The sequence below is a fragment of the Rhinoderma darwinii genome, chromosome 7, assembly GCF_050947455.1.
Source record: "Rhinoderma darwinii isolate aRhiDar2 chromosome 7, aRhiDar2.hap1, whole genome shotgun sequence".
Taxonomy (NCBI): domain Eukaryota; kingdom Metazoa; phylum Chordata; class Amphibia; order Anura; family Rhinodermatidae; genus Rhinoderma; species Rhinoderma darwinii.
In genome coordinates, this window is record NC_134693.1 from 41,571,021 (window position 1) to 41,631,968 (window position 60,948).

Genomic DNA, 60,948 nt, shown 5'->3' on the forward strand with positions numbered 1-60,948 from the left:
ACTAATACATTGGGCTTTATTTTTCTATTTTTTATGGCTTTTATATATCAATATTTTTTAAGTGTTATCAGGGGAAAATGTAAAAAAACAATTAAGCAAAGAAGTTTAAATAAATATATTTTTATTTTAATAGTGCCACTAACATAAATTTTCAATTTGTTCCTCCCTTTCCCTTCTGGTCATATTTACATAGGGGATATATAGTGTGGGTCTTTGGGGGTAAGGCTGGGTTCACACGACCATGTTACGTCCGTAATGTACGGAACATATTTCGGCCGGAAGACCCGGACCGAACACACTGCAGGGGGCCGGGCTCCTAGCATCATAGTTATGTACGACGCTAGGAGTCCCTGCCTCACTGCAGGACAACTGTCCCGTACTGTAATCATGTTTTCAGTACGGGACAGTAGTTCCACGCAGAGGCAGGGACTCCTAGCATCGTACATAACTATGATGCTAGGAGCCCGGCCCCCTGCAGTGTGTTCGGTCCGGGTCTTCCGGCCGAAATACGTTCCGTACATTACGGACGTAACATGGTCGTGTGAACCCAGCCTAAGGCTACAGCTTTTGTTTGGGCTCGCGGTGGCATTCTTTTTTGTAGTTTTTCATTGATTTTTTATTTATTTTATAATTACACATTGTGCCCCCTATAAGGGTATAAGAGACCTTTGGTAGATATTTTGACATTACATTATGTTTTCTTTTATTGCTGATTTCCCCCTGTAACTTGGGCTGACATATTAGCCCCAGTTAGGCCTTGTTCCTACAGCGTGTTTTTGCACGCTGATTCTGACGCTCTTTCTGTGTTGGAATCACCATGGATTAGCCTCTTTATTGGCTCCCATTCCTTTAATGGGAATCAGCGCCAGTATCTCTCCCCTGGGCATCATGTAACAGATTTATAAATCTGGTGCGCACCCTGTTGATGAATCTGGCTTGTGATGCTGGCGGCAGATCCTGCTCCTGCTGGCAGTCTCCGCCCTCGGGTCTCGTACCTTCTCTGGCATGCCTGGTGCAGCCTCTCTCCCAGGCTGCTGGTGTCTGCTGTTTTCATCTGCTGGCGGCTGCAATAAAGGACCAGCACGTGCATAATTCAAAATTCTATTATACAATCCCTGGTGCCCCCAGGACTTTTTAAGGCACCTCCACTATCGACCTGGTGCCTGAGCAACATTGTAACAACATAGAGATGTATCCTGCAAAGGTTTCTGTGTGCATCTAATTCCAGTCCACTATTGCTATCTGTTGTCAAACTGTATCTAGTCCGCTGTTGCTGTTTATTGTAAGCCTGTATCCAGTTTTCCAATACCAGCCTGTATCCAGTCTGCTATTGCTGTCTGTTGTCAGCCTGTATCCAGTTATCCGCTGTCTGCCGGTGTCCAGCTACCTAGCATCAGCCAACGCCAGCTACCCGCTACCTGCCTGTGCCCAGCTATCCGCTTCCTGCCAGTATCCAATCATCCACTAGCCATCAGTGTCCAGCGATCCACTATCAGTTTCCCTCCAGCTGACTGCTGTCAGTCTGCCTCCTACTGTCGATGACAAGCCTGAAGCTTCCATCCATCAAGGTAACATATGCCAGGGCCTGTTCCTGGTCTGCTGGGCCAGCAGCTACTCCACCGGGGATACCTCAAGAGGTAGCAACCTGGTAGCCTCCCCGCAACGAATAGCAGATCCCTGTGTAGGGGTTTAAGTGTGAAGGCCGGGGAAGCTAAGATAACACCCTTAGAGGTGACCCCAAGCCAATCTGGTGGAGTAGCCCAGTGGGTCCACAACTGCTTTTCGTAACATGGCTTTTTCTAAAAATGCCAGGTCTGACATTTTCCAACACTTTTCTAAGTAAAAATATTTTTAATAAACAAGTTGCGCTCCACATGACTTTGAAGCCAAATTTACCCGACTCATATGGTGGAAAAAGTGGTACAGATGCTTCATAAATATAATGAATACCATATTTTTTAATGTATTTACATCAGAAAACTGGTACAAATATATTGTTAAATCTTTCCCATAAAGCTCTAAATCCTTTTAACAAAGAACATGATAAAACCGTCTGCCTGCAGCCACCACTAGGGGGAGCTCAGTGCTTATGAATTTTTACAGCTACTTTTGGAAAATGTAAAAATCTCTATGCACTGAGCTCCCTCCAGTGGTGGATGCAGAAAAATGCTTTGGCTCTATGTCGGTAGGCAGGAGAAGTTCAGAACCGGCCCCCTTCTCACTACGGGCCGCATAGCAGTGGCATGGTCTTACTCTATGGCTTTTATGCCACTGGTGTCCAAATAATACAGTCATACAGTGTACAAATGTATAGGTTTGGGATCAAGGTGGAAGCTTCGGGTGCTCAAGCCATTAGAATCAGTTGCACCCCCTTTAGTATGACAGGGAGCACGCCCTTTGTATATAATTTTGTTTCCTTAGCTGTCCAGATTTTCTGTACTTCGTCTTATGATTGACTTTTTATATGTGGAAGCTTTTAGTTATTTGTTATATTGCTATATATACTTATATGCTTTTGATGAACACATGGCAAAACTGTGAGGCATAAAATGTCTTTCCTGCAAAGCTTTTTGTATCTGAGCTGCTGTATTGAGGCCCATTGTGTTCAAATTGAATTTACGTTATTAAAACCCCTGTATTATCTCATCTGAATTACACATAATAGTATAAGGTGTTCCGTAATATTCTTCTTATAACTACATGTTATTCCTTTGCAGGAAGGAAACGTCTTTCAGGTGAGGGAACAATTTAGAACAGGGTATAATTTATATATAATTTATACTACAGTTACCATGATTCAACACGTTAACTGTTACAACCATCCTATTTATCACAGAATGAAAGGTTGTCCCAGCTTCTTTTCACAATAAGTGAAATAATCTTACTAAAGAATGACTCCACCATGTGGGGATTATCTAGCAGGCCTTCCAATGCATTCCGTGCTGGCCATATTTCCAGAAGAACGTGTAATACTGGTGACACGTTACACACTTCTAAGGGCATGGCCAGACGTGGCGTGCTTCTGCCGCCACTGTCCGCATCAATGCCGCATATAATCTGCGTTGCAGATTCTGTTGCGGCTCTGCCTAAAATGGGCAGGAAATTTATGCGGATTAGCCGTTGTGTATGGGAGCACGGACCGTAAAAAGCAAAAGATAGGACATGTCCTATCTTTTGCAGAGGCTTTCTGCGGACCGGACACGTTCCCGCAAATATACGGGAAGGTGTCCATGGTCACTAGAAGTGAATGGGTCCGTAATTGCGGACCTTAATTACGGTCCACAATTACGGATGATTTTTACTGTCATGTGCATGGGGCCTAAGGCCTCATGCCCACGGCCGTGCCCATAATCACGGTCTGCGATTATGGGCACGGCTGGCTACTGGCAGCCGCGGACAGCCATCCGCATTTTTTGCCCGTGCTCCCATACAAAGTATGGCAGCACGGATTGTAAAAAGCAAAAGATAGGACGTATCCTACAGTATCTGTTGCGGAGGCTTTCTATGGCCTGGATACCTTCCCGCAAATATATGGGAAGGTGTCCGTGTTCAATAGAAGTGAATGGGTCCGTAATTGCGGACCGTAATTACAGACGATTTTTACGGTCGTGTGCATGGGGCCTTACATTGTAAAAATATATGTATAATTTAAAGGGATTTTCCCACGAGGGACATTTATGACATATTCACGGGATATGTCATAAATGTCAGATAGATGCGGCTCCCACCACTGGGACCCGCACCTATCTCCAGAACGGGGCCCCCTAAAACCTGTTCAGCCACTCTGTGTTGTGGCTGAATGAGGTGAATTCCGACCAAGAAAAAGGTTATATGGTCGCAAGTTACGTAAACAGCATAGCTCAGCGAGCTACGCTGTTTATGCAACTCGCGACCATATAACCAGGAAGTGACCGGGAGTCAGCGAGATCAAAGCTAGAACGGGGTTTAAAGGGCCCCGTTCTAGGGATAGGTGCGGGTCCCAGAGGTGGGACCTGCATCTATCTGACATTTATGACATATCCTGTGGATATGTCATAAATGTATTTCATGGGAAAACCCCTTTAAGCACGCATTTCAGAAGATGGCTGTACTTTAAACAAGGGCATGTACCCAATTTTATTGGTTTACTTAGTTGAAAACGGACTGGAAATACCTTCACTCCTCAGGGTTCTCCTGCTGTTAAATTCTGCTGGACAGTGGAAGTAGCAGACAGCACAGCCCGCTGCCAACCCTACTCCACCAACCATTGCTGGTGGCCAAAAAGTTTACTCTTTAGGAGAATATTGTTGGTGCAGATGTACTTTACAACAGCGGCCCCAATCTTTTTAGAACCAAAGACCGGTTTCATGCAAGACAATTCTTCCACAGAGGGGTGGATGGTGGGGCGGGGGGGGGGGTGATAAACGTGCATTACAAAACACCCTGCAGACTGCAATTAAATGGAAATGAAATAAAAACGTTCTCAGGGTCAGTTCACACGTTGCGTAAATACTGTGGATTTTTCGCAATGGGATTCGTTGCGGAAAATCCACAACATAATACAGTAGCAGAGTGGATGAGACAGAACAAAATTCATCCACACGCTGCGTAAATAGTGAGTGGAAAAAACACTCAGAAATTGACATGCAGCGCAGAGTTTTATTCCACAACATGTCAATTGTATTTGCGTAAACACTGCTTATTTGTCGCGGGTTTTCCCCATTGAATTAAAATAACAGTTTTTGCTTATATTGCGGCGGAATTGCAGCGATTCTGCTGCAAAAAACGCAATTAAAAAAATAATAAAATTTATACTTACCTAGAAGATTGTTTTTCTTCCTCCAGACCGGCCTCCTGAATTACGTCAGAGGGCCGGCCTCCTGGGATGACGTTGCATCCCATGTGACCACTGCTACAGCCAATCACAGGCTGTAGCAGCGGTCACATGGGATGAAACGCCATCCCAGGAGGCCGACCTGGATGACGTCAGAGGGCCGGTCTCCTGGGATGACGTTGCATCCCATGTGACCACTGCTGCAGCCAATCACAGGCTGCAGCGGCCTCCTGGGATGAAACGGCCCGATATTGGTCCGTGGCCCGGTGATTGGGGATCACTGCTTTAGAAGATATAGACACCCAAATATATTATTATTGTTACAGAATATTTCAGCGACTGCACTAGAAGTAATGGCATTTTATTTTTGTCCCCAATCACCAGACATTTGGAGAGATTTTTAGACACATAACAACAGTTGTATAACCCATTTCCACCAACCATATTACTATACATCTATTATCTTTTTGGAAATGGAACCATGTATCTTATTGGTTGCCATGGACATCTTCATTTTACCTTTGCACCAGTATTCATAAACCTCCCTAATCTTAATAGTCAGTTCACACAGAATTTTTTGGCTCTGATTTGGATGCAAGAAACCGCGTCAAAATCAGCGCCAAAAAAGGCCCAACTCACACACCATTGATTTCAATGGGAGGCAGAGGCATTTATTTCCCTGGGCGGCTTTTAGTCTCTTTCTTTGAGTGGTTTCCGCTTCTGACCTCCCATTGAAATCAATGGGAGGCAAAAAAAAAGCCTGCGGCACTCGTTTTAAACGTTTTTGCGATGTTTTTGGCTAAGGTTTTTGATGTAGATTCAACAGCCCTTGTCAGGAGGATGTGTCCCTACACAGTGTGATACTGTCAGTGATGGCTGGAGACTGTCAGTATGTAGGGACACAGCCCTTTGACAAGGGGAATCGTAACAACCATATGTTAATGCTTTCACAAAAAGGTAGTGTTAACAATAGTTACGGCATGGCAGTGGAGAAGGGGGGCCCATGTTTAGGTAACAGCCCAGGGCCTATGGTCCACTTAATCCGCCACTGGTTATAGGCAGGAGAAACTGCTGCCTTATACGCTTTTACCCTGCAGCGATGCAACATAAAAGCGTGTTTATTCTAATTAATGAGCCATTCACTTAATTGGACGCGTCAGAGCATGAAATGTTATTACCAGCGGGTGTCTATTCTGGCAAATGGAGGTAGAGGTGCCAATTAGTAGATCTCATTCTACTGCCTCAAAATGTCCTAATAGGGTATCTTACAAAGGGTTGTCTGGAACCCAAAAACTCATGTGAAGGCTTTTATTTACTGATACAGAGGAATGTGGGTGACATTGTCGTGGAAATGGCTCAAAATATATTAGACTGAAATTTATACGAGTCCAAACAGACTCTCAGGCCAGGCCCCATTATTCAGTATCCTAATTAGGATATTTCACCGATATATATCGAGAGAGGAGAAGAAAACACACAGACGCTGCTGGTATGCTCAAAATACTCCTCTGAAGGTTTATTTCCAAACTCAAACTATAATAATATCATTCAGAAGGGGTGTAGGCTTGAGGTTAACCAATCAGAGACAATGTGACAATATTTGTTAATCAGTAAAAAGCACACAATAAGATACATCCCAGATACATCATTATAATTCTTCGCACATTAGGCTTGCAGGTGGCCTTATCTCTCTTGGGCAGAATGTTCCCGTGGAGATGGGGGAGACCTTCCCACACGCATATTTCGGCCCTCCCTTCTCACTCCCTGTTCCTTCTCTGCAAACTTCGTATGGGAGCCAAGGTCAAAGATAAAACATACGAAATCAACATTACTTGTATTAAAGGAACAGTGACTTTCCTATTCACTACAAAAGAACCAAGATGGGAACTCCAGACAAGATGGCTGCTGTATGAAACTAAATCATTGAAACATTATTATAATCACTTTCACATAATACATATCTTAGTAATTCGGCATCCTGCTTGATAATTCACAATGTAATTTTATAGAGAATATAAGCAAATAAACCATCCTTCACAACATAAACATATGTAAAGGGGTATATACACTACCGTTCAAAAGTTTGGGGTCACCCAGACAATTTTGTGTTTTCCATGAAAACTCACACTTATATTTATCAAATGAGTTGCAAAATGACTAGAAAATATAGTCAAGACATTGACAAGGTTAGAAATAATGATTTTTATTTGAAATAATAATTTTCTCCTTCAAACTTTGCTTTCGTCAAAGAATGCTCCATTTGCAGCAATTACAGCATTGCAGACCTTTGGCATTCTAGCTGTTAATTTGCTGAGGTAATCGGGAGAAATTTCACCCCATGCTTCCATAAGCCCCTCTTACAAGTTGGATTGGCTTGATGGGCACTTCTTGCTTACCATACGGTCAAGCTGCTCCCACAACAGCTCTATGGGGTTGAGATCTGGTGACTGCGCTGGCCACTCCATTACAGATAGAATACCAGCTGCCTGCTTCTTCCCTAAATAGTTCTTGCATAATTTAAGAGGTGTGCTTTGGGTCATTGTCCTGTTGTAGGATGAAATTGGCTCCAATCAAGCGCTGTCCACAGGGTATGGCATGGCGTTGCAAAATGGAGTGATAGCCTTCCTTATTCAAAATCCCTTTTACCTTGTACAAATCTCCCACTTTACCAGCACCAAAGCAACCCCAGACCATCACATTACCTCCACCATGCTTGACAGATGGCGTCAGACACTCTTCCAGCATCTTTTCAGCTGTTCTGCGTCTCACAAATGTTCTTCTGTGTGATCCAAACACCTCAAACTTCGATTCGTCTGTCCATAACACTTTTTTCCAATCTTCCTCTGTCCAATGTCTGTGTGCTTTTGCCCATATTAATCTTTTCCTTTTATTAGCCTGTCTCAGATATGGCTTTTTCTTTGCCACTCTGCCCTGAAGGCCAGCATCCCGGAGTCGCCTCTTCACTGTAGACGTTGACACTGGCGTTTTGCGGGTACTATTTAATGAAGCTGCCAGTTGAGGACCTGTGAGGCGTCTATTTCTCAAACTAGAGACTCTAATGTACTTGTCTTGTTGCTCAGTTGTGCAGCGGGGTCTCCCACTTCTCTTTCTACTCTGGTTAAAGCCTGTGTGTGCTGTCCTCTGAAGGGAGTAGTACACACCGTTGTAGGAAATCTTCAGTTTCTTGGCAATTTCTCGCATGGAATAGCCTTCATTTCTAAGAACAAGAACAGACTGTCGAGTTTCACATGAAAGCTCTCTTTTTCTAGCCATTTTGAGAGTTTAATCGAACCCACAAATGTAATGCTCCAGATTTTCAACTAGCTCAAAGGAAGGTCAGTTTTATAGCTCCTCTAAACAGCAAAACTGTTTACAGCGGTGCTAACATAATTGCACAAGGGTTTTCAAGTGTTTTCTAATCATCCATTAGCCTTCTAACACAGTTAACAAACACAATGTACCATTAGAACACTGGAGTGATGGTTGCTGGAAATGGGCCTCTATACACCTATGTAGATATTGCATTAAAAACCAGACGTTTGCAGCTAGAATAGTCATTTAGCACATTAACAATGTATAGAGTGTATTTCTGATTAATTTAATGTAATCCTCATTGAAAAATACTGTGCTTTTCTTTCAAAAATAAGGAAATTTCTAAGTGACCCTAAACTTTTGAACGGTAGTATATATATATATATATATATATATATATATATATATTGTATACATCCACCATTACATTAAAACTTGCATTGAGAGCAATTTATTACAATGGCTTCTCTTATGCAGCAGTGTACTATACACTGATCAGCCATAAGATTAAAACCACTGACAGGTAAAGTGGATAACATGAATTATCTCATTACAATGGGACCCGTAGGGGTGGGATATATTAGTTAGCAAGTAAACAGTCTGTTCTTGAAGTTGATGTGTTGGAAGCAGGAAAAATGGCCAAGCGTAAGGATATAAGCAACTTTGACAAGGGCCAAATTGTGATGCCAAAATGGCAGGTCTTGCGGGGTGTTCCTGGTATGTAGTGGTTAACACCAACCAATGGTCCAAGGAAAGACAACTGGTTAACCAGCGACAGGAGCATGGGCACCCAAGGCTCATTGATGCATGTGGGCAGTAAAGACTAGCCCGTCTGGTCTGATCCCACAGGAGAGCTACTGTAGCACAAATTGCTGAAAAAGTTAATGCTGACTATGAAAGAAAGATGTCAGAACACGCAGTGCATTCACTGTTGTGTAGCCAAATATTAAATTTGAACGATAAACCTGGTTTTACACACATTTCATGCTCATGTGTCCAAGCACTAAAATATTGAAGATTAAGTCCATGTGGTCTATAGACTGTGCACTGCCAACAATAATTCTAATCCTCATGAGCAGGACAATAATCTGAAATGCATAACCAGTATTGTGCCATGAGCCACGACAACAAAAACATTAAAATTTTCACTACAATGCCTTGTTCATCAGCTGCCAGGGTGTCTCTCAAGATTACACCTGATTGGTGATGTCTCTGTGATTTGATGGTATCAGGATTCAAACCCAGAGACTCCTGTGTCCCAGGCAGCAGCTCTTTCTGTTGAGCCATTTGAAAGGCTGGTCAGCTTTGCTGCCGAATCTGTTGTCTAGTTTGTCTTGATTCTTGCCTCTTGATATTTCCTGCCTTGATTGACTAATTAGTCTCACCCTTTTGGCCTCCTATTTATGTCTGGACCTGGCACTTTCTCCTTGACAGACATTTGAGCTTCCTGTCTGTAGTCTAGTTCTTTGCCACCTCTCAACAAACTGTTATTGCTCATTTGTGTACCGAACTTTGATTGTTTCCTAACAAGCCCCTGCATCACGCTACAACCTGTTGCCACTTATCTGTGTACAGAACTTGGATTGTTTCCTCACCACGTCTTTGCATCACACTACTACCTGTTGCCACTTATCTGTGTACAGAACTCGGATTGTTTCCTCACCATGTCTCTGCATCACACTACCTGTTGCCACTTATCTGTGTACCGTACCTGGGCTGTTACTTCACTACTCTTGCTATTAGCACCCCCCTGCATTATCGTTTCAGCCACTGGACTCCGAGTCTGCTAAAGACCTTCACAAATAGTCTCAGAGAAAGGGTGATAGTTTGATGGAAGCCCTTTAAATCACTAGCACTGCATTATTTTTATTTAAAGCATACCTCCAGTGAAATGCACCTCAGTGTGTAACTTCATGTATTTCATCTAGTATTAAAAAATGTTTAATTCACTTGCATGCTGCACACTGCCTTCATTTCAATATGGGACAGGAGACTTGGATAAATACATCCATTTTCTTCCTCCCTGGAGAGAGAAAGCTAAAATGACTTGAATATCTTAACTATAAAGGGAATTAAAGGCTGCCTGCCTGCTTGTCTATTGGGGGAGCATACTGGGTAATCAAGTCCTGTGAATACAGTTACTCAGGCAGTCTCTTTCTCTCTGAAATGTGAATGGGAGGGGAGGATGTGTAATGTGAGCTAGCAGGCTCAAACAGTGACCGTGACCGGACTGCAGCTCCACTGCATCTGTAACATGGTAGACAATGATAACAATTTCCTATTAGTGAGAGAAAAACAGAAGTTGGATCCAGCGCTGGGTATAAAAAGGAAACTTTTTCCAAGTTTTATTGAAAGTTGTATAAGTAGAAAACAGCATGATTTTGGCATGATTTCCTGATCACCCCTTGTACGGAGGAAAATACCCTGCTGTTTTCTACTTTTACAACTTTCAATAAAACTTGGAAAAAGTTTCCTATTTATACCCAGCGCTGGATCCAACTTCTGTTTTTCTCTCTCCATTTATACCGTGTGCCGACACGAGGATCCGAGCACTGCAAACAGCACAGGTCTGTACCAAGGTGAGCTGGAGGATTCCTCCTATTTTTTCTTCATTTTCCTAGTAGTGAATTAGTACGGAAAGGTCTCATACACAATTGGCTGATAATTGAAGGGAAATGCTTCAGAGAGGTACTGCACATGAGGATCTAAGAGCACTGTGAAGTTTCCCATTTTTAATGGAGGTATACTTAAAGGAGTATTCACAACTAAGACATTTATGGCATATCCTGTGGATATACAAAAAATATCTAAGTTGGGAATACCCCTTTAAAGTGCATTTGATGATTAGCAAGTGAATAACAATCTTACACATTTTTAGAATAACTTTCAAATAAAGATTTATTTTATATTTTGTATGTATGGATACACCACAGTTACCTTGTAACATGTATAATACTCAAATATGCTGTATGTTACAGGCACAGATGGTTAGACGTTGTATTATAAATCAAGAAAATGTTACAAACTTAAAACTGCTTCAATGTACAGTTCTGCTTCAATTATGGTATGTACTATAATAGTTATCCTTACAGTGAAGTATTGAAGATGGTCATATTGCACATAGATAACAAAAACCAAACAGCATATTTCTTGAAAAACTTGTTCATACATAGCTAGCCATAATTAATACTGATTGAGGAAACCATCATATTTCCTTCAAGTTGTCCTTTGTTCTTATATTATACAATATGTATTACATAAAAATAACTGGAAAATGAACATTGTTACCAGCAATAAAAAAAAGTTATTGGTGTACAAACTTGAATTTTTTTTGTTTTCCCCTTTAAATCATCACCTTTTCTATACATTTTTTATTGTTTGTAGGACATTGCATAGCATACTCTGGGAAGTCATTTTTGGAAATCAAGTTAGTAATTAAATATCTAATTGAAATTAATTCCGCTCATAATAACTGCTCCAAATTACAATTTCAATTTAATAAATGATATGTCGTGGAATAGGCAAAAAAAAAATATTATTGTACTTTTATCTAAGCCCTTTATCTGCTATACTGTAAAAAGACAGCAGTGTAAAAAACACTCCGGGAAAACCTGATACATTGTGTTATGCCTAGTGCAGGGTTTTAGGGGGGTGTTGTGTAATGCACGGACCTCATGCCCATTACTAGGCGTGTAGAGGATGGCAGTAATGAAACTTAAAATATCACGATTTAATACAATACATTCAAGACCAATTTAATATAGCAGCATCGGAATGGCACATGGTTGACCAGACGTGGCCTTTAGTTAGTTGTAAAACACGTTAAAAGAGAAATTGCAGCTACCAATAATCTAAGGGTATGTGCACACGACAACGCCAAATACGTCTGAAATTACGGAGCTGTTTTCAGGAGAAAACAGCTCCAGAATTCCAGATGTTTTTACAAGTGCACGCGTTTTTCGCGGCGTCTTTTACGGACGTAGTTGGAGCTGTTCTTCATTGGAGTCAATGAAAAACGGCTCCAATTACGTCGCAAGAAGTGTCCTGCACTTCTTTTGACGAGCCGTAATTTGACAGCGACGCATAAAATCACAGCTCGTCTGCACAGAACATCGTAAGACCCATTGCAAGCAATAGGCAGATGTTTGCCGACGTATTGGAGCCGTGTTTTCAGGCGTAATTCGAGGCGTAAAACGCCTCCATTACGTCTGAAAAGAGGTCGTGTGCACATGCCCTAAGGCTGGGTTCACACGACCTATTTTCAGGCGTAATGGAGGCGTTTTACGCCTCGAATTACGCCTGAAAACACGGCTCAAATACGTCGGCAAACATCTGCCCATTCATTTCAATGGGTTTGCCGATGTACTGTGCCAACGACCTGTAATTGTACACGTCACTGTCAAAAGACGGCGCGTAAAATAACATCCTTGTCAAAGAAGTGCAGGACACTTCTTGGGACGTAATTGGAGCCGTTTTTCATTGACTTCAATGAAGAACAGCTCCAAATTACGTCCGTAATGGACGCCTCCTGAAAACAGCTCCGTAATTTCAGACGTAATTGTCGTTATCGTGTGCACCTACCCTTAGAGATCTTGGAGAGAAGACACAGATTCTGCATAGTAAAAATAATAAGAATCAGCGTCACCAGTTCTATCATGGTATGACAGCTTTTTACATTAAGTCTATGTAAGAAAAAAGTGCTAGAATCCTAGAAATTGGAAATAATAAAGCGGCTAAAAGATGGCGAAAGATCCGCATATGTTAAGTCTCTTCTTATGAAGAGTTTTTGTTAATTCAAAATATTTATAAACTGAATTGATGAAACTTTTCCTAGTGCATCCCCCTCAAAGAGATTAGCAAAGAGGCTTCGGTTTAAAAAAAAACTATCTTCACAAGGCTATTTCATGAACAATATACAGAGATGAAAGGGCTTGTCCAACATTCAGAGATGTCCCCTAAGTGCCCTAAACCTGTAAATAATTGTAAACCTTGAAATATATTTAATGTTAAAATTCTCCTTAGGCCCCGCATCTTTGCTTGCCTACAGTCCATGTTGGGGCCGACTCACATCACCACTGCGGCCAGTGATTGGCTGCATCAGTCACATGTCAAGACGACACATTAATGCTGATGCCGGGAAAAACAAAGACCAGCAGGGGACCAGGGAAGTGAAGGTGCTGGAGTAACAGAAGATAGGTAAGGTGAGTATTACTCCTTTTTTTAAAATTTAAACCATTGTCAGCTGTTTGTCAAAAATGTCATGGGGTTGGAAAACCCCTTTAGGCCACATGCACATGATGCGTATTATGTGCAGATTTGCTGTGCAGATTTACCTGCAGCAAATCTGCAGCATAATACAGTACCAGAAGAGTAGATGAGATTTCAAGTATTCTGATCTACAAATTGTAGAATTTTCCACGCCTAAATGGACCTGCGGTGCGTATTTTAAAACCTGCAGCATGTCAATTTATCGTGCGTTTCCGTCTCAGAAATGTATTTGACAAGTTTATTTTTAAAAAAACGCACCAAAATGTGCAAGATAGAAACTGCACCTATTTTCAAATCAAAATGTAAAAACAGCACCTAAAAATGCATTAAAAAACACTATATGGCAGGGTTCCGACTGGTCGGATACACAGCGTAAAAACTGAGCAGCGTATCCGACCTGGAACCTGCAACACCTTCCGTCCGAATGGAATTTCCACTGCGAAATGCAGCGTTGGGTTAAAAACAAAACTACGATACTTACTTACCCCCTCCCTATTCTCTGCGCGTAGCCCAGCCTCCCAAAATGATGTTGCAGGCCGTGTGACGCTGCAGCCTGTGATTGGCTGCAGCGGTCACATGGGAAGAAACGTCATCCCAGGAGGAAGGACTGCGGGAAGGAGAGCGTTCGGGGTAATTATGATTTATTTATTTTTTCCTGAGTTGCGATTTTAACAATGTGGTGCGTTTTTTTGGACAGAATGTGCTGCGGTTTCCAGGTCGGATACGCTGCACACTTTTTACGCAGCATATCTGACCCGTGGGTACCCAGCCTAAAGTGTGAATTTCTCCTGCGGAATTACCTGCGGTTTTGATGAAGATTTTCTGCATCAAATTATGCAACGTGTGCATGTAGCTTTAATGTACTGATTCTCCAGGAGGTGAAACAGCTGAATTCACTGCAAATCTTTAACCTGGCCAACCAATCCTACGATTTACACAGGAGGTCCCCAATCTTCCCTAGCTTGTGAGACACTTTTAGCTATGACAGGTGGTACTAAGCTAAAAGGTATATTGAAAGGCGAAAAAATAACTGAATGCATGACCAAGTGATTTGGCTCTTACACTGGTGTTAAAGGGGTTTTCCATCAGGGACATATCCACAGGATATGTCATAAATGTCAGATAGATGCAGGTCCCACCTTTGGGACCCGCACCTATCTCTAGAATGGGGCCCACTAAACCCCGTTCTAACTTTTTGCGCCCACGCTGCCTCTCGGCCACTTCCTGATTACATGGTCGGGAGTTACGGAAACAGTTTCCATAACTCCCATAGTAGTGAATGGCAGCTACGGAAGCAGCGTATCATGTGAGCTACGCTGTTTCTGTAACTATCATTCAGTTCTATGGGGCTTACGGAAACAGCGTAGCTCAGCGAGCTACGTTGTTTTCTCATTCATGGTCGGAAATCAGCTGGAACACAAAGAGGTAGAACTGGGTTTAGGGGCCCCGTTCTAGAGATAAGTGCGGATCCCAGGGGTAGGACCCGCATCTATCTGACATTTATGACTGTGGATATGTCATAAATGTCCCTCGTGGGAAAACCCCTTTAGCTGCCAGTGATATGGTTTTAAACCTATTACCGACATTCAGTAATGCTATGACATCCCTGGTACTATTAGTGCACAATAGTATCTGGAGCTGCAAACAGCTGAAGAGCCACATGGAAATAGCCTGATGTGGCCACTTTTTGGGGAACACTGATCTATACTTTTGACCAAGTGAGTTCCACACTGGCTAGGGCTTATTATAACTCAGCACTGTCCAATAGATGCTCTTATATTTTATTTGTTTCACACTGTGAATTTCATTAGATAATGTATATATATATATATATATCTCAATAGTTGCATTAAAAGATAATGGATTTAGCTAAATTGGCTTATAGGACATGTTGGCCCTCCCGATCTTTTCTCGCTGCCGCAGAAGCGAGAAATAAATGGAAGGGTGCATATGCCGCTGCTTGTTATGTTGACAAAATGACAAATAGTTCTACATGTGCCCTTCCATTCATTTCCCGATAGCTTATTTTGCAACAGTGAGACCGTTCCGGGAGATCTCTTACTGCAACTATTGATACATGAATTATCTGATGAAATAATCAGTGTGAAACAAATAACATATAAGAGTATTTATTCCAGAGCACCTCTACTTATTACCCATAGTGCAACCCATTTCTACGTTTTATAAAAAGCAGTACTGGGGAAATAGATGAGGGCGTTACGTCCATTTTACCAACAGTCGTTGAGCTCATGCTTATCCACTAATAATTTATCACTGGGGGAAATATAAAGGTTATAACATCTGCGACAGTCCAATTTATAGTGAGTCTGCAGAAATTAAAGGCAACTTATCCATGTTCAAAATATTTTTATAGTGCATGGAATTCTAGAATTAAAAAAAAGTCAAAAACACATTTTTTTCCCATATGCGATACAATAAGGCACAAACTAACATTCATGAAACACTTTTTAGATAGTCATTTAAGTTGTTCATACAAAACATTTAACCTTAATAAACTAAGTAATGGTAGCTTGGTCCCTGTAACAAAAAACCCCACAAGTAATTGTAACATGACTTTTTAACAAAATATAAATGTTTCTCAGATCTACAGACAGTACCTGAGCATTTGAAAACCCAAATGAAAGTCTACAAAGGTCCCACAAAAAGGTATATTGCCCTGCAATAAATTGTTTTAATGCCATATTGTTTAAGGTTAAAAAATAGCCACCAACAACATGTACATTGAATTAATGCCCAGTATAAGTGGGCCATGATAAGAAAAAACAAAAACTTGGTCCAGTAATAGAGAACAATTCCCTCTGCCTTGACAACAGTACTGTTTTTGGATTTCCCTTCCAGTCCCGTAGCAGATCCTGACATCAGACTGCTTTGTACTATTCAGATTTCATTTGTTCTCTAATATCAGATGGAAGTGTCTCAAATAAAGTGTCTTCTACAACAAGTCCAATTTTCTTCAAGGCCCTGCAATCTCCAAGTTCTGGTGGCAACGTTTCAAAATGATTACCCTTAATATCCAGGTAAGAAAGGAAAACTAAGTTCCCAATTTTTGGTGAAAGATTGCTCAAGTTATTCCTTCCAATTTTTAAGGTCTTCAATTTCTTGCAGAAATAAAGTTCATCTGGAACACTTTCCACTTTGTTGCAAGAAATTGAAAAATATTGTATACTTTGCAGAACTCCAATCTCAGGAGGAATGAATCTAATATCATTATAAGATAAATCTAAGTATCGAAGTTTGTGGCATAAGAACAGGTGAGAGGGAAGCACTTCTATCTTGTTGTGACTGAAATATAGTCGTTCCAAACTTGTAAGTTTTTTTATGTGTTCTGGAATATAGGTAATACTGTTGTACCATAACTTTAAGATCGTAAGTTTACGCAAATGTTGGAAACTAAGTGTTTCTTCAATAGATTTAAGATTATTTTCTTTCAGATCCAGTTCTTGAAGACATGAAAGACTGAAAATCGCATGAGGTATGCGCTCTAAGTCACAGTGTATAAGCTCCAACTCTGTCAAGTTGACCATTTTCTTTAGATTGTTTAACATTACCAGCTTGGATCCATCATTATGGATACATAATTTCTGAAGATGACCAGAAACATCAACTGCTCCTTGAGGGATTTTCGATAAATTACTCTTGATAAATAGTATCTTTAGACTCTTCAGCTCCCGGAAAGATTCAAGATTTATATTTTTGGAAATATCATGACTCAAAGAGCCAATCAAGTACAGTTCCTCAAGGTTTCTCAAACTGTACATCCATGGTGGAAGCTCTCGAACGTCATCGAACTTAACTCTCAATATCTTTAGATTCTCTTTTAAAAAAGCCAGAGCTGCTGTATGAATTTTTACAGTGCACTGATACAAGGACAATTCTTGAAGGTTATCAAGCTGAGCAATTGTTGCCGGTATCATAACATTGTTGATGATTTCCAGCTTTAAAGACTGCAGCTCGGTTATCTCAAAGACAGTATCGGGAAGACCAGAGAGCATAAATAATTGTATCTCCAGGCGGTTGTAAGCATTTGTTTGTAACCGTTGCCTCAGCTTATCAGCTGTCCATTCATTATTTAAGTTTAATTGTTTCAGCTTATTTTCACTTACTTCGGACAGAAATACTGCAAATCTTTTTGAATACAGTGGGTCATATTGATCTATCATGTGAAACATGAAGGCAAAGTCATTTTTCACATCAGGGATATCATCAATGCCAGTTTCTTGACGAACATATTCAAAAGAATATTCCTTTAAGGACCGGTAGAACAACCAGTAGAGAGTATAAAGGCACGTAAGTCCATAGACTCCAACAAAACACAAGTAACAAAAGGACAATTTAGAAAACAAGTGCGCTATTGTATGATTACAGGAAAAGTTTTTATATCCCGTCATATCTTGTATGTCAACATTACAGTCCACAGTAAACTGTACTTTGGAGACAAGTGCACTATTGTAGCAGATAATAATGAGGAATTTAAGAACTTTCAGTATTGTTTGGCGTACATACATGGCGTGAAGAAGATCTCCTTCTTCAACATGGAGCCGAAATTTTTTTACTTTCTCAAACAATGCTTTAGCTTGTTCTCCTTCTTTTTTATCCAGGGCTCCTGCTGTGGTTTTATCAACCACAAACTTCTCAGGTATGGATTTTAGTGACTGAGTCTTAACAAGAGGACTCTCCACAACAGAAGGGGGGGCAATGATTTTGTTAAAAGCATTTTTTCGGTTGTCCTTCTCCTCTGGTTCCTCACCAGATACTTCAGACAAGGCTCTGGTTGTCCAGGGTGACTCAAAACACTTCCCCAGTATAGAAATAAAATGCTCAATTTTTGAACTTGATCCAGGAAATTTAAACCAAAAGTTGCTACACACCATAAAAATTAAAGTGTGGATGAGAACCAGGTAAGGGAAGTACTTTGCATACCAATGAAGGGCACGCTCATAACACATCTGATTAATGAAGCTGTATTGTTGGAGATCCAAATCTGTCTTTAATCCCCTCATTTCCACGGTCCCAGAAGGAACGGTCGGCTTGGGAGCCGCAAGAGGCATATTAGTAACTACGGCACTAGAGGCATTGTAGATGGAAGAATTTTGAGTTGGATATATTCTCTTTGGCAGACAGATAATCTTGTCTTGCATTACCTGAGTAAAAAGAACAAGAAAAAGCTGTAATTATTTCCAACGTAAATATAGAAAAAATGGGAAGTTGACGGGCCGCATTGCTTTCAAATTTGATACAATACAAAATTATTGTTAATCAATTAGTTATTTGAACTACTATAACACTATATTACTATAATAACAATACCACATTACTATAATAATACCGCTAGGTTTAAAATTTGAGATATTTCTCCACATGCTTATTTCAACAATCCAGTTTACCAGTTTAAGTGTCGCTAAACGCAGTACGGCGGCTCAGTTAGCAGCGTTTGGCAGACACACATGCCAAGATTGGGCAGCCCCTTTATAGATAGTGCAACAGTGCCCTCTGTAGATAATGCAACACACCCCTAGATAATGCCACAGTGCCCTCTGTAGATAATGCAACAAACCCCTAGATAATGCCACAGTGTCCTCTGTACATACTGCCACAGTGCCCTCTGTAGATGCTGCCACAGTGACCTCTGTAGATGCTGCCAGTGTCCTCTGTAGATGCTGCCACAGTTCCCTCTGTAGATGGTGCCACAGTGCCCTCTGAAGATGCTGCCACAGTGCCCTCTGTAGATGCTGCCACAGTGCCCTCTGCAGGTGCTGCCACAGTGCCCTCTGCAGGTGCTGCCACAGTGCCCTCTGCAGATAATGCCACACACACCCCAAGTACATCGCTCCATTGGGGCTCCCTCTAGGAGTGGAATCCCCAGCCAGAGCATTGCCGACGCTTTGGCTGGGGATTCCTCTACTGTTGGAGCCCCTGACGTCACTGTCCATACGCAGTGTTGTCAGGGGATCCTCCTGGACCGGAATGTGATATCAGGGGCAACCCCAGAGCCGGAGTCCCGGAGCAGAGTACTAGTATAGGCTCTGCGCCGGAACACTGGGGAATCCATTAACATCAGTGTCCATATATGGACAGTGATTTCAGGGGCTTGCCCAGAGCTGGAGTCCCAGAGCATAGCCGCTTCTAGAACTCTGCCTGGGATTCCAGCTCTGCTCCTGACATCACTGTCCATATATGGACAGAGATGTCAGGGGCAACCCCAGAGCTAGAGTCCCGGGCAGAGCGCTAGTAGGCTCTTCCTGGGACTCCAGCTGTGCTCCTGACATCACAGGGACTCCTGCTCTGGGGAAGTTCCTGACATCATTGTCGATATATGGACAGCGATGTCAGAGGCTTCCCCAGAGTCCCAGAGTAGAGCCTATACTAGCGCTCTGCCCGGGTCTCCGCTCTGGGGACGACCCTGACACACTGTCCATATATGGACAGTGATGTCAGGGAATTCCACAGAGTCCCGGAGCAGAGCCTATACTAGCGCTCTGAACGGAGCTCCGGCTCTGGGGAAGCCCCAGACATCGTGTGTCCAAACATGGACACCGATGTCACAGAATTCCAGAGTCCCGGAGCAGAGCCGATACTAGCGCTCTGCCCGGGACTCCGCTCTGGGGAAGACCCTGACACACTGTCGATATATGGACAGCGATGTCAGGGAATTCCACAGAGTCCCGGAGCAGAGCCTATACTAGCGCTCTGCACGGGGCTCTGGGGAAGGCCCAGACATCGTGTGTCCAAACATGGACACCGATGTGAGGGAATTGCACAGAGTCCCGCAGCAGAGCCGATACTAGCGCTCTGCCCTGGACTCCGCTCTGGGGAAGACCCTCACACACTGTCCATATATGGACAGCGATGTCAGGGAAATCCAGAGTCTCGGAGCAGAGCCTATACTAGCGGCTGTGTCCCGCGGGCCGCAGCTGACAGCCCCAGGGGCCGCATGCGGCCCGCGGGCTGCATGCTTGAGACCCCTGCCCTATATGCATGGGGGACCCAACCTTCAGACTTCATAGCAGCTGACATAGCTACTAGAGCTGTAATTCATGATCATCCAGACTTAAAGGGAGTCTGTCACCAGAAATGTACCTATTAAACTAGCAACAGCGTAATATAGTGTAGGCTCAGCTGAATCTAACATTTTTTTAATTTTTTTAGCTTAGTGCCTCCGTTGCAGAGAAAATCACTTTATTCAATATATGTAAATTAGCTTTTTAGAGCAACGGGGAGGCACTGTTGGTCCAAAACGCTCTGGCTTCTATCCCCAGTCCGTCCCTTCCTCCCATCTTTCTCTGATTGACACGGTTCACCAGTCTAATTGGCTGTACTGCGCATGTGCCGATTACATCAAACTACACCCTCTTCTGCTCTGTGATGCCAAGGTCCGTCTCTTCCGGGTGTAGTCTGATGTAATTAGTTTTATTAGTCCCCCTAGAGTATTTTTAACCAGCGATCGTCAGATCGTAAAATACATCGAAATACAAATGTGTTGTAGAATATTGTCATTTTTACCGACTCCTGTTAAATAGGCAGGGCTTAACAGGAGAAGAAAGAAGGAAGACCAGAGGGCCAACATTAAGCCCTTGGGCTGCCATGATGACCATCGGCAAATCGTTATCACGTTGCAGAGGGGTGTGATGGACTGTCAAAGGAGGCCACCCCCTCTTTCTAGCTGGTTAAATCACGCGGTCACTATTAACCGCGGCATCTAATTATTTAAAGCGCCAGGATCAGAGAACTTTAATGTTACTCGCCGTTAGTGCAGGATGTCAGCTGTCATACAGTGCTAACACCATGGTCCGGGAGCCTGGACCGCAGAAAGAACGGGCATGCCTTATTACGGCCAGGCTCATTGAAAATAATGGCCACGGCCATGTGCATGGCCCGCAATTTGCGGGCGGCTCGCGGCTGACAGTCCGCTGCCGGATTTCCTGAAAATCACGGCCGTGCAAAATCTGCTCCAGGCGTCAGTGGTTTGAGAAAAACGTGTCAAAACACGCGTCGAGGCGTTTTTTTTCCGTCTCCCACTGATTGAAATGGGCTTTTGGAGGCGGAAACCGGCTCAAGATAGGTCATGTCGCTTCTTTTTACCGTGAGACGGTTTTTCCACTCGCGGTAAAAAAACGCCTCCGCCTCCCATTGAAATCAATGGGAGGCATTTTCGGACAGTTTTTGACGAGTTTTGCGGAGCGGTTTCCGTGCAAAAAAACTCGTCAAAATACTCTGTGTGAACAGGGCCTTAGGCTACGCAAATTTCTGGATCTAAATAGGTTACAGATATCATCCTTTTTCTTACAAAGCATAGAGGAAATGCCTTGTAATACAATCATAATTTAGATTGTCTGTTCTGGTACAAACAAAATTAACATAAACTCAACAAACCAGGTAAACATTTTCCAATGTTGTTTCTAAGGCAACAAGGAAAGGCCTTAAGAAACAAATAAACGAATTACAATTTCAGATGAGAAGCCACAATGGAATTTCCTTAAATTATCCACTGGCTGAAGTACATTTTAATGGAGCAATAATTCAATTCAGATGGAAACTAATGTTTAATTAACCAGTTATCAGATGTTTTCAGTTTTTATGGATATTTATGTTTTTTATGGATATACAAATATATAGCGGGGAAAGGTTTTTGTTCTGAAGTCATCGATCAATGACAACACCCTCATAAGTAAACCAGAAAAGCAACAGTAAGGGTACAGTTGCAATAAAAAGTAAGTGACCCCTTTGGAATTACCTGGATTTCTGTATTGATTACTAATAAAATGTGTTCTGATTGTTATCAAAGTCACAATTATAGAAAAAAACCAATCTAAGTAAACTAATAACACACAGAGAGTTGGACTGTTCATGTCTTTCATTGGGCACATTGAGTAAACATCCACACTGACGGGAGAAGTAAAGGCCCTATTACACTGGCCGATAATCGGTACATCGTTGATCGGTGCTCATTTGCTCCTGTCACACAGAGCTATGGATGGGGAAGAGCGGTCGTTACACCGATCGCTCGTCCCCATACATTATTATCATGTTGGTGTCACGTAAGGTTCGTGGACCCACAGGGCCGTACCGCCTTGGCGGTATGGCAGCTGGCCAACAGGGTACAGGTCAGAGTCTATAGTTCATATAGGATACCTGTGGCAGCTCGGACAGTAGCAAGGCAGGCTTGGCTGGGCTGGGACTAGGCAGCAGGTAGACGTCAGGCGTGGATTAGCAGGACAGGCGTGGTATAAAGCACAGCACCGCAACAGCTCAACACGGCACTAGATCAGAATACAGGTTACAGGATACAGGAACAGGGAACACTGGGAGCAGGAAACACTAGGGGACCATTTGCAAGCCAAACTTAGGATACGACAACAACGCTCAGGTGTGGGCGGAAGGGGCTGAGACCTTCTTATAGCCCAGGGTGCTCTGGGAGCTATCAGCTAAATCTCCCACATGCGTGCGCTCTTGCTTCTTGAGTCTGGACTGAGCTCGCGTGCGCACCCTGGTGGTCACTGTGGAACAGGACGGCCGTATGCGCAGACATCTCTGGAGTGAAGGGCGTCGACTGGATGGAAGGCGTTTGTGGTCAGTGACCACGGATTTTACAGTTGGCAGCGCATCTCCCTGTTTACACAGGGAGATGTGCCGCCGACAACATTTTACTTTTTTAAAACTATACGATCAGCAGATGAACAAGCGTTTGCTCGTTCATCTGCTGATCGCTGCCCTGTTTACACAGGGCAATTATCGGCAACGAGTGTTCTATGAACACTCGTCTCCCCAATAATCGCCCAGTGTAAAACCCACTTAAGTGAACTTCTGTGTTATAGACTTCTTAAAGAGCTAATTAGAAAAAGTTGCTTCAATTAAGGAGATGAGATTTGAAGTGTGGGTTTCACAGGTGCTTTGCGTCCCTTAAACAAAGGCACAGAAAGCCTGGCTACTGACAAATCTGTTCTAAAAATAATTTGGTAAGTGTGAACCATGCCTCGAGGCAAACAACTTTTAGAAAACCTCAAAAGACGTGTTATCGAGATGCATGAAGCTGGGAAAGGCTACAAAAGCATCGCTAAAGTCCTGGGTGTACATCAGTCTATGGTTAGACAAATTGTCTACAAATGCAGAAAATTCAGGACTTTTGCTACTCTCCCTAGGAGTGGGCATCCTGTTAAGATTACTTCTATAGCACAACGGGGAAATCCTAAAAAGGTGAGAAAGAACCCAAGGGTTACAGCAGAAGAGCTAGTGAAGACTCTATAAATGGCAAAAACCTCTGTTCATGTGTCCACTATTAGAAAAAAAACATTGAACAAATATGGTGTTCATGGAAGAACACCAAAAAGGAAGCCGCTACAGTCAAAAATAAATTGCGGCCTGTCTCAACACCAGTTGTATGTTCCACAATGCTGCGAAAATGTTCTATGGACAGAGGAGACAAAAAAATTTACTTTTTAGCACAAATGTACAAAGCTGTGTTTAGAGGAAAAATAACAAATAAAACCAACAGGAAAACTTATCAAAACTGTGAAGCATAGGGGAGGAAGCATCAGTTGCTTTGCTCCCTCAGGGCCTGGATGCCTTGAAATCATTGAGGGAACAATTAATCCAGAGGTGTATCAAAACCGTTTATTGGAGACTGTAAGGGCAGCAGTCCAGGACCTCAAGCTGAATAGTTGGGTGATGCAGCAAGACAATGACTCAAAGCACCCAAGTAAATCAACTAAAGAATGGTTGAAAAAGAAGATTTGTTTTTTGGAATAGCCAAGTCAGAGTCCCGGCCTTAACCCTATCGAGATGCTGTGTGACCTGAAGAGGACTGTGCACGCAAGACATCCCAGAAATATTGGTGACCCGAAACACATTTGCAACGAGCAATGGTCCATAATTCCTCCTCAACGTTGTGCAAATCTTATTGTTTTGCAGGCGGAAAAATCTGTCTCAAAATTCCTGCCATTGAGCGCCACGGGCAAAAAAAACACTGTGAAAACAGTTTTCTCTGCATCCCGTTGATGTCAATGGGAGGTCAGAGACGGAAACGCCTGAAGAAAGGGCATGACGCTTCTTTTTAGTTTTCGGACGTTTTTTGGCGCGGTTTTTGATACAAAACAGCGTCAAAACACTCTCCCCAAAACAGTACCACTCTCTGTGTTATTAGTTTAGTTAGATTGTATTTGTCTATAATTGTGACTTAGACATCAATCAGAATACATTGTATCAGTAATCAATGCAGGTAATTCTTGCAACTGTTCACAGTAAGGGTTTATTCACAGGTGGCAGATCTGTTGCAAAAATCCATGCACATAGTGTAGAACCAACCCCATTCAGGAGTATGGAATACATTTTTCAGTCACAGAAGGATGTCTATTCTTCTTTCTCACCCAAAAATGGGAATGGATCCCGGAAAAATAAACTTAGAAACAAAATGTTTTCCTCTGCTGGGATCCATTCTCATGTTTTGCTTTCTAAACCTCCAATGTAAATGCTTATCTGTAAAAAAGTCAGACATAATCATTAATTTACGTGAAGTATCTTATAACTAGGGGAGTACGAGAAGAAAATTTATCCATATGAAAAGAGCGCTGTATTGCCTAGAGACGAGGTCCCAACCTTCTGTAGAATAAGACAGATGGTTTTACGCTACATTAAATATTAAAAGTGCAAAAGTCTATTAAAGGGAAGGTGTCACGAAAAATTTATTTTTATATATGTTATTGCTTTTAGTATGTCATTAAAATCAATTTTATTTATTTGTGTTGTACTTTTTTCTTTCTTTTACTTCTCTATGGGGGCTGCCATTTTTTTTTTACATCTCTGTATTTGTCTATTAACAACACATACAGAGATGGAATACGGCACATACATCCCCATAGAGAATGCGAACGGGAGCCGTTCCATTCACTATAGCGTACGCCGTCTGTGTGGGAACGGCGCATGCGCCGCTCCCACACAGACCAAAAGGAAGGTCTTCGGCAGAGCGACATCCGGCGCCATTTTCATGTGGACCGGAAGCCGCAGCCGGACAGTAAGACGACTACTTCCTGTCGCGTCTTCCGGCCATATGTTCAGACGCAAGGACTAGGAGCGGAGGCAGCAGCGGCGGCGACAGCGGCGGCAGGAGCAGGTAAGTTATGTTTGTGCATGTGGTGTGTGTGTATGTTCGTGTTATACGGTCTGATTACCACTGTATCTAATCCTCCTACACTGTGCATTCACTCAAAAAATAGCGTCACACAGTGTAGGAGGTTTGAACATTCAACCCCCTCCTTTCTCCTGGCACTAGCCAGGATAAAGGAGGGGGGATTGTTTGAGGACACTACAGCGAGTGTGTCTTCTCCAATTTTGCAGCATAAAGCAATGAGGTTGCTTTACCACATGCCAATGCTGCAATTTTGGGAATTGCTCCATCTAGTGACCAGCACATGGAAATGTTATAAATTAGAATCTAATTTATAATATTTCCTGACTTGTGAAAAAATTAAAAAAATTAAAACAATGTGTAATCATTTATATACTAACTGTTTAACTAAAAAAATATATATATTTTTCTAGCGACACATTCCCTTTAAGCATATGACCAAGTGACATGTTTCTTACCAGTGTTAATTGATAGTGATATGTTCTTGGCCGTGGTACCAGGTTCTAGTATTGCTATGACATCCTCGGTACCAATAGTGAATTAGACCTAATTCACATAGAGTTGGAGGCTTCATAAGGTGCCTCTGTCTCACATCTGGATGAAAATACTGTGCATGCTGCGCTATAGTTTCTGGTAAAACCAGGGACACCCTAACGGAAACCCGACTGAATCCATTAAAGTCAATGGGTTCCGTCGGGCGCCGATGATGTTCGCCGTGCAACGGAACCGGCGCTTCTGGTATTTTTGTTGTTCTGCTCCTCAGACGGAGCTATAACTGCAGAATCCAAGTGACTGGTTGGGAACACTGGCCTAGAAGAAGTACTATTCATCTGCATTCCTAGGTTCATATCGAGCATAACAACGCACCCCTTTTATAACAATTAAATAATTAGGAGTTTTCGAAATATTACATTAAATCTCCACCCACTGCTTTTTGTACTTAACCACTTAATGCTGCCGCTAATTCTGACCTTCGGAGCTGCACCATATTTCTTATCTTCACCCCTCATCATTCCATCCTCATAACTTTTCCAGTTTAGTTATCTGTATGATTACATCCCTTCTAGATACAAGTTTATATTTATAGTTCTAGGAATGTTGTAAATCGTGAAATAAAGGACATTGTATTTATAATTTTTTATATTAATAGCTGGAAACCATGAACAGTTTCTTAAGGCTCTGATCACACTGCCGTTGTGAGCCTCCGTAGAGGGTTCTGTCACTTTTGACCGCAAGAATAGTACAGTATGCAGAGCTAGACTTCCCATCGAAGCAACGGCAACCTTGACAGAACCCCTATGGACCCATTATAAGTTTTGACAATTGCCGCTCGTATCTGTCATTCAACGGATCCGGCACAGCGTTATAGATTTTGTTACAAATGGAATCTATGACGCTGTTGTGAATATAGCCTAAGGGATAGCATATTCCTTAGTTTTCGTTTTCTGGTCCCATGTCACATCACCATCTGCTGTCATGGAAAAGCAGAACAGATATTGTAGTGACAGATACAGTATGAGAGAGCACTAATTTAAAGAGCTTACGGTCTAAAGGTATTGGGGAGACAGACAGTAGGTGGGATGAGAGAATACAACCTATAAACGCTGCCTACAACATGTGCGGAGACATAACAATCAGATTAATAAAGTGATTACCTGCAATGTACAGCCAAATACTCCAATCATAAGCATGGCCACAGACAGATAATCCGTAAACACATCCCACCATGGTTTGAGGACTCGGAATGCTGGCTGCTGCTCCGAGAACTGGCGGAATTCAGTAACTGGAATCATTGTCCTGTAAAACACAAAAAATATTGTGATGTATCAACTGTCATGTCAAGGGCAGACAAGACGAAGAGGTTCACGCAATTCTCCATTTAGCGCAAAGACATCATGTAATCTATTATTGATGATGCAGTATATTCATCGTTGATGGATTGTTTACCTGTGACTAATCTTCATGAACTGCAACCTCTATCACGCCTGTACATGTGTTCTTTCATAATACTGTAAAACATAACAGAACCTCTTTGCCCAACTAATTCATTTTCACAGTAATACCCAAAAATATTCACCCCCTTCCAGATGTCCACTTTTATTGGATATTTATAAGAAATTACCGGCCTCTAAGCTAATTCTAATAGCAAAATGCAAGTCCTGCTCGTAGGTGAAGATATCACGATACACAGTAAGATAGAATATTACTGTCTGTCGTGACATATTCATCTCCAAGCAGGACTTGCATTGCGCTATTATCACGAGTTTTTATGCCATGTCACCATCTATCATATTACATATCTAACTTATTGCATGCCTGTTACTTATCTACTATTTATCATGTTTAGATAATGACATATATTAGAACTATTTTATGTGTATATGACTTTAGTTTTATGCGATTAAACATTTGAAATTATACATTTTATCCAGATCTACTATAATTTTATAATTTTGGTCACTTGGGTGGTGATATATCCTGTTTCACATAATCTATTCATTTGGGAATTATATACATATATATATTTACATAAATCTATCTCTCTATCTATATATATATATATATATATATATATATATAATCATAGAAACAAATAATTTACATGTTGAGTTAAAAACAGTAAAAACCAAATAAAATAAAACATAAGTTTTTACCTTATTTGTAACATAATGTCTAAAACAAAAAAGGAAGCAGTAATGAAACTTTGATAAAAAGGATGTTCATTCAATACTACTTTGTACTTTCTGTTTCTAAGGAGACATTCTTCAGCCCAGCTAATCTCATATCTTTTGGAATTTCCTTTGATATTGTCGTTCTTATTGAAAGTTTGTGGAGATTACTGTACTATTAGACCTCATACAGACCCTACTGTATTTCCGTATGCCTTTAAATGGCAACTAAACTTTCAAAAAACTTCTGACATGTTATAGTGACATAGTGATCGGTGGGCTCAATAGAAAGTCTATTTGCCCATACACAACTGCTCAGCTTTCCGAGAAAAGCAGCTCACCTGAGCGCTTCTGCTGCTTCGTTTTAGCGATCGGTGTGGGTCTCAGTGCTCAGACCCCCACCGATCAAAACTTCTGACATGTCACAATGACCTGTGAATGAAAATGGGCTAAATCCTTTTTTTTTAGTTTTTTTAGATTACAGTACATGAGCTAATGTGTGCTTGTTCCTTTTTTCTTAGGTTTGCACCAATTGAAACTGGGGACACAAGCCATTGTCAGCCATTTTGAAATCTATGAAGCTTTGTTTTCTGGTCGCCCGGTCACTCATCTGCTTTCTCCTCCCACTTCCCCCTCCATATTTAATTTCATGTATGTTATTCATAGTCATGCCACTGTATAAATAATATAGAAGGTATGGCAACACAGATGTACTCTGGGAGCTAGCAATGTAAATCCTACTTTTTTGGTTTCCCTTTACTACAATGTATGGCATAAAATGACAGAAAACAGCTGTAGTAACATAGCAAAAATAAAAAATAAAAGGTTTTTTTTATACAAAATATTAGGCCTCGCGTATCATATCAAATGGCCCAGTTTCACATAGCACCCAATCAGACTTCAGCTTTCATTTTCTAAACGACACTGAACAATGTGGACTCTGATTGGTTGCTATGGGCAACAAGGACAATTTTTTTCTGAGACAGTTCTAATACTTTAGAACCCCAGTGTTTTTAATGCGACCCCTGAATTATATCTCTGCAAGGAACATGCAACAAGCAACAATATTGTATAAATACGTAGTAATAGAACTACCATCCTGGCGGGTCATACCCCAACTTTCAGAGATAAAAGCTCAGTCTAAAGATGAAGACGTCAAAATATTACATCCCTATATCCTCACATTACAGATTTTAGTTCTCAGAAAAGGTAACGGCTGTTTTCCAGTTGTGGTAAGGAACAAAAGCCAGACACGTAAAACTAGATTCCTATCAAAGTGAAACCTGACAAGTTTAGACTGAGTTCACATCTGCGTTATGAATTATGTTTTCCTTTTCCGATATAAAAACAAAAAAAGCAACAAAAAAAACTAGATTTAAGCTGTGACGGATTTGTTACACGACAGATACTATCAGCACCCGACGGATCCGCTGACTGAATGTGAACAGAGCCTTATTATTATACATCTTATTCCAGTGATTACCAAGGTCCTTTATTCTTATCTATAAAAATATAACGATTTATGAATTATATCAGCTGTCTTTTATTTTTGTTTCTACTAAAAAAAATGTGGTTTCTATTTTTGAGGGACACATAGGCATTTCAGTCTTCCTTTCCTTTCCCCTGGCCCATGCTGGCACCCTCCACCACCCATATCCCTGTTGAAATTATTTGTTTTGATACATAAGATTTGGCGCAACAATTTTGTTTTTCTTTTTGATACACATTAAGTGGTGCCAGATGATCTCTATTTCATATCTCGTACTGACTTCACCACCTGTTAATATTGCAGAATGTCAATGCCTCTTTACCTGCAGTGCCACGTGATTTGCCATAAGAGTATTTTAAAATTCTTTTTTGCCCTTAAATCTCCATAATTTTTCTTTTCTGTATATCTGTTTCATTGGCTTTTTATTTCTCAATAACGCTTAGAATAAGTAAAAAAAAAATAAACATTTGGAGCTGATATGAATTCATTTTGTGGGTCTTTTTTTAGGGAAAAATGGTTAGAAACCGGAAAAAAAATACAGGTTTTCCAAATTTTTCATGCTATGTTTTAGAGTAATTCGTTCAATAAATTATATTTACCTCCCAAATAAATAATCGAATTCTACTGCACATAGCATTGTCAAATGTGTACATTGTGTAACGTATGACAGCGATATAGCGCAGAGAACAAAGACCCTATGTTAGCTTTAAATGTATCTCCCTCCCCTAGCTTTAGACACAGCATCTGAAGGTGAGGGCTAATCATGCAAGTACAAGAATTTTTTTATTAATGGCGAAAAAAGTAGATGGGGCTGTAGTAGAACAGACTAAAGTTGGTGTGCAGGGGGTATTTGTTTTATGTTTGGCGTAACGTACATTCTGCCTGACAGAAACGTACTAATGCCTCAGCACCTGACGCCCATGTAAAAGGCGTTCATGTCACACAGAATGTCTCAAATTTGTGCGTGTGGGTTTGGGGAGGTAGGCACTTTTTTGGGGGGGGGGGGGGGGGGGGAAGAAGGCTTTTTTTTCCTTCTGATTTTATTTAATTTGATATTTTATTGTATTTATGTATTAACCCTTTCGCCATAGAGGTTTTTGGACATTTTGCATCTCTGGTGGCCAGGACAAATTTCACACTTTTGACATGTACAAATAAAACCTAAATTACAAAATAAAGATTCATGATAAATCCCTATACCTATATAGTTGCTGAAAGTAAACACACCTGGCACATTGTCAAATGGCCACTCAGCACTGGCACCATCATGCAATTTTGTGTCATACATGACTTATGCTTATGTCTGCATGCACATATCTTAATAAAATCACCAGTATGGAAGAGAACAAAAATCTGTAAATGTAAGAAAAAAAAAAAAAGGAACCTATAAAACACAGGAATTACACATCTTAAAAAAAAAGTGCCCCGCAAACCCTATATAGTTCCTGAAATCAGACAATTTGACAATTGCCGCTGTCTTGACGTGCTGTTGGCAGCCATATCCACTTTCACATAATTTTGTGACAAACATGATAAAAAAAAAAATCATTATAACATACATTTGTGCCTAAAGCTCACATACAAGTAGAGATTTGCACACAAAAAACAAGTAAAAATAATACAAGCAAAAAGAACAGGATCTGGAACCAGCGCTTTGTAATAAAGAAGAAGTCTTCCAATTTTTTCATTCCTATAAAAAGTTCCAACTGCAAATGCAGATGGTTGCCAAACAGTAAGCCCACGCGTTTCAGACGTATTCCACAGGCCATGAGTAAGGACGTGGAATACGTCTGAAACACATAGGCTAACTGTTTTTCAACCATCCGGATTTGCAGTTGGAACCTTTTAAAGGAATGAAATAAAGCTTCTATTACAACACGTTCCGCCACGAGTATCCGTGCGCATCCAATATTGATTCAACTAGATCGGTGAGCTGGAGGATTTCTCCTCCCCCATTTTCCATACCTCTTTGTAAAAATAATACACTAAGGTTTGCAAAATTCATATAAACCACATGCATATACATCAACAAGAGCTTGTGCTCTCAAAACCGCTGAAAGTACTTGGCCATCATCCACAAATGTGTAAAATATATACTGCGCACGGCAAACAGCTACTATGCTATCGAAATCGACATTGAAAGAGCACAGCATGTGCATATACAATTTATATACCTTCATGCAACTTTGCATCAAACATTGATTTTAAACAAAAACTGCATGAAAATATGACTTTGTGACTAAACTATGTACCCAAGCAGACCCCTTTACGCAAAAATATGCACTCTGCAAAGAACTGTAAGATGTGAGGAGTTGTTTCATACTCCAGGCTGGGCTATTCTTGCCATCATAAATATTGGTATGGTCAATGCCCCGCAATGGAGGCACTAAACGCAACTGTGAACGGACCTTTATAACCGAACATCATCCTCCCACATTGTTACAGAGAAAGAGCTCTGCAGTTATTAGGATTAGGATGTTCTGGATGAGTAGTCACCGTGGCCTTGGAGTAATTTTGGCATGTTGAGAACAGAAAATCCCTTTCATTTCAATGTAACAAAAACGATGTACATAAGAAGATAGATATATAGTATTGATACATATGCTTTTAACGAGGTCTGTCTTCATTGTTTGCCAGTACTCAGGACAATCACATTGCTCTTAATGAGGGTAGTGCTCATAGAGGTGTCGGAAGTACGGTATATATAATGAAAAATTCCAAAAACATTTCCGTTACAGAATTATTGTTTTCGATTCGATAATGCCGGCTTGTGAATGAATACAGAGTAAATGACAGATGACAAGTCTAATCACATATTGGGCTCCAGAAGGTCCGACTCACAAATGAGGTCTGATGAGGCATAGAAAAGGATGCTATGGAAAAAGACATTTCCTGCTATTTAGATCTTCCACATAACAATAAAGCTGCATAAATATGCTTTATATTTCACTTCCTATTGTACTGGGCAGCTAGAAGCACTTATAGCTGCTGATGGATATTGCAGACCACTTGCTTGAACCAGGAGATGGTGTTATATTTTCTTGTATTTTACTTGAATAATCGAATCATTTTGTATCCAAAACCAGATTTCAACTCTAATTTACCCATGTAAATTTTGAATCCACAAAATGAATAAAGTCTAAATATTGTATACTATATAAATATAGTATATTGTGCAGTTTATGGTGCAGTGTCTCACGTTTTGGAAAAAGACTTCCAATATCAATATTCCTCAATGTCTAGCAATTACAGATTTTTTTTCCCTGTTACAATACAGAAGAAATAAAATTTCTCACCGTTGCCCTTCCCCGCTGTCTGCAGGACACAACCGCTGTAAGAGAAGCTCCCGCTCTGGCGAACTTGCTGCATCCATGCAGAACACGGACTGCCATTTATTTGAATAGCCCTCATGTCAGGTTCCATGACACAGTTAAGGCCCCATGCACACGACTGTAAAAAAAAAACGCAATACGGTCCACAATTACGGACCCGTCCGGTTCTATTGGCCGTGAACATCTTTCCGTAGCGCTACAGAGAGGTGTCCGTGCCGTAGAACCGTGCCGGGAAATATGGAGCATGTGCTACTTTTCGGATTTGTATACTTTGTATGGGAGCACGGTACGGGAGCAGGTGTTAGTGGCCGGCCGTACCCACGGGTCAGGATTACGGGCACGCCGTGTGATTGAGGCCTAAAAAGGGGTTGTCTTCGCCATTGGCCCCATACCAAACCCAATAGTCATAACACACTTGGTTTGGGTAAATAAATTGCAGTTGAGGAGAACTTATAACTTGCATTTGTTTTTCTGTGGGCCCTGCACCTAAATGTTGTAACTGACTAAGGAAATGTAGGCCCTTGGCACTGCCCTAAAGTTTGAATGGTCAAGCTGCCCCTGACCTGTATTTTCTATTCTGAGTTCCAGCTCCATTTATTCAGGGAGCCAGAAGAAGTGCCTATATTCTTATCATATTGCTGTCTATTGTTATATTAACAGAATTATTTTCAATTGTAAAGGGGGAGATCCCAATATTCGTTGGTATATGTATAAGGGTATGTTCACACGATAGCAGGCATTTACGTGTGAAAAGACAGACTGTTTTCAAGAGAAAACAGCTGCCTCGTTTCACACGTAAATGCTCCTCCTCGTATTATGCGAGGCGTCTCTGACGCTCGTAAATCTTGAGCTGCTCTTCATTGAGTTCAATGAAGAACGGCTCAAATTACGTTGCAAAGAAGTGTCCTGCATATAATGTATATAAGTTTCCTGCACTTCTTTGCCGAGGCAGTCAATTTACGCGTCGTCGTTTGACAGCTGTCAAACGACGACGCGTAAATGACAGGTCGTCTGCACAGTACGTCGGCAAACCCATTCAAATGAATGGGCAGATGTTTGCCGACGTATTGGAGCCCTATTTTCAGGTGTAAATCGAGGCATAATACGCCTCGTTTACGCCTGAAAGTAGGTCGTGTGAACCCAGCCTTAAGGAACTGCTAAAAGTGTAAAAATGTCTCAGAGAACTGGAATGTCAGGGGAAAATGTTGAGTATTGAGTTTATTGACATTATACAATACCAGTAACTAAGAACCAGTAAGTGATCTCTCCCATGGTATATATAAAACTGCAGTCTGTACACTTGCCTTCACATTTAATCATAGGCCTCCAGATATGTATCATAAAACAAGTTGCTAGGTGGTGCAACTGAATTAGACAGCTGGTTCTTATTAGCATAATTTATATTAGACCGTTCACCCCAAATGTAGCAGGGTAATGAGGCAAAACCTTCATTTTCTGAATATATATATAGAGACGTGCACCCGGGTGAGCAGAGAGATCAGACAAAATGATGTGAACTATGAGCCAGTATTGCCACTATAGGTGCCAATTTGTATCTTTTTAGATGGCCGGCAACCACAGAAATCACCAACCGTTCACAGAGATCAGATCAAGACTAAAGCTTTCTTTTATATTTCTCCTTTTAGGATCTACTCCAGGTCAAAACTGATTTAGACACAACTTGATGTTAGTAAACAAGCACAAAAATTCTGTAATACAACTTCAGATGGCATCCGAAAGTGGTAGCGCTGTTGTTACTGTGTACTAGTCAATGCCGTTGTGGGGCAGTAGCCATAAAAGGTTGTAGCTGACTACCCAATGAATAATAACATTCTGGATTTCTTCTATAGGGTAAAGAAGAGTCGTGTGAAATTCACTTAAAGGCAAAAGCTTAAAGGGATCCTGTCATCACCATCTTACCTTATAAAACGTCCTGACCCTGTAGTGGCCGCAGCTGTCCATAGTTGATTGATGTGTTCTTCTCTCCTCACGTCCTCCTCTTGCCCGAAATATTATCATTTAAAGTTTTACCGCCGTTTATGGTAATTAAATTTAGCTTAGTGACGCACGATCTTAACTCCGCCCACGTACGCCGCCCGTACAACACTAAATGCCGAAATCGCATTTCAGATCTCGCTCATGCGTGCCTCACCACCCTTCCCTGCTTCATTCATCCTGAAATTTTTAACTGCGCATGCGCCGCGCGTGTACACACCCCCTTTCGTCGTCGTATGTTATACAGCATAACTGTCAATTGTCAATGAGCAAGCGCGGGATTTCATGTGCAGTGCAGTGAGGAGCTGTCAATCAAAAACAAGGAGGCGGAGCCAGCTCTGAAGCGCCGGAGGAATGAAAACCTGACTCTTTTCAAGTGAAGATTTGACTCTTTTGTGCTCATTTGCATACGGCGCGGGACCACTGAAAACCGGAATACTGAAGGTACAGAGCCGACTTTTAACATATTTATAGGTTAGCTAACAATGATTTTTCACCCATTTTCACAAGGTATTGCTGGCTTGATACCGAAAATGCTGGTGACAGGTTCCCTTTAAAGGGATTGTCTCCAGATTTTGCATGGGGAAGCTTTTTTTGGTCAGACAATAACCCTGCAGTGCCCGCTGCTGAGAAAATGCACTATTACATGGTGACCATTCAGATAAATGGCTGTCAGTAATACATGAATGGCTCCAGTCCGGCAAAACGGGAGCTGCTCTGTAATAGCGGCTCTCCATTCTGGCTCAGAGGGGGGTCCCGAGTGATCCATATGCCCTATTACCAGACAACCCCTATATTATGTGATGAACAAGGCATGTATTTTCATGCTGACACTAAAGCTGGCCATAGGCTTAAAGATGCCGCCACTATACGACAAACATTTTAAGGCAGAAGACTCGTCAGAAAGGGGACATACATGAAAAGATACTTTCCACAATTTCAACAATGTTTCCTATGGAAAATCAATCCAGGAATATAAGCATACTTTTCTCAGGCAGTCTAAATCCTCATTCAGATTGCCAAAATGCGGCCACATTTTAGCCTTCATATTACGCCTGCAATCCTGGACAATCTGCGGGGATAATGATCCAAACTACAGCATCAGAGGGATCTGTATAGCGGATGTCTGAATAATTCAGGAAAATACTGTAACATATCAATCTCCTTTATGCGTATCCTGATAACTGAACATGCAATCCATACGAAGGACTAATGTAATCATAATTCAGTTATCATATAGAAGCAGAACTTTGCTACAGTGATATACGAGACCATCACATATTATTAACGCTTTACATGACCAGATATGGATGTGTTCTGTAATCACATGACGCACTAGTTCTGTATACTGTGCACTTAAAAAGGGGACGTTTTTATCTACCTCGAGGACCTGTCAGGATACAAAGCTGAACGCTGATTGTTTCATATGGGAAACCTTTTTGATACATGATGCACAATGTTTGTTAGGCAAAACCCAGAAAGTTAGAACAGCCCCATCCTTTTGTCACTTTCCATTGGTGTAATATAGGCACTACAGCAAATATAATGTAAGATATCAACATCTTTTCTTCCCAAAAATGGGGAAAATGAGATGTAATAGCCCGCAAGCAGGACCTGAAAATAAACCGAGCTGCTTACTTATCGAGTAAATAATCTTTCTCCAGTGCATAAACATTTATATTACTCTATAAAAACTACGGGAAGCCAGTACAGACGGCAGGACAAGTGACTCAGACAGATTTCCTGCAATGCCCCTTTGTCCGGTCCACCGCCCCTACTCCTGTATCCAGGGCTTGGGGACAATATTTGAAATAAACTATATAAGAATGAAATCTACAGCTTTAATCAAAAGCATCATTTAGACTCTTGGCTATACATGAATGGAGATATACAAGTAAAATAAAACTGATATATGCGCTATATACTCCTATTATAGGAATACCATAATACAGCAGGAAAGATGAGGGAGTCAGACTCCTGACGCTACCCTGCCGCTAGCCAGCAGTCAAGTCACAGGCTGTTTTATGACAGCCTGTGACTGATGCTACATATGCAGAATATCAGATGATGTAAATAGTCTGTATTCTGCTGAGGGATCGGCTATCCTGATCTATTGAATGGCTTCTGCTCTTAAAAAAAACATTATTGATTATGGTATACTAGGAATTTAGTGGTTGTCCAGACACATGCTATAAAATAACAAAGGAGGGAATGCTCACCTTACCAATCCCGTCGCTCCCGTGCCGACACTTACTGGATCCTCTGCCAGTCTCTGTTCTTCCTTCTCCAGCGATGATGTGTCGACACGACATGTGATCGCTGGAACCAATCACTGGCTGTAGCGGTGATGGGTCAACACCATTGAGATCACCGCTGACTAAGCCTCTGTGAAATGCGCGTTGGGGTGCTGTATAGTGTGATGCAGGATTACGTTATAGCGGGTGGTGGGTAATCTCTATCTAGTTTGAGGTTTTGATATTAGAATTATGTAGTACCAAATAATTTAGTTGCAGAAATAATCTTTTGTTAGTGGCATGATATGTATTCTTGTTTATTGATTTCCACGACAGTTTTCATTGGAGCAGATTCACTAAGGCCCTGTTCACACAGAGTTTTTTGCAGGCAGAAAAAAAAATCTGCATTAGAATTCAATTGAAGCTAATGCAGGGACCGCGGTCAAAAAACGAAGCGAGAAAAAAAGTTCAGAAATGGTTTTTTTTTCTGTCTCCCATTGATTTCAAGGGAGATCAGAGGTGGAAGTCAAAAGCCGCCCAGGAAAAAAAAACGCCTCTGCCTCGCATTGAAATCAATGGGGGGCAATTTCGGACATTTTTTAGAACCGATTCCGACGCGGTTTCCACGTCAAAATCAGCGCCAAAAAAACTCTGTGTGAACTGACCTTAATGCTGCCTAAGTTCTAGAGAGTGTAAACTAAGACCAGGCAGTCAGAATATGCTGTAGGAAACCATTTGGCGTATCTAGCTAGACATGTTAGACACTTTTCATAATGGACAACATTGTGTGAGATACATGATGGGGTTAATTACTATTAATGTGAGTCACACGGAGGTTCAAAATTCATATCACCAGGTGCCCCAGATTAATAAGTGACCCCATAATTTCCCTCATATAATGGCAACATTGGGGTTAACCCCTTAGGCCTTATTCACACAAACGTGTTCGTTTTGCGTGCGCAAAAAATGCCGCGTTTTGCGCGTGCAAAAGCTCAGTGTGGCATCTGTGTATGGTGCGTGGCTGCATGATTTTCGCGCAGCCGGCATCATTTTGACACTCTGTTTTTATGTTTACAAACATAAAAGCAGGAGGTGCTTTTCTGTTTTCATTCACGAATCACGCACGACACCCAGAAGTGCTTCCGTGTGCCGAGCGCACCCATTGACTTCACGAGCAAGTATAGGACATGTCGTGAGTTTTACGCAGCGCACATATGCTGCGTGAAAATCACGACCTGTCAGAACGGCCCCATTGACTTACATAAGTCTGTGCGACGCGTAGCACGGACGTAATACACGTTTGTGTGAATAAGGCCTTAGGGACACGGACAACTTTGGCCCTGAGGACAGAACAATTATTTTATTTTTTCCTCTTTGCTCCTCTTTGATCCTGGCTCTCATAACTTTTAAAACATTTTTGCAAGACAAATTGTTCTTTATGAAGGTGCCATTTTTTGGTACATTTACATTCTCGTTTAATTTATATAAATAAATTTTTTGTCAAAAATGAAGAAAAAAAACAGTTTTTCATTTATTTATTTTTTATACAGCATACACCGATCATCATAAATGACGCTATAAAATTGTTGTGCAGATTATTCCGGTATCAACAATACCAAATATGTGTTTATTATTTTATGTATTGGGACTGATATTTTAATACTGTTTATTTATTGTAAAAAATGTGCTTTGTGCGTTTTTTTACGGATTTATTTTATTTAACATAATTATGTTACATTTTTTATTAATGTACTGGCATATATCTATATTCCAGTACATTAGCCTGTGTACTAATAGTACACAGGCAGTTGTTAGGACATACCTAAGTATGCCCTAACAACAGGAAATATGGTCAGAAAGCCCCGGGGTCCTTCAATGGACCCTGGGCTGTCTGTACATATAAGGTATGTCCCTCGATTGCTGCACAGGGATTCCCTGCGACAGGATTAAATGGGGGTGCCCCACTTTTTATTTTCCCTTTGAATGCCGTGGTCAGCTTTGATCACGGCAGTCAAGGGGATAACTTTGGAAATCAGAGGTTTCTCTTATCTGCGCCGCTAGAACGGGGCTGCGGGTGTGTATTACAGGAAATGTCCCGTGTAGCAACACACTTGACGTGCCCGCGCAATCAGAATGATGTGCTGCGGTCGATGCCGCGCTAATGAGCGGTAGTCACTGAAGACAGAGAACATGGGGGCGCTGTGCAATGTGCTTGCCACGTTCTCTGTCTTCAGGGCCGCTGCCGCTGTACATTAGTGCGGCGCTGACCACATCACATCACATCACGCTAGTCACTAAATTCATGTATTACAATACTAAGCTCTGCGGTCGCACAACTTAGTATTGAAATACATGAATCCACTGTATTGAAGCGTTTGGGGGTGCATAGCACCGAAGTAGTATCGATATTTCGATGCATCGTGCAAACCCTAACTTTCCGTTGTGGGTTTCTAATATTTATTTTGGTCCTTTGATTTAGGTCACGTAGCCTGAATTCCTTTATAGGTTTCTAACTCTTAAAAAGGATGTGTGTACTTTGCATCTTAGTCATGCGGGACTCCACTCCCTCGACCCCTCTTCTTCAGACACTACAGGAGTGAACATATGGCTGTAAGTTCAGAGTCAGACTGTTCACAGGGTTTGTGTGCAGCCTGTAACCATGAAGATACATAAGCGTGCGTAAGAGCTGTATACACAAAATCGTACGATTTATTTAAAACTATTTGCAAAGTTGCTTATAAATAAAATGGTTTCAAAAGTGCACATATCCGTTCATCTGAAATCCTTCAGGACAGAGGGTTCAGTGAAATTTTCAAGTAGGCCAGTAAAGTATGATTCTGTAAACCTGAAGTAAACAGACATCTGTAATCTTTTTCATTAGAATAAAACGACTCATTTAGATGGTCCAGATTTTCGTTTACCAGGTAAACATGACTTTCCAGCCTGCACACTGGTTGAATTCTTCTGCACAGGATGCTAGAACTTTTCCTGCGAGTGTGAATAGGGGCTTTCTTCTACCGCCAATATTACTTAGACTTATTCTGAGCCACTTTCATGCTGTGAAGAATACGTTTAAATCCGCACATAAAGTTCTTGTTTACTAAAATGATAAGGTACAAGATCTATTTTTGGGCAGCCGCAGACATAACGTCAGGTTTCTCCTAGTGAAGTTTCTAGACTGCGGGATTAAAAATATAGTCACAGAGATCCTCACACGAGTCACATAACATCCGATGTATCACCAGATCCAAAGGTTTGATCAGCTGGAATCAAGGGGGTTATTGTTTCTTAAAAATGGAAAACGATCCGAAGTCCATATTCCCAGACTTCTTGATGGGACTTTGTGGCTTTTAGAAGACATGCTTAGGGGTCAGGTGCACGAGTGCAGTTTGGATGCATATTTTTTTTTCTGGCATAAATACATTGAAAAATATAGCGGTTGAGCTGAACTCCATATTTCTGATGCTCTTGTTCCACTTTTTCTGACGCATACGAATATGTCGGAATAGGTCGGTTCAGTCACGTCGGTCACACATTTCTGAACATTTTCTGACCCTTTTCTACCAGGACCAACCTGGTCTTGATTTTAGCCTACGCCAGATTCACCAACTGGGAATTTGCTATGTCAATGGATGTAGGGCACACTGAACGGGGGACAGTCCTCGCCGTGTGCCAGTTTTAGTAAATCACCCACCAGTGTCTTTTGCTACAGACATTGCAAAGCAATATATTTTTTGTGGAAAAAAAAAATGCAGCAGCCAGATGCCCAATTTACTTGCATTGTACAGTCCACAACTATTGTGTCACTGTGAACGCACCCTGACTACAGACATGATGTCATGTACTTCATACTTGTTACAATGGAGCTGGATGAGAGGCATTACTGAGGCAAACCTGAGACTAGACTGACTTAACAGAGGAGAAGAATCTATAATCCACACGTGTGTATACAGGAATATGTCATTTGAAGTGTAGGTTTCCCTTATGTGGTGTTATTTTGGGATCTACGCCCTGTAGGAGAGGGAGCATTCCACTAATACGACATGCAGGCCTGTGTACGATCCCCTGCCAGTGCCGTGAGAATCAGTTTATAGCAGCCAATAATCTGTCAATGTCCGCAGTCTAACGGCTGCTTTAAAACAGCCTGTGTCAGCTGAGTTTTTCACAGGGAAAGGCAGGAGAATTCAGGATTCTTTGCAGCCCTGCCTGTTTACAATGTTCCAGCTGTAAAAGGGATGATGGACTTTCAGGAGCAAACAGATTTTTAAAGAGGGCTTTCCAAGTGAGTTGGTGCCGACGACAGAGATAGCAACATTGCACCCCCCATTCCCTCCACCCCCGATTATACTAACGTTAGGCTGGGTTCGCATGTCGCGGTCAAAATGCTTTTTTGTGCTGTGGTTTGCAGCAAAAAAACACTTGTGAACCCGGCCTTACAGTATATACTGGTCAGTCATAACAATAAACCCACTGACATGTGAAGTGAATAACATTGATTATCTCGTGATAATGGCGGATGTCCAGGGGTGGGATATATTAGGCAGCGAGTAAACAGTCAGTTCTTGAAGTGTTGGAAGCAGGAAAACTGGGCAAGTGTAAGATCTGAGTGATTTTGATAAGGGCAAAATTGTGATGGTTAGACAACTGGGTTAGAACATTTGCCAAACGGCAAATATGCAGTGGTTAGTACCTACCAAAAGTGATCCAAGGAAGGACAACCGGTGAACCGGCGCAAGGCTCATTGATGCGATCCCTGGAAAACTCACAATTTCATAATATATTAGTACCCGAAATTTTTCGTATATTGATTTTTTATATAGTTGTCTCATGATGACAACCCCTTTTCAAAGAAAAGCCGACACGGTGATCAGCTAATTGCTGCAGGTCGGGCTTCTCTCACCCCCAGCAAGTAATGAGAGAAAGCAATGGGACTGCTAGAGCGGCTCTCTGTTTTGGAACATAGAGGGGAGTCCAAGGGGGAGGACCCTCTCTATGATGTCCATATGCCCTAATAGGGCATATGGTTAGGGGGAGAACTGATGGGACAACCCCTTTAATTTAAAGATATTGTACAAAGCTTTAATCCCATTTAAGACATTTATGGCATATGCACAGGATATGCCATCAATTGCTGATAGATGCGGGTCAAGCGCTACACCTATCTCCAGAACACACCTACCATCCAGGTGGCCCGGCAGCCGCATCCAGGCTAAGAATCAAAGAACATGTAGCTGTGCATGTGCGCAACGCTCTCCATTGATTCGTATAGGAAATGAAAAAAAAACCAGCCAAGCAGGCAGGACGGGAGTCAGGTAACCCCTGTTCTGGAGATAGGTGCGGGCCCCAGAGTTGGGACCTGCATCTATCAGACATTTATGGAATATCCTGTGGATATAGAGGGTTATATATTAAAGTCGGCTGTGCGGGCTGGTAAAAGGAGAACTGAGGGCCAAGTATATGGTAGATGTTAACATCTCATTTTATTCATATGTCATCACTTTAAAATGTCTATAAACATGACTTCTTTATAAGCTGCTGCAGGGGGTGATTCAAATGTAGTGCTCATAGGTCTTAAACAATAACAAGTTCTGGGAAATGTTACAAATTTACTTTGCCCTTAAAATATTAAGTTTTTTTTACAAGTTTTGGATGGCTGGGAAATCCAGTGTGATTCAGTCTGTGCACTTCAAAGGAGAATAAATATGAGTACTGGCGACTAAGTGCAGGGCTAGAGACATTGGGCAGCTCTCTATGTACCCAAAAACACATGACATTGGTATATACATGAAACCCTGGAGAAACAGATACATGTGCCATCAACATACACAAGACGCAGACACATTTTTGTAGGCTTTACGTCCAATTACTCCAAGATCCAGTTTGATTTTTTTTTAGGGTTCGAACAAAAAAAACTTACAACAATAGTACCAAAAATAGAAAAAAATCTAGACCTATGCTCAGGGGCAAAGCTAAAGGGGGCTGCTGTGGAAGCAATCGCGTCTGGTGCATGAACGGGACCAAAGGACCCTCTCCCACTAATGACATCAGTGTTATAAATGGTACATGGTAGGTGGGGCCGTTACATATTCTGCATTGGGGCCTAAGAGCATAAAGTTACACCTATGCCTCCAACATGCAGGTCTGTGTACTATTCCCCTATCAATGGCGTGCGGATCAGTTTTTGGGCAGCCAATAATCTGTCAATGCCGACAGTGTAGAATGATTTAAAACATCCTGTGCGTACAGACTATTTCACAGGGAAAGGCAGGGGAATTCAAGATTCTCTACATCCTGTGTAATAATATAACGTTACAGCTGCTATAGGGACAGACTTTAATATTAGCCCTACATTAGGGTACTGCTAAGACAAATTACTGTAAACTTTAGGTCCAGTTGTTTCAAGATCCAGTTTTTTTTAGTGTTCAGGCAATAAGAACTTGCAAGAACTATCAAAAATAGAAAACAACTCAAAAAGTCAGGAACCAGCAGCAACTTTCTAGGTGCATTGGCTACCTGGCTCCTGAGAGTTGTCCACAGCCCTATGCTACAACATGAAAACATAAATCGAGGGTCATGTATCCAGTGTTGCTTGTGTGACATATTTGCTATTTTTGCAAGGTCCCTGAAAATGGCAGCATTTGCAACAATGGGGCACAGCAGTTCATAAATTGGTGCAATTTCAGTCCTTAAAGACTATGTACACCTTTGAAATCATTATATATATTTTTATTGAAAAATTATTTTTACTTTTTGAGACACAGCTTCTTTGTTTCCTGTAAATAGAGCAGCTGTATCTTGCACTAAGACTTGAATTCGTCAGGCCAGCAGGTACTGCGTCTCTGACATGCAGTTTCCACCTGTAATCGATCACATCGAAGTTATAAATTTAGATGTGATCGATAACTGCTCCATCCGACCTGACATATTCAGGTTTCAGCGCTAGATACAGCTGCTCTGTATACAGGATGCTATTCGGTGGTCCTCTTTCTTCTATATTTTCCCTAGTTCTCAATGATTCTTTTTATTTTTTTCATTAATTTTCAAAAACATTACAAAATTAGCTCAAATATACAAGCTCTCACAATCGTCCAAAAAGGATGCATTTTGGACATATATACAACAAACTAAATATAGGCAACCTAAGGCTATGTTCACACAGAATTTTTCTTGAGGGAAAACTCACACGTGGATTTTTCTTAGATCCCACGGCAGAAATCCAAGGCTTACCCTCCAATTTCTACATTTCTGCACGCGTTTATCCCTATTCAACGGTGCTAATCTGCCTGTGGCTCCCCAACGCTGTTTTTGTGTCCAACTACGCCATTTTTCAATTCTGCTTGCTGAAAATTCTGTCAAGTATGAACAACGGTGCGGTTTCCTATGGAAAAAATAGGAGACTTTTTACAAGCGGAAATCGCGCTGATCAGAATCAGCATGAATTTCCCGCCCTGTGAACAGTATGGCTGGATTCACACGAGCATATTACGTCCATAATGGACGGATGTATTTCGGCCGCAAGTCCCGGACCGAACACACTGCAGGGAGCCGGGCTCCTAGCATCATAGTTATGTACGATGCTAGGAGTCCCTGCCTCTCCTTGGAACTACTGTCCCGTACTGAAAACATGATTACAGTACGGGACAGTTGTCCTGCAGCGAGGCAGGGACTCCTAGCATCGTACATAAGTATGATGCTAGGAGCCCGGCTCCCTGCACTGAGTTCGGTCCGGGACTTGCGGCCGAAATACGTCCGTCCATTACGGACGTAATGTGCTCGTGTGAATCCAGCCTCTCTTACATATTCCTTAAATACCCCCAGATAAGTTATTGATGAGATGAAAATAAATGTTACAAATCCACCATACCGTGCCCCCTTAGTACTGCCCGCCTTATGCCTACATATAGCGATTATTGTATAATGGACGTAGGAGTTTATTTTGTACGGCTGCTGCTACTTAATGGAACAGATGTAAAATCTTCTTAAGTTAAACACGAGCCCAGAGTCACTAGATTTGACGCGAATTTCCAGATCATTGTTTACATTGCTAAATTTAAACCTGATGCTGGCACCACGACAAGAGTACGTAAAGAAAATGGTTATTTCTACACAATAGACCATAACTTTGTATTTAGCATGACAAGTCTCTAATAGAAAACACTGATCAAAGTAAAGTTAATAGTCAAGGAACACATGGAAGAAATTAGATTTTGCTGTTCAATGTGCCTCATACCTTTGTCCACTACAGCGAGGGTTCAGGGCCCAGGAAGTGGCACTTAGAACGGAGTCACACACGTTTTTAATGGAGTTTTGCTTAGCGTTTTTAGCAGAAAAAAATGCTGCGGCCAGATGTTAATTATAAGTCCATTTTTTTATAACTTGAGCTTTTTGGGTCAGTGGTGTATTTCCAAAATAGCAGCAAGTCTGCCTTTGGTGTTTTTTAAGCATTTAGTGGTGTTTTGTCCCAAAGACCGCCATATTTTATTTTATTTTTTACCTCTTCAAAAAAACACCAAAAAATGTAAATGCTCCTTGCATTTTTTTATAGTGTTTTGGCGCGTTTTTCAAAATGTGTCATGAATTGCAAAGAATGTGTGCGAAGGAAGCCTTAGGCTGGGTTCCCACGTGTCGGATATGCTGCGTAAAACTACGCAGCGTATCCAACCTAGAACCCGCAGCACATTTTGTCTGAAAAACGCACCACCAGTGCTAGAAAAAAAAACTTTCATATTTACCCCGGCTGTAGTCATGGCAATGCGTACCTCCGTTATCATGCGGTCTGGCCTCCAGGAACGACCCTGCAGACCAAGTGACCGCTGCAGCCTGTAATTTGCTGCACCAGTCACATGGGATGAAATGTCATCCTAGGAGGCCGACCTGGAAGAAGAACAGAGGAAAGCGTTGTTATGACAACACCTGGGTGGTAAGTATAAGGTTTTGGTTTTTTTTAGATGTGATTTTTGCTGTGGAATCACTGCGATTCCGCTGCAAAAGACGCAGCACTTGGCTATTTATTGCAGGTCCCCATTGAATTCAAAGGGGGAAAAGCCGCAACAGAAAAGCAACGAAAACGCAGTATAACGTGACATGCTGCAAATTTCAAATTTGCACTGCAGGTCAATTTTGGAACCGCTGTAAAAAACGCAATAAAATACAGCTTGCTATTTTTACAAGGGATTTATACTCCCCATACAAGTCTATGAGGAAAAAACTGAGTATCTCCGCCCAGAATCCGCAGCATAAATTGACATGCTGCGAATGACAAAGTAGTACCACAGCTACATTTCCGCATGAATGATGTGCAGATTTTAGCCACAGCGTATGAATGAGATTTGTGAAAATCTCATCTCCTTTTCTGCTACTGTAAACGCTGCAGATTTTCCACATATTAATTGGTAGCGAGAAATCGGCAGCATATCCGGTCCATGGGAACATAGCATTAGGCCGGGTTTACACGAGCGTGTGTGTGTGTTTTGCGCACGCAAAAAACGTGGCGTTTTGCGTGCGCAAAAGACACTTAACAGCTCCATGCGTCAGCCCCGTATGATGCGTGGTGCTTTTCTGTTTACATTCATTATTTTACTGCTGTTGTGCGAATCACGCGCGTCCCACGGAAGTGCTTCCGTGTGGCATGCGTGATTTTCACTCACCCATTGACTTCAATGGGTGCGTGATGCGCGAACAATGCAGAAATATAGGACATGTCATGAGTTTTACGCAACGGACTCACGTTGCGCAAAAATCACGGACTGTCTGCACGGCCCCATAGACTAATATAGGTCCGTACGACGCGCGTGAAAATCACGCGCGTTGCACGGACGTATAACACGCTCGTGCAAATGAGCCCTTAGGAACATTTTTTCCATCCTTAACCAGTTCAGGACCGGGCTATTTTGAGCCGTCAGGACCAGATACCATTTAGCCATTTTTAGCACACGTTAGTTAAACGGCTATAACTTTTTTATTTGTTGGACTAGCGACGTGATTTTTGCGATGTTTTTTCCGTAGACAATGCACGTTTCTTTTTTATCGTTTTTATACACATCCTTTTTGCTATTTCAGAATTTTTAGGCTTAAAGTTTGAAAATAATACTAAAGAACTAAGCTTTTTTACATTTTAGCTATTTTTTTCTGGTAATAACATAGTATTACCCTAAAATAGACCTTTAATTTGTGATCGTCATTGTCTACCGTAAATTTTATTATATGTCTATTTTACGGCAATTTGCTCAATTTGATCTTTGGAGGACTTTATTTTTTTTACTTTCTTTTTTTACACCATGTTATTCTACTGTAACTTGGTCTGCACAGCAGCCCCAGTTACAGGGGAAATCAGCCCTTTTATAGTGACTATTGTCACTAATAGGGCTGTGCTGGGTCTAGTAAGACGATCACACGATCACCGGGACCAATAGAGACAGCGTCGCTGCCACTGCCTCTATTCATATACACAGCGTAAAAGAGATCAGAGAAGACAGAAGCAGCGAAACCTGCTTCTATCTTCTCCTCAGGGTCCCTGGCAGTTACTGACTGCCGTAGACCCGACATTCAGCTGCCCGATCGCTCTGGCAGCAAGCTAAAACCAGCGCCGTAAATAGTCTATGGTATGGGTTTTAAGGACCACGACCGCCGGCCGTAAATACACAGCCAGCAGTCGGGAACCGGTTCATTTCGTACTCAGTCACTGACTGAAGCATCTAATTAGAAATATGTGCTGAACAGAACTGAAGTAAACATCGTCTGATGCAGGGGCAGGCTACAAGTATATGTGGACACAGAAGGGGGTTTACAAATTCTTGGTTTTGGGGGGAAAAAAAGGAAATAAATATACATAAATAATAGTAGAATAGTGCGCTGATTAATGGTGCCACACTGTGTCCAGAAAAATAAAACATATGGGGGGGATTATCAAAATCTTTATGCTATTATAATGGCGTAGAAAAGTCACACACCATATTTCCACTATAATCTGTGACATTTCACACTTTGTGACATTTCTCAGAATGGGCGGAGTTTAGCATGAGGGGACAGGGGCCCCCCACATACCAAGAGATTTACCATAACTTACACAAAATATTGGCGTACATAATGCCACGAATCTACACCTGCTAATGGCAGACGTAAATTGCAAGGTGTGCGATTCTTCCCCATACTGCTTAGTTAATGCCGCACTAAGTCCATTCAAATAGTGCCATACAGTACTATGGGCCTGTAAATTGTGCATTATGGATCCCACAAAAATGGCGTTTAAGAAAAAACACAACACTCTACCCAGGTGGACCGAAAAAGGAGTGGGGTCTGGGTTTGCCGGGTGCCCTGGTCTGATGCCAAATCAATAATAAAATATGTTCAACACATTATATCTTAAAGAGGCTCTGTCACCAGATTTTGCAGCCCCTATCTGCTATTGCAGCAGATCGGCGCTGCAATGTAGATTACAGTAACGTTTTTTTCAAAAACGAGCATTTTTGGCCAAGTTATGACCATTTTTGTAGTTATGCAAATGAGGCTTGCAAAAGTCCAAGTGGGTGTGTTTAAAAGTAAAAGTCCAAGTGGGCGTGTATTATGTGCGTACATCAGGGTGTTTTTAATACTTTTACTAGCTGGGCGTTCTGATGAGAAGTATCATCCACTTCTCTTCAGAACGCCCAGCTTCTGGCAGTGCAGACACAGCCGTGTTCTCCAGAGATCACGCTGTGACGTCACTCACAGGTCCTGCATCGTGTCAGACGAGCGGGGACACATCGGCACCAGAGGCTACAGATGATTCTGCAGCAGCATCGGCGTTTGCAGGTAAGTAGCTACATCGACTTACCTGCTAACGCCGATGCTGCTGCAGAATCAACTGAAGCCTCTGGTGCCGATGTGGCCGACACGATGCAGGACCTGTGAGTGACGTCACAGATCTGCACTGCCAGAAGCTGGGCGTTCTGAAGAGAAGTGGATGATACTTCTCATCAGAGCGCCCAGCTAGTAAAAGTATTAAAAACGCCCCGATGTACGCACATAATACACGCCCACTTGGACTTTTACTTTTAAACACACCCACTTGGACTTTTGCAAGCCTCATTTGCATAACTACAAAAATGGTCATAACTTGGCCAAAAATGCTCGTTTTTTAAAAATAAAAACGTTACTGTAATCTACATTGCAGCGCCGATCTGCTGCAATAGCAGATAGGGGATGCAAAATCTGGTGACAGAGCCTCTTTAACTATCTGTCATATACTGTATTGTTTTCATGTTTAATTTTTGGAATTTTATGAAACTAACTTTTCTGTTTTGCTTTATTAGAATAATGTAACAGTCCACATGCCATGACATTTTTTGTCAGGCATGCACAAGTGAATGTATTGGAAAGCCATAAAGTATAATGCATGTCCTGGAGATGTAACACGACTTCTGATACAAATGACTGCAGCATATAATAGGAACTCCCCTTGGGTATATCTGCTCTTCATTCTAGCAAGGAGATTATTGCAAAGATGATGATGTATATAAAACGCTAAATAAACTAGACATATTGTTTACTTTAACTAAAACTTCTAAAGGAGGCAAAACAAAAGAAATCGTATGTTCCTCATTAGTAGACGTCAGTTTATCCAGGCTCTGGATCCAAATTAAACTTCTGTTTCAAGCATAAACAAGACATGACGGCCTCACACCAGTCTCTGGGGAGTGTCTTGAAAGCCATAAATGAACGGATATATCTGACGGCGAGCAATCAGCAATTCAATTACTGAATGAAAAGCATGGGAAATGTAGTTCAAAGAATAGAATGATTGCCAATCAAGAGACTTCACGTTGGTACAACACTTTCTAACCACGTGTCCTTCAAGTGCAACATGGGTAACATGCCATAAGGCTGGGATGTACAATCGTCAAACCATCATATAGTGTGTAATGTCCACAGCCGCAGACTCCTCTCATCCTGCCAACGCCTTCCCCTCCAGGAGATACCAACACATGCGGCCATCCTGGCCTGCAGTGACCACTAGGGTGCGAGCTCAGTCCCGGCCTTAAAGGGCCAGCACGCACACATGTTTATAATTTTCTAATCACCTTGGACTATAAGAAGGGCCCTGCCTCTTCAGTCATTGCCTGAGCGTTGTTGTTTTTTCCCGTGTCAGTCTAGCAAACAGTCCCTTAGTGTTTTCTTGTTCCCAGTGTTCCCGTTCCTACTACATGTATCCTGTATCCCGTGATACCTTGTTCCTGTGCCTTAAAAGAGTTGGAGTCGTGTTGTGTTACACTACTCCTGGTGTCTGTTGCCAAGGTCCCATCTGAGCCTAGCCACCGCTACTGTCTGTACTACCACAGGTACAGTACCCTTGCTCGGACTATAGACTTTACTTGGTACACTGTTTGGCCAGCTGCTATCCCGCTACGGCAGTACGGCCCAGTGGGTCCACATACCCACAGATCATAACATTGTGTCTGCTGCCATGTCAACACAAGACGTGCTCCTCATGTTCTGTAGTTCTCATCCCATTAATGAAGCACCACCTCATTATATAACTCCTGAGCTCCAAAAAAAATCCAAAAAGATCTTCGATTTAATTACGTTGTTTCTGGAATGTTTTGTTCACCTCGCACAAGGAATGTCATGAGGCAACTCACATCTGCATCCTGAGGAAAGCCTTGGAACAATGCTATTGTGTGGACCACATATACCTCTCCATAAGCAAAAACGATAAAACTAATATGTATCAGTGACATTTTTAAAAATAATAGACTGTATGTAAGTATTAAATTACATCAATATCAGGAGGGGGGCATTCACTTTTACAAAAAAATCACACTTATGATACTATTATCAGAACCAGAAAGAAGCAGCATATACAGAATACAGAATGGTCCAAAATAGGGTTACTGTAGAGATGTTCAAAATCCAAGCCACAATTCAGTTGTTTGAATGCATTAGATAAAAGTCAGCTAACCCCAAATTTTGGCAGGAGTGGCCGACGATCTGATGTGCATAGGGACCTCCCGACCGACCCCAATGGCAGATGATTCATTGTTACAGCACAAGATAAGCCGCTGCTGTGGGTAGCTTATTCCCCTCTCCCTTTGAGGGGCAGCGTGAATATTTATGGTGGAGTTAGGTGAAATAGCTTGTTTGGCCAACAGTATGGCATATGTATAGCCAGCTTGAGAAATGAGTCAGCTGAGTCATGGGAGAGTTATCATAGGGTTTAATTAATATTTAGGTGTCGAAATGACAAAAAAAAAATACATTTTTTTCAGGGAGTCTGTCACCAGAACTTCGTTTTGATCTAGCAGTATGCTACTATAGTTCATGCTAACCTGATTTTAAATGTGTTTTCCTTGTTCCCCAGGGTGCCTGCTTTGCAATAAAAATTAGAATTAGACTTACCGGTAATTCGGTTTTTATGAAACCCTCCATTACAACAGCACAGGAGGTTGGGGCTCTGCCTCTAATAGGGTCAGGAATCAGCAAGAGGTTAAATAGCCTCCCCCCACCTCCCAATCCTCAGTGTATTTCAACTAACCAAATAGGAAAGTAAAGAGGGAACATATCTATTAATTCATAAACGTGTTACCCACAAAAAAATAACTTAAAGTTAACCCCTTAAGGACTACTTCCAAATCCCAGGTTTGGAAGAGCGATCTCTTTTTTTAGAGATAACCTATAAACTGCTACAAAAAAAACTTTTTATCCACCTGTGAGAAGCTAAGTCTGGGTTTAGGACCGTTTAAAAAAAATTCAGCAAAAAATCAAGAATCTGAGCCACGTTAGGATGATCTATGTCTGGCCTATTATCCCCACACCAGGAAAGAAACTTTTTCCACACTTTATTATAGATGGAATTTGTTATCTCTCTCCTACTTTTTGGTAACGTAAGGATAACAGCTTCAGAAAAGCCTTTGGCTTTCAGGATGGAGGCTTCAGAAGCCAAGCTGCTAGGTTTAATTTCTGCGGGTCTGGATGGAAAATTGGTCCTTGGAAGAGGAGGTCTTGAGATATTGGAAGAACCCAAGGTTCTGTCATCTTTAAAGAGGCTCTGTCACCAGATTTTGCAACCCCTATCTGCTATTGCAGCAGATCGGCGCTGCAATGTAGATTACAGTAACGTTTTTATTTTTTAAAAACGAGCATTTTTGGCCAAGTTATGACCATTTTTGTATTTATGCAAATGAGGCTTGCAAAAGTCCAAGTGGGCGTGTTTAAAGTAAAAGTCCAAGTGGGCGTGTATTATATGCGTACATCGGGGCGTTTTTACTACTTTTACTAGCTGGGCGTTCTGACGAGAAGTATCATCCACTTCTCTTCAGAACGCCCAGCTTCTGGCAGTGCAGACACAGCGTGTTCTCGAGAGATCACGCTGTGACGTCACTCACAGGTCCTGCATCGTGTCAGACGAGCGAGGACACATCGGCACCAGAGGCTACAGATGATTCTGCAGCAGCATCGGCGTTTGCAGGTAAATCGATGTAGCTACTTACCTGCAAACGCTGATGCTGCTGCAGAATCAACTGTAGCCTCTGGTGCTGACACGATGCAGGACCTGGGGCAGGAAGTGAGTGACATCACAGCGTGATCTCTCGAGAACACGCTGTGTGTCTGCACTGCCAGAAGCTGGGCGTTCTGAAGAGAAGTGGATGATACTTCTCGTCAGAACGCCCAGCTAGTAATAGTAAAAACGCCCCGATGTACGCACATAATACACTTAAATACTAACTGTTTAACTGAAAAAAAAACAAAAACATTTCTAGCGACACATTCCCTTTAATGTCTCCAGTACTGCCCTGTGCTCCCTGAAATTTGAGGAGTGTTCGCTTATTCTTAGTGGCCAAACTCCCTGGAATGAATTCTGGGCTACAATCGCTCCCCATCCTCTCCTGGTTGCATCTGTTGTAATTGTGATAACTGGAAAGGGGTGCCATGTGACTCCCCTCCCCAGATTATGACGTATCAGCCACCAAAGGAGAGATCTTTTTACTGCTTTTGACCGGGTACATTTCTTGTCCAATGATAGAACGGACTTGTCCCACTGAAAAAGTATTGCCACCTGCAGATCCCTGGAATGGGTTTGAGACCAATCAGCGTCATGCACTTCTCTCCATTCATGTATTCAGTACATAGTGATCCTGCGTTGTTCACTATGTGCTGTCACATACACGCACATTAACGTTACTGAAGTGTCTTGACAGTGAATAGACATCACCTCCAGCCAGGACGGAATGTCTATTCACAATCCCGACACTTCGGTAACGTTTGTGTGGGACTTACAGCACAGCAAGCGTGATCTCGCTGTAAGCTGTCATTTACAGCGTGATCTCGATGTGCTGTAAGTCCCACACAAACGTTACAGAAGTGTCGGGATTGTGAATAGACATTCCGTCCTGGCTGGAGGTGATGTCTATTCACCGTCAAGACACTTCAGTAACGTTAATGTGGGTGTATGTGACAACACATAGTGAACAACGCAGGATCACTATGTACTGAATACATGAATGGAGAGAAGTGTATGACGCTGATTGGTCACTGATTGGTCAGCGCCATACAGTTCTCTCCACAACGCCCACTTGGTGAAAAGTAAAAACATGCCTAGTTGGGCATTAAGAAAGTCATTAGCATAAAGCTAAAATCACTCATAACTTGGTGAAAATAGATCGTTTTTCTAAATAAAAAACACTGCTGTTACCTACTTTATAGCGCCGATCTCATTATGTAAGAGATAGGGCACGAGGGTGCACGTCTTATCCTCCACCAATGGAAGATTAGTCCTTCTTCCCCGATGCAGTCCCCTCCCGCTTCCTCAACCATGTGGGAGGAAGCGCGGGTAGCCGTGACCATCTAGCCACCGGAATCTATGGGCGCCGCTATTGAGAGCGGCACGACGTCATACGTACCTGAAGTACGTCACGTGTGGCCGGAAGCGCGTATAGCGGACCCAGAAGTGACGTCGCATGCAGTCCACTTGGAACGCACGCCGGATTGGCTGCTAGAAAGGGGGCATCCACCCCCCCAGGCAGGAACACGGTCCTGCCTGAACTGATGCCAGGAAGGAGGGGGGAGCACAGCTGGGGAACCTGGAGGAAACGGAGATGGCACCTCAGGTCTCACTTTACCAGCTTTAGTCATCAGCGCATGCGCAGTAGTGCCGATTACAGCAGCGGACATATTGTTTATACTGCACATGCGCCGACTAAGATGCAGGAACAAGCGCGTTCACTACACTACGGGGCCAGGCGTGAACTCGCCGAGTACGCTGCCTGGCCCATGTCAATCACATCCAGCAGGGAGAGACGGGGGGTTGAACAGGGCAATGACGCGCTAGCATTTTGGTGCAACGGACACGCACTCGTTGCACCGAAATGCTAATTTGCCTAAACTTAATAAGAGTGTTTTTATTGCAAAGCAGGCACCCTGGGAAACAAGGAAAACACATTTAAAATCAGGTTAGAATGAACTATATTAGCATACTGCTAGTTCAAAACGAAGTTCTGGTGACAGACTCCCTTTAAGTGTTTTCAAAAAAATTAGATGGGCCTAGGTCATGTAAATCATGGAGGTTGTCACCAAAGAAAAAAATTGTTATTACTAGTATTATAAATTGTGGATCACGAGGGATGGACAAAATATATTATAAAATTTAGGTATGAGCCAGTTAGACTACTGGGCGCCAGTTTAACTTTTTTAGTGGTTCGCTAATAAGTACTTTAAAGGAAGTGTGTCGCGAAAAAAATACAAGAAAGCAACCAAAAAAGTTAGGTGTAATGTGTGTGTATATATATATATATATATATATATATATATATATATATATATATATACACACACACACACACACACACACACACACACACACAGCTAGATATAAAACACTGTATAATAAGTATTGTATGTTATTCATTTCCATAACTGTGTACACTCAACCCCCATATGCAGAACACAAGCCAACAGTAATAGTGTCGATTTGAATATTTTATGAGCAGATAGTAAACTATAGATAGTAATTATAAAAAAAACTATGAATTCCAAACAGAAATCATTAATAATAAATAACAACAAAGTGAGCTTTGCTTAGTATATGAAAATAGAGTATCCAGAACATTGACTCACTAACAACTTTGTTAGGTTACAAAGCCACTTCTCACTGTGAAGGTAGATATTACAATGAGTTGCCAAAAGAAACACGACTGTATGGAGTTTTTCCGTATATTAGTAACTGCTACAAAAAGACAAAAACATCCTCCAATATAGCAATGGGTGTTATTATACATAGTCCCAAATGATTATATCTTAATAATAGCCATAAAATAGAGGGCTGTCCGATAGGTGTGGACAAAGTATATGGGAAACTTTCAATGGCAACAAAAATAAAGAACTCACGGTCTAAGGCTCCGTTCACATCTGCGTCAGGGCTCCGTTCCGACGGAGCTTTCCGTTGAACGGAGCACTGACTGACACAAACAAAAGCCATAGGTTTCCGTTTGCATCACTATTGATTTCAATGGTGACGGATCCGATGCAAATGGTTTACGTTTGTCTTAGTTGTGCAGGGGGTCCGTCGACTACGCTATTCATTCCGTCAAAGGAACAGAACCCTTGCACAACTAAGACAAACAGAAATAATTTGCACCAGATCCGTCACGGAAAGCTATGGTTTCCGTTTGTTTCAGTTAGGGCTCCCTTTTGACGGAAAGCTCAGACGGAACGTCAGAACGGAGCCCTGATGCAGATGTGAACGAAGCCTAAAACAGCACAGTCCACCAGACGGAGAAGGGGGACGTCACTATCCAGGATCACTACAAGCTGTGTCTGGGTACAAGTGACTAAACAAGGATTTTATTTAGGAAAGACCCTCTGACAATCACCTCAGGTGGATCCCTTTCTTGTTAGCTAGGTTTGGAAGATAAAAGCTAGGCTGTTTTTCCCGCCTAAATTTAAGCAACTTGTGTAAGGGTGGGGAAGTAATGACAGGCAATTTGGTTCACCTCACGACCCATGTGACCTAGTTGCTGGGGGAAAATGAGGGTAATCTTTCCAATAACAGGTAGGTCATTGGATTGATGGTATGATGTTTAAAGTTGTCAGCTGCTGATTTCCCGGACCCCCTGGATTAGGCTCTTGGTTTCTGCTTGTTCTGCTGTCCTTCTGACGGTTTTATTGCTAACCTGCTGGAGTCCCTGGTATCAGAGTTACGTAGGAGAGCCAGCCATTGGGAGAAGACTGCTTGTTTAGAAGATCACCTAAGCAGGTCTAACAAAGTGTGGCTTTACATGCTTCCATAATACGTATGATTCACGGATTTAACAGTTCAACTATAGCTCCTGATCGTGAATGAAGCGTACAACACGCCTTTACATGTGCCGATTATTTTGATATTGCGATTAAGTCAAAATCGTAGTCACAATCATCATTGGGCAAGCTTGTTAAGGATCTGCCAGGCACAGCTTCTGTATCCACGCCCATAGGTGATCAGTCTGAACCTGCTTCTATGTCTGTGAGACTGACTCCATCTTCCACCACTCAGGATGGCAGGCTTAGGAGTGGGAGAGCCTATCACAGCCTGGCCAGACGGAGCTAGCTCCCGCCCTCTGTCATTACAAAGCTACTAGGTTTTACATTTCCAAACTGCATTTTTACGTAAATTATTTTACCTACATTTTTTACATTCCTTAAGATTTTTAATCTAAAGTAATCGTCTATAAGTCTATACACATCGTTATCGACTTTCAAAATTATTCGAAAATTGAAGAATCGTATGCAATATCAAAGCATGTAAAGCCACCCAACCCTTTATCATTAGGAAATAGTTTGGAATGGATATAATGGGAGGACAGTCCTTATATAGGCCTCAAATACAACCAAAGAGTCACTTACATCTAGATCAGTGATTCTCAATTTTATAAGCCAAGTCTCCCCAACTCAAATAATTTATATCAAAGTACCCCCACAGCTATAATGATATATGCTGCTCCTATTAAAATCACAGAATAAAGACACTATGAATACACCCTAGAGACTCGGAGTAACAAGTCTAGAAAGGTCTAGATAACAGTCAAGGCCAATGATCGGGCGGACGAGCGTTCATCGGCTGATCTGCTCATTTATGGAGCAATAAATATTATTGTTGTCGGCAGCACATCTTCTTCTGTACACAGGGAGATGTGCTGCCGACATGATGGAAATGTATGGGGACGAGTGATCGTAGTAACAATCATCCCCCATACATTACTGATCATGGCTCCCTGTGAAAGGAGCAAACGAACGCCCACCAGCAAACTGTCTCGTTGATCGGTTCTTGTTTTCGCGGCCCATATTCGGGACCCTAAGATTTAAACTTCTAATGTCACTCAACTTCTCCGTTCCTATAAAACCGGTTTATTACTACCATATTTTATTTAACCACCATGGTCATTTCCCAACAAAGTACAGTACAAAGTGAATAAAGTATTAACAAACCCCATGAATTTACAGTGTAAAAAATTTGCAGTAGACTCTAGACATGATGCAGATTTTCTACCGCGGATGCAGCGGATTTCCACCATAGATTCCATCTTTTGTCATTGGTGAAATCTGCGGTTTAATCTGCAGCAAAATCTGCAATAAAATCAGCATGTAACGCATGTAGCTTTCTAGGATGGTTCAATATTTATGCGATGTGTGAACCCGGTCTTAAAGGAAAACTATGGTTCAAACTAGTCTCCTAATGTAATTACGTATTACAGGGTCCTTCAGACTAAAATAAATATTTGGGCGGCCGGCTAGCAAACAGCAGAGGTGACCTTTCTGGATTCACAAGGCATCTGTATGTTTTTTTCCCCATTAGTGCGATTTATTACTAATATAAACTTTTTAAACTTCACATTTGCGTTGCCCTATCCGTTTTAATATCATCATACGTTACTTTTTTAAGGATGGTATCAAAATAACAATGCGACAGATTACAATCCGTTTGTATCCATTTTACTTGACACCAATGATAAAAATAACCCATCCGTTAGACATCCATTTTTTGAAACAGAGAAAAAAAGTCCTGTACTCTGCACTTTTATCTCCATCCGAAAAACGGATGACTAACATAATGGACGCGAACGGATGCAATTAAAAATTCCACTAATTTCAATGGGATTTGGGTTTTGTTTTTATCCATTATTCTGATCTAAAAAGGGATCAGAGTAACTCAGTTAAATCTTCTATGCTGGGACTGGCAGTTCCACGCCAGTCATCACTACGCATTGCCCATCGTGGGTACCTCAGTAAGCCCGTTGCTCTGCAGCTATATATGTGCTGTAGCATATGGCTATTCTTTTCAATGTATAGGTGGCAGGGAATGTGACAGTCCAGCATTGCTGAGTTTATGGGCGATGCTGAAGTGTAAATTCTGTTCCTAAAATAAGATCCACTGGTAAATAAACACGAGTCCAAGAGCGACCGCCCCAGATCATTTCCACCATACCCTGCATTTATAGGGTTTTTATGAAGTGACCCAATACTCTTTCACTGCACATTCATTGAGGCCACGAGCGCGATTCATCATATAACCCATAATCCACCTCTAGAATAAACATCCAAGAGCAGGAAGATCAGATTAAATGCCTTTTGGCACTTGGCATAAAATGACAGTGATTTAATTAATAAGCCTCATACCCAGAGGAAGTAGTACGACAGCCGGGAGACACAATACAATATATTACAGACTTGTAACCGTATGTCGTCACACCAGGACGGCAACAAAGCGGACAACGCGATATTCACAATTCCAGAGGCATAATCCGTAGATCCAGGGCCCCGGGGTAAATACTAAACCTAGGCCCACCACCAAACAGCAATGACGCCACATCGGGAAGCTTGAAATATCGTGCTGGATTGTCTATTCAGTGTTTGTTGTATATAGTTAAAGAATGTTTGACAACACATTAAGATGTAGCAGAGCTGAATTTGTCTTTTTTTTAGGTTGCATTTTTTTGCCCATGGTGATAACTTTTTTTTTATTTAGAAAAGTCCAGTTTACCCGCAGTCCTATGTAAAAAAAAAAAAGATGCAGGATAGCGTCATCAACATAATGAGTTGTACTAAATGACAAACTCAGCTCGACTACACCTATACTATGTATTCTTAAACACACAAATTTACGCAAACAATGGGATGAGGTCACAACAATAATCAGTCCTATAATAACAATTATTGTAATGTGAACGAGCGGCGGGGGTGTATAGTATATGAAGCTGATCGGTTTCAGTATAACATTGTATTTCCACTGGTTGGACAGATTACTGGATCTGTTGTGGTAATTGCTACAATTTTCCCATTTAACAACAATCTGCCAGGAATGTCCCATTTACGGCAACGCAAACTTGGAATCTGCGTGATTCTTATTACGACCTGAAGACTACAATCGTAAAAGAACATCTGTATGTGATATTTAAAGAGACAGTAACATGTTACAATGGTCTCATTATAACTGTGATGTCTATAAAATAGCAATAATAAAATAACAGTCATATATACTAGGAAGTTTACATATTCTAACACAGGCAGATCGATGACAATCATTGTGAATGGACGATCGCCACTGATCGTCCTGTGTGCACATTGGACGATAACGTTCTCATATCGGAGCCTGAATAGATCTATAGCCACTTGTAAAGTTTACGATGTACCCCAGACCCGGGCATCCCCACGTGTAGCATCCCCCCCCCCCCCTAACAGCCTGCGCTCCCTCTCGTCACATAACGGAGCAGCCTCCCCCACACAGTGAGGACACCCCTTTGCCCCCCGCTGGTAAAGTTTCCCCGACTCACCCTGACTAATGCTGGACGAGGCACTGACGTCCGGGCACTCAGCTTGTCGCCATGTCCGTGGTGCCCCGGAGTGGGGATGCCGCTGTGTCCTGGCTGCTGCCGCTGCCTTCCTATGCTCTGTCCTGCAAGACGCCGGCGCAGCCGCCCAGCCCCGCAGTGACGCACAGGCCCCCCCTCTATACAAGGAGAAGGGGGGTGTTAGAGGGGTCCTTGTGCGATGTCCTGCCCCCTGCTATCAAACACTACGTGCCCTGATGGCTGTGGAGGGTGTGGGCAGCTGGTAAAAATAGATAACAATATAAGGAAAAAGGAAGAGTCTGCAGCACTATTTATACAGCAATGCCACTGCTACACCACCAGCACAATGCCAACCTCACTAGTGAACCCGCTGCCTGCCAGGTGACATGAGGGGTAGCACTGTCATCATCACTGCCTCTGTACTTACTATATATGCTTTAGGATGCTACATATAGGTAGAGGGGTGCACTATACAATATATGGATAAGGAGATATATCTTTAAAAAGTTGATCTGGCACTTAGAATCCTTTAAACCTCCATATTTAGGGAACGCTGGCTGCAAATCCCACTGATCACAAAGGAATCTCTGAACATCTCATGTTATTACATTATTCGGACTGTCTGAATGTCCCTGATGTCCTGGGAGGATCAGATAGGTTGGATTTTAAGATCTGAGACAAGCAGCGCCAGATGCCGGTCAGTGGCTTATCTGTATTGACATTGCAAGAAAGTTCTGCCAAGCTCTGGGCATGTTAATTAAAGGGGTTGTCCCAGACATGACAGTTATCAATTGTCTGATTACTGGAACCCTCAATGATCGTGAGAATGAGGGTCCAGGACCTCTGTTCCCCCTCACTACAACCCCTTGCAGTGAGGAGGAGCTTGAACAGAGAAGCGGTCACG

At 41.9% G+C, this 60,948-nt stretch overlaps 1 protein-coding gene across 1 annotated transcript; it reads right to left on the reverse strand.

Annotated features, from left to right (window-relative positions):
* Window positions 1-12,362: 12,362 nt before the first annotated feature.
* On the reverse strand, window positions 12,363-60,175 carry LRRC8C (leucine rich repeat containing 8 VRAC subunit C). Its single transcript, XM_075833245.1, has 3 exons — window positions 60,027-60,175; window positions 27,188-27,329; window positions 12,363-18,555 (listed from the first exon to the last, which is right to left on the reverse strand). The coding sequence occupies exons 2-3, from the start codon at window positions 27,323-27,325 to the stop codon at window positions 16,288-16,290; spliced, it is 2,406 nt and encodes an 801-aa protein (XP_075689360.1). The 5' UTR covers window positions 27,326-27,329; window positions 60,027-60,175; the 3' UTR covers window positions 12,363-16,287.
* Window positions 60,176-60,948: the final 773 nt, after the last annotated feature.

Excerpts from the sequence above, each read along its gene's own strand:
- LRRC8C (XM_075833245.1), bottom strand. The coding sequence starts at position 27,325 with ATGATTCCAGTTACTGAATTCCGCCAGTTCTCGGAGCAGCAGCCAGCA. Across the intron at positions 18,556-27,187 it reads TATTTGGCTGTACATTGCAG|GTAATGCAAGACAAGATTAT; the intron begins GTAATCACTTTA and ends CTTTTTACTCAG.